This window comes from Podarcis erhardii, assembly GCF_964252035.2.
Source record: "Podarcis erhardii genome assembly, chromosome: 3".
Taxonomy (NCBI): domain Eukaryota; kingdom Metazoa; phylum Chordata; class Lepidosauria; order Squamata; family Lacertidae; genus Podarcis; species Podarcis erhardii.
The window spans coordinates 12,534,887-12,604,952 of record NC_138507.1 but is presented as its reverse complement, the minus strand read 5'-3'; positions in this window follow the sequence as shown (position 1 = coordinate 12,604,952).

Sequence of the window (70,066 nt, the reverse complement as noted above, 5' to 3'; positions counted from 1 at the left end):
TTGCCAAAAGTCAGATTTTTGCTGAAATTGTGACCCCGGGGCTTAGGGATTTTTTCAAAAAAAAAAATTTCTGCCGGTTAAGTTGTCGAGGGCTGATTTCTTGTTCTGTGATAAAAAGCCTTCTGTTTCGACCGCGAAACCTTTCAGGAGAGCATTTGCAACCGTTTAGCACCATTTTTGAGTGAATTGCCAAAACTCAGATTTTTGCTGAAATTGTGACCCCGGGGCTTAGGGATTTTTTCAAAAAATCTTTTTCTGCCGGTTAAGTTGTCGAGGGCTGATTTCTTGTCCTGTGATAAAAGCCTTCTGTTTTGACGGCCAAACCTTTCAGGGGTGCATTTGCAACAGCTAGGCATCATTTTTGAGTGAATTGCCAAAAGTCAGATTTTTGCTGAAATTGTGACCCCGGGGCTTAGGGATTTTTTCAAAAAAATCTTTTTCTGACGGTTAAGTTGTCGAGGGCTGATTTCTTGTTCTGTGATAAAAAGCCTTCTGTTTCGACCGCGAAACCTTTCAGGGGAGCATTTGCAACCGTTTGGCACCATTTTTGAGTGAATTGCCAAAAGTCAGATTTTTGCTGAAATTGTGACCCCGGGGCTTAGGGATTTTTTCAAAAAAATCTTTTTCTGCCGGTTATGTTGTCGAGGGCTGATTTCTTGTTTTGTGATAAAAAGCCTTCTGTTTCGACCGCCAAACCTTTCAGGGGAGCATTTGCAACCGTTTGGCACCATTTTTGAGTGAATTGCCAAAAGTCAGATTTTTGCTGAAATTGTGACCCCGGGGCTTAGGGATTTTTTCAAAAAAATCTTTTTCTGCCCGTTAAGTTGTCAAGGGCTGATTTCTTGTCCTGTGATAAAAGCCTTCTGTTTTGACGGCCAAACCTTTCAGGGGTGCATTTGCAACAGCTAGGCATCATTTTTGAGTGAATTGCCAAAAGTCAGATTTTTGCTGAAATTGTGACCCCGGGGCTTAGGGATTTTTTCAAAAAAATCTTTTTCTGCCGGTTAAGTTGTCGAGGGCTGATTTCTTGTTCTGTGATAAAAAGCCTTCTGTTTCGACCGCCAAACCTTTCAGGGGAGCATTTGCAACCGTTTGGCACCATTTTTGAGTGAATTGCCAAAAGTCAGATTATTGCTGAAATTGTGACCCCGGGGCTTAGGGATTTTTTCAAAAAATCTTTTTCTGCCGGTTAAGTTGTCGAGGGCTGATTTCTTGTCCTGTGATAAAAAGCCATCTGTTTTGACCGCCAAACCTTTCAGGGGAGCATTTGCAACCATTTGGCACCATTTTTGAGTGAATTGCCAAAAGTCAGATTTTTGCTGAAATTGTGACCCCAGGGCTTAGGGATTTTTTCAAAAAATCTTTTTCTGCCGCTTAAGTAGTCGAGGGCTGATTTCTTGTTCTGTGATAAAAAGCCTTCTGTTTCGACTGCCAAACCTTTCAGGGGTGCATTTGCAACAGCTAGGCATCATTTTTGAGTGAATTGCCAAAAGTCAGATTTTTGCTGAAATTGTGACCCCGGGGCTTAGGGATTTTTTCAAAAAAATATTTTTCTGCCGGTTAAGTTGTCGAGGGCTGATTTCTTGTTCTGTGATAAAAAGCCTTCTGTATCGACCGCGAAACCTTTCAGGAGAGCATTTGCAACCGTTTACCAACATTTTTGAGTGAATTGCCAAAAGTCAGATTTTTGCTGAAATTGTGACCCCGGGGCTTAGGGATTTTTTCAAAAAATCTTTTTCTGCTGGTTAAGTTGTCGAGGGCTGATTTCTTGTCCTGTGATTAATAGCCTTCTGTTTCCTTCTCCAAACCTTTCAGGGGAGCATTTGCAACCGTTTGGCACCATTTTTGAGTGAATTGCCAAAAGTCAGATTTTTGCTGAAATTGTGACCCCGGGGCTTAGGGATTTTTTCAAAAAAATCTTTTTCTGACGGTTAAGTTGTCGAGGGCTGATTTCTTGTTCTGTGATAAAAAGCCTTCTGTTTCGACCGCCAAACCTTTCAGGGGAGCATTTGAAACCGTTTGGCACCATTTTTGAGTGAATTGCCAAAAGTCAGATTTTTGCTGAAATTGTGACCCCGGGGCTTAGGGATTTTTTTTAAAAAATCTTTTTCTGCCGGTTAAGTTGTCGATGGCTGATTTCTTGTTCTGTGATAAAAAGCCTTCTGTTTCGACCGCCAAACCTTTCAGGGGAGCATTTGCAACAGCTAGGCATCATTTTTGAGTGAATTGCCAAAAGTCAGATTTTTGCTGAAATTGTGACCCCGGGGCTTAGGGATTTTTTCAAAAAATCTTTTTCTGCCGGTTAAGTTGTCGAGGGCTGATTTCTTGTTCTGTGATAAAAAGCCTTCTGTTTCGACCAAGAAACCTTTCAGGAGAGCATTTGCAACCGTTTGGCACCATTTTTGAGTGAATTGCCAAAAGTCAGATTTTTGCTGAAATTGTGACCCCGGGGCTTAGGGATTTTTTCAAAAAAATCTTTTTCTGCCGGTTAAGTTGTCGAGGGCTGATTTCTTGTTCTGTGATAAAAAGCCTTCTGTTTCGACCGCCAAACCTTTCAGGGGAGCATTTGCAACCGTTTGGCACCATTTTTGAGTGAATTGCCAAAAGTCAGATTTTTGCTGAAATTGTGACCCCGGGGCTTAGGGATTTTTTCAAAAAAATCTTTTTCTGCCCGTTAAGTTGTCAAGGGCTGTTTTCTTGTCCTGTGATAAAAGCCTTCTGTTTTGACGGCCAAACCTTTCAGGGGTGCATTTGCAACAGCTAGGCATCATTTTTGAGTGAATTGCCAAAAGTCAGATTTTTGCTGAAATTGTGACCCCGGGGCTTAGGGATTTTTTCAAAAAAAATTTTTCTGCCGGTTAAGTTGTCGAGGGCTGATTTCTTGTTCTGTGATAAAAAGCCTTCTGTTTCGACCGCCAAACCTTTCAGGGGTGCATTTGCAACAGCTAGGCATCATTTTTGAGTGAATTGCCAAAAGTCAGATTTTTGCTGAAATTGTGACCCCGGGGCTTAGGGATTTTTAAAAAAAAATATTTTTCTGCCGGTTAAGTTGTCGAGGGCTGATTTCTTGTTCTGTGATAAAAAGCCTTCTGTTTCGACCACGAAACCTTTCAGGAGAGCATTTGCAACCGTTTAGCACCATTTTTGAGTGAATTGCCAAAAGTCAGATTTTTGCTGAAATTGTGACCCCGGGGCTTAGGGATTTTTACAAAAAAATCTTTTTCTGCCGGTTAAGTTGTCGAGGGCTGATTTCTTGTTCTGTGATAAAAAGCCTTCTGTTTCGACCGCGAAACCTTTCAGGAGAGCATTTGCAACCGTTTAGCACCATTTTTGAGTGAATTGCCAAAAGTCAGATTATTGGGCTTAGGGATTTTTTCAAAAAATCTTTTTCTGCCGGTTAAGTTGTCGAGGGCTGATTTCTTGTCCTGTGATAAAAGCCTTCTGTTTTGACGGCCAAACCTTTCAGGGGTGCATTTGCAACAGCTAGGCATCATTTTTGAGTGAATTGCCAAAAGTCAGATTTTTGCTGAAATTGTGACCCCGGGGCTTAGGGATTTTTTCAAAAAATCTTTTTTCTGCCGGTTAAGTTGTCGAGGGCTGATTTCTTGTTCTGTGATAAAAAGCCTTCTGTTTCGACCGCCAAACCTTTCAGGGGAGCATTTGCAACAGCTAGGCATCATTTTTGAGTGAATTGCCAAAAGTCAGATTTTTGCTGAAATTGTGACCCCGGGGCTTAGGGATTTTTTCAAAAAAAAATTTTCTGCCGGTTAAGTTGTCGAGGGCTGATTTCTTGTTCTGTGATAAAAAGCCTTCTGTTTCGACCGCCAAACCTTTCAGGGGTGCATTTGCAACAGCTAGGCATCATTTTTGAGTGAATTGCCAAAAGTCAGATTTTTGCTGAAATTGTGACCCCGGGGCTTAGGGATTTTTTCAAAAAATCTTTTTCTGCCGGTTAAGTTGTCGAGGGCTGATTTCTTGTCCTGTGATAAAAGCCTTCTGTTTTGACGGCCAAACCTTTCAGGGGTGCATTTGCAACAGCTAGGCATCATTTTTGAGTGAATTGCCAAAAGTCAGATTTTTGCTGAAATTGTGACCCCGGGGCTTAGGGATTTTTTCAAAAAATCTTTTTCTGCCGGTTATGTTGTCGAGAGCTGATTTCTTGTCCTTTGATTAAAAGCCTTCTGTTTCGACCGCCAAACCTTTCAGGGGAGCATTTGCAACAGCTAGGCATCATTTTTGAGTGAATTGCCAAAAGTCAGATTTTTGCTGAAATTGTGACCCCGGGGCTTAGGGATTTTTTCAAAAAAAAAATTTTCTGCCGGTTAAGTTGTCGAGGGCTGATTTCTTGTTCTGTGATAAAAAGCCTTCTGTTTCGACCGCCAAACCTTTTAGGGGAGCATTTGCAACCGTTTGGCACCATTTTTGAGTGAATTGCCAAAAGTCAGATTATTGCTGAAATTGTGACCCCGGGGCTTAGGGATTTTTTCAAAAAATCTTTTTCTGCCGGTTAAGTTGTCGAGGGCTGATTTCTTGTCCTGTGATAAAAGCCTTCTGTTTTGACGGCCAAACCTTTCAGGGGTGCATTTGCAACAGCTAGGCATCATTTTTGAGTAAATTGCCAAAAGTCAGATTTTTGCTGAAATTGTGACCCCGGGGCTTAGGGATTTTTTCAAAAAAATCTTTTTCTGACGGTTAAGTTGTCGAGGGCTGATTTCTTGTTCTGTGATAAAAAGCCTTCTGTTTTGACGGCCAAACCTTTCAGGGGTGCATTTGCAACAGCTAGGCATCATTTTTGAGTGAATTGCCAAAAGTCAGATTTTTGCTGAAATTGTGACCCCGGGGCTTAGGGATTTTTTCAAAAAAAAAATTTTCTGCCGGTTAAGTTGTCGAGGGCTGATTTCTTGTTCTGTGATAAAAAGCCTTCTGTTTCGACCGCCAAACCTTTCAGGGGTGCATTTGCAACAGCTAGGCATCATTTTTGAGTAAATTGCCAAAAGTCAGATTTTTGCTGAAATTGTGACCCCGGGGCTTAGGGATTTTTTCAAAAAAATCTTTTTCTGACGGTTAAGTTGTCGAGGGCTGATTTCTTGTTCTGTGATAAAAAGCCTTCTGTTTTGACGGCCAAACCTTTCAGGGGTGCATTTGCAACAGCTAGGCATCATTTTTGAGTGAATTGCCAAAAGTCAGATTTTTGCTGAAATTGTGACCCCGGGGCTTAGGGATTTTTTCAAAAAAAAAATTTTCTGCCGGTTAAGTTGTCGAGGGCTGATTTCTTGTTCTGTGATAAAAAGCCTTCTGTTTCGACCGCCAAACCTTTCAGGGGTGCATTTGCAACAGCTAGGCATCATTTTTGAGTGAATTGCCAAAAGTCAGATTTTTGCTGAAATTGTGACCCCGGGGCTTAGGGATTTTTTTAAAAAAATATTTTTCTGCCGGTTAAGTTGTCGAGGGCTGATTTCTTGTTCTGTGATAAAAAGCCTTCTGTTTCGACCGCCAAACCTTTCAGGAGAGCATTTGCAACCGTTTAGCACCATTTTTGAGTGAATTCCCAAAAGTCAGATTTTTGCTGAAATTGTGACCCCGGGGCTTAGGGATTTTTACAAAAAAATCTTTTTCTGCCGGTTAAGTTGTCGAGGGCTGATTTCTTGTTCTGTGATAAAAAGCCTTCTGTTTCGACCGCGAAACCTTTCAGGAGAGCATTTGCAACCGTTTAGCACCATTTTTGAGTGAATTGCCAAAAGTCAGATTTTTGCTGAAATTGTGACCCTGGGGCTTAGGGATTTTTTCAAAAAATCTTTTTCTGCCGGTTAAGTTGTCGAGGGCTGATTTCTTGTCCTGTGATAAAAGCCTTCTGTTTTGACGGCCAAACCTTTCAGGGGTGCATTTGCAACAGCTAGGCATCATTTTTGAGTGAATTGCCAAAAGTCAGATTTTTGCTGAAATTGTGACCCCGGGGCTTAGGGATTTTTTCAAAAAAATCTTTTTCTGCCCGTTAAGTTGTCAAGGGCTGTTTTCTTGTCCTGTGATAAAAGCCTTCTGTTTTGACGGCCAAACCTTTCAGGGGTGCATTTGCAACAGCTAGGCATCATTTTTGAGTGAATTGCCAAAAGTCAGATTTTTGCTGAAATTGTGACCCCGGGGCTTAGGGATTTTTTCAAAAAAATCTTTTTCTGCCGGTTAAGTTGTCGAGGGCTGATTTCTTGTTCTGTGATAAAAAGCCTTCTGTTTCGACCGCCAAACCTTTCAGGGGAGCATTTGCAACCGTTTGGCACCATTTTTGAGTGAATTGCCAAAAGTCAGATTATTGCTGAAATTGTGACCCCGGGGCTTAGGGATTTTTTCAAAAAATCTTTTTCTGCCGGTTAAGTTGTCGAGGGCTGATTTCTTGTCCTGTGATAAAAAGCCATCTGTTTTGACCGCCAAACCTTTCAGGGGAGCATTTGCAACCATTTGGCACCATTTTTGAGTGAATTGCCAAAAGTCAGATTTTTGCTGAAATTGTGACCCCAGGGCTTAGGGATTTTTTCAAAAAATCTTTTTCTGCCGCTTAAGTAGTCGAGGGCTGATTTCTTGTTCTGTGATAAAAAGCCTTCTGTTTCGACTGCCAAACCTTTCAGGGGTGCATTTGCAACAGCTAGGCATCATTTTTGAGTGAATTGCCAAAAGTCAGATTTTTGCTGAAATTGTGACCCCGGGGCTTAGGGATTTTTTCAAAAAAATATTTTTCTGCCGGTTAAGTTGTCGAGGGCTGATTTCTTGTTCTGTGATAAAAAGCCTTCTGTTTCGACCGCGAAACCTTTCAGGAGAGCATTTGCAACCGTTTACCAACATTTTTGAGTGAATTGCCAAAAGTCAGATTTTTGCTGAAATTGTGACCCCGGGGCTTAGGGATTTTTTCAAAAAATCTTTTTCTGCTGGTTAAGTTGTCGAGGGCTGATTTCTTGTCCTGTGATTAATAGCCTTCTGTTTCCTTCTCCAAACCTTTCAGGGGAGCATTTGCAACCGTTTGGCACCATTTTTGAGTGAATTGCCAAAAGTCAGATTTTTGCTGAAATTGTGACCCCGGGGCTTAGGGATTTTTTCAAAAAAATCTTTTTCTGACGGTTAAGTTGTCGAGGGCTGATTTCTTGTTCTGTGATAAAAAGCCTTCTGTTTCGACCGCCAAACCTTTCAGGGGAGCATTTGAAACCGTTTGGCACCATTTTTGAGTGAATTGCCAAAAGTCAGATTTTTGCTGAAATTGTGACCCCGGGGCTTAGGGATTTTTTTTAAAAAATCTTTTTCTGCCGGTTAAGTTGTCGATGGCTGATTTCTTGTTCTGTGATAAAAAGCCTTCTGTTTCGACCGCCAAACCTTTCAGGGGAGCATTTGCAACAGCTAGGCATCATTTTTGAGTGAATTGCCAAAAGTCAGATTTTTGCTGAAATTGTGACCCCGGGGCTTAGGGATTTTTTCAAAAAATCTTTTTCTGCCGGTTAAGTTGTCGAGGGCTGATTTCTTGTTCTGTGATAAAAAGCCTTCTGTTTCGACCAAGAAACCTTTCAGGAGAGCATTTGCAACCGTTTGGCACCATTTTTGAGTGAATTGCCAAAAGTCAGATTTTTGCTGAAATTGTGACCCCGGGGCTTAGGGATTTTTTCAAAAAAATCTTTTTCTGCCGGTTAAGTTGTCGAGGGCTGATTTCTTGTTCTGTGATAAAAAGCCTTCTGTTTCGACCGCCAAACCTTTCAGGGGAGCATTTGCAACCGTTTGGCACCATTTTTGAGTGAATTGCCAAAAGTCAGATTTTTGCTGAAATTGTGACCCCGGGGCTTAGGGATTTTTTCAAAAAAATCTTTTTCTGCCCGTTAAGTTGTCAAGGGCTGTTTTCTTGTCCTGTGATAAAAGCCTTCTGTTTTGACGGCCAAACCTTTCAGGGGTGCATTTGCAACAGCTAGGCATCATTTTTGAGTGAATTGCCAAAAGTCAGATTTTTGCTGAAATTGTGACCCCGGGGCTTAGGGATTTTTTCAAAAAATCTTTTTTCTGCCGGTTAAGTTGTCGAGGGCTGATTTCTTGTTCTGTGATAAAAAGCCTTCTGTTTCGACCGCCAAACCTTTCAGGGGAGCATTTGCAACAGCTAGGCATCATTTTTGAGTGAATTGCCAAAAGTCAGATTTTTGCTGAAATTGTGACCCCGGGGCTTAGGGATTTTTTCAAAAAAAAATTTTTCTGCCGGTTAAGTTGTCGAGGGCTGATTTCTTGTTCTGTGATAAAAAGCCTTCTGTTTCGACCGCCAAACCTTTCAGGGGTGCATTTGCAACAGCTAGGCATCATTTTTGAGTGAATTGCCAAAAGTCAGATTTTTGCTGAAATTGTGACCCCGGGGCTTAGGGATTTTTTCAAAAAATCTTTTTCTGCCGGTTAAGTTGTCGAGGGCTGATTTCTTGTCCTGTGATAAAAGCCTTCTGTTTTGACGGCCAAACCTTTCAGGGGTGCATTTGCAACAGCTAGGCATCATTTTTGAGTGAATTGCCAAAAGTCAGATTTTTGCTGAAATTGTGACCCCGGGGCTTAGGGATTTTTTCAAAAAATCTTTTTCTGCCGGTTATGTTGTCGAGAGCTGATTTCTTGTCCTGTGATAAAAGCCTTCTGTTTCGACCGCCAAACCTTTCAGGGGAGCATTTGCAACAGCTAGGCATCATTTTTGAGTGAATTGCCAAAAGTCAGATTTTTGCTGAAATTGTGACCCCGGGGCTTAGGGATTTTTTCAAAAAAAAAATTTTCTGCCGGTTAAGTTGTCGAGGGCTGATTTCTTGTTCTGTGATAAAAAGCCTTCTGTTTCGACCGCCAAACCTTTTAGGGGAGCATTTGCAACCGTTTGGCACCATTTTTGAGTGAATTGCCAAAAGTCAGATTATTGCTGAAATTGTGACCCCGGGGCTTAGGGATTTTTTCAAAAAATCTTTTTCTGCCGGTTAAGTTGTCGAGGGCTGATTTCTTGTCCTGTGATAAAAGCCTTCTGTTTTGACGGCCAAACCTTTCAGGGGTGCATTTGCAACAGCTAGGCATCATTTTTGAGTAAATTGCCAAAAGTCAGATTTTTGCTGAAATTGTGACCCCGGGGCTTAGGGATTTTTTCAAAAAAATCTTTTTCTGACGGTTAAGTTGTCGAGGGCTGATTTCTTGTTCTGTGATAAAAAGCCTTCTGTTTTGACGGCCAAACCTTTCAGGGGTGCATTTGCAACAGCTAGGCATCATTTTTGAGTGAATTGCCAAAAGTCAGATTTTTGCTGAAATTGTGACCCCGGGGCTTAGGGATTTTTTCAAAAAAAAAATTTTCTGCCGGTTAAGTTGTCGAGGGCTGATTTCTTGTTCTGTGATAAAAAGCCTTCTGTTTCGACCGCCAAACCTTTCAGGGGTGCATTTGCAACAGCTAGGCATCATTTTTGAGTGAATTGCCAAAAGTCAGATTTTTGCTGAAATTGTGACCCCGGGGCTTAGGGATTTTTTTAAAAAAATATTTTTCTGCCGGTTAAGTTGTCGAGGGCTGATTTCTTGTTCTGTGATAAAAAGCCTTTTATTTCGACCCGAAACCTTTCAGGAGAGCATTTGCAACCGTTTAGCACCATTTTTGAGTGAATTGCCAAAAGTCAGATTTTTGCTGAAATTGTGACCCCGGGGCTTAGGGATTTTTTCAAAAAATCTTTTTCTGCCGGTTATGTTGTCGAGAGCTGATTTCTTGTCCTTTGATTAAAAGCCTTCTGTTTCGACCGCCAAACCTTTCAGGGGAGCATTTGCAACAGCTAGGCATCATTTTTGAGTAAATTGCCAAAAGTCAGATTTTTGCTGAAATTGTGACCCCGGGGCTTAGGGATTTTTTCAAAAAAATCTTTTTCTGACGGTTAAGTTGTCGAGGGCTGATTTCTTGTTCTGTGATAAAAAGCCTTCTGTTTTGACGGCCAAACCTTTCAGGGGTGCATTTGCAACAGCTAGGCATCATTTTTGAGTGAATTGCCAAAAGTCAGATTTTTGCTGAAATTGTGACCCCGGGGCTTAGGGATTTTTTTAAAAAAATATTTTTCTGCCGGTTAAGTTGTCGAGGGCTGATTTCTTGTTCTGTGATAAAAAGCCTTTTATTTCGACCCGAAACCTTTCAGGAGAGCATTTGCAACCGTTTAGCACCATTTTTGAGTGAATTGCCAAAAGTCAGATTTTTGCTGAAATTGTGACCCCGGGGCTTAGGGATTTTTTCAAAAAATCTTTTTCTGCCGGTTATGTTGTCGAGAGCTGATTTCTTGTCCTTTGATTAAAAGCCTTCTGTTTCGACCGCCAAACCTTTCAGGGGAGCATTTGCAACAGCTAGGCATCATTTTTGAGTAAATTGCCAAAAGTCAGATTTTTGCTGAAATTGTGACCCCGGGGCTTAGGGATTTTTTCAAAAAAATCTTTTTCTGACGGTTAAGTTGTCGAGGGCTGATTTCTTGTTCTGTGATAAAAAGCCTTCTGTTTTGACGGCCAAACCTTTCAGGGGTGCATTTGCAACAGCTAGGCATCATTTTTGAGTGAATTGCCAAAAGTCAGATTTTTGCTGAAATTGTGACCCCGGGGCTTAGGGATTTTTTCAAAAAAAAAATTTCTGCCGGTTAAGTTGTCGAGGGCTGATTTCTTGTTCTGTGATAAAAAGCCTTCTGTTTCGACCGCGAAACCTTTCAGGAGAGCATTTGCAACCGTTTAGCACCATTTTTGAGTGAATTGCCAAAACTCAGATTTTTGCTGAAATTGTGACCCCGGGGCTTAGGGATTTTTTCAAAAAATCTTTTTCTGCCGGTTAAGTTGTCGAGGGCTGATTTCTTGTCCTGTGATAAAAGCCTTCTGTTTTGACGGCCAAACCTTTCAGGGGTGCATTTGCAACAGCTAGGCATCATTTTTGAGTGAATTGCCAAAAGTCAGATTTTTGCTGAAATTGTGACCCCGGGGCTTAGGGATTTTTTCAAAAAAATCTTTTTCTGCCCGTTAAGTTGTCAAGGGCTGATTTCTTGTCCTGTGATAAAAGCCTTCTGTTTTGACGGCCAAACCTTTCAGGGGTGCATTTGCAACAGCTAGGCATCATTTTTGAGTGAATTGCCAAAAGTCAGATTTTTGCTGAAATTGTGACCCCGGGGCTTAGGGATTTTTTCAAAAAAATCTTTTTCTGCCGGTTAAGTTGTCGAGGGCTGATTTCTTGTTCTGTGATAAAAAGCCTTCTGTTTCGACCGCCAAACCTTTCAGGGGTGCATTTGCAACAGCTAGGCATCATTTTTGAGTGAATTGCCAAAAGTCAGATTTTTGCTGAAATTGTGACCCCGGGGCTTAGGGATTTTTTCAAAAAATCTTTATCTGCCGGTTATGTTGTCGAGAGCTGATTTCTTGTCCTGTGATTAAAAGCCTTCTGTTTCGACCGCCAAACCTTTCAGGGGAGCATTTGCAACAGCTAGGCATCATTTTTGAGTAAATTGCCAAAAGTCAGATTTTTGCTGAAATTGTGACCCCGGGGCTTAGGGATTTTTTCAAAAAAAAAATATTCTGCCGGTTAAGTTGTCGAGGGCTTATTTCTTGTTCTGTGATAAAAAGCCTTCTGTTTCGACCGCCAAACCTTTTAGGGGAGCATTTGCAACCGTTTGGCACCATTTTTGAGTGAATTGCCAAAAGTCAGATTATTGCTGAAATTGTGACCCCGGGGCTTAGGGATTTTTTCAAAAAATCTTTTTCTGCCGGTTAAGTTGTCGAGGGCTGATTTCTTGTCCTGTGATAAAAGCCTTCTGTTTTGACGGCCAAACCTTTCAGGGGTGCATTTGCAACAGCTAGGCATCATTTTTGAGTAAATTGCCAAAAGTCAGATTTTTGCTGAAATTGTGACCCCGGGGCTTAGGGATTTTTTCAAAAAAATCTTTTTCTGACGGTTAAGTTGTCGAGGGCTGATTTCTTGTTCTGTGATAAAAAGCCTTCTGTTTTGACGGCCAAACCTTTCAGGGGTGCATTTGCAACAGCTAGGCATCATTTTTGAGTGAATTGCCAAAAGTCAGATTTTTGCTGAAATTGTGACCCCGGGGCTTAGGGATTTTTTTAAAAAAATATTTTTCTGCCGGTTAAGTTGTCGAGGGCTGATTTCTTGTTCTGTGATAAAAAGCCTTCTGTTTCGACCGCCAAACCTTTCAGGAGAGCATTTGCAACCGTTTAGCACCATTTTTGAGTGAATTGCCAAAAGTCAGATTTTTGCTGAAATTGTGACCCCGGGGCTTAGGGATTTTTACAAAAAAATCTTTTTCTGCCGGTTAAGTTGTCGAGGGCTGATTTCTTGTTCTGTGATAAAAAGCCTTCTGTTTCGACCGCGAAACCTTTCAGAAGAGCATTTGCAACCGTTTAGCACCATTTTTGAGTGAATTGCCAAAAGTCAGATTTTTGCTGAAATTGTGACCCCGGGGCTTAGGGATTTTTTCAAAAAATCTTTTTCTGCCGGTTATGTTGTCGAGAGCTGATTTCTTGTCCTGTGATTAAAAGCCTTCTGTTTCGACCGCCAAACCTTTCAGGGGAGCATTTGCAACAGCTAGGCATCATTTTTGAGTAAATTGCCAAAAGTCAGATTTTTGCTGAAATTGTGACCCCGGGGCTTAGGGATTTTTTCAAAAAAAAAATATTCTGCCGGTTAAGTTGTCGAGGGCTTATTTCTTGTTCTGTGATAAAAAGCCTTCTGTTTCGACCGCCAAACCTTTTAGGGGAGCATTTGCAACCGTTTGGCACCATTTTTGAGTGAATTGCCAAAAGTCAGATTATTGCTGAAATTGTGACCCCGGGGCTTAGGGATTTTTTCAAAAAATCTTTTTCTGCCGGTTAAGTTGTCGAGGGCTGATTTCTTGTCCTGTGATAAAAGCCTTCTGTTTTGACGGCCAAACCTTTCAGGGGTGCATTTGCAACAGCTAGGCATCATTTTTGAGTAAATTGCCAAAAGTCAGATTTTTGCTGAAATTGTGACCCCGGGGCTTAGGGATTTTTTCAAAAAAATCTTTTTCTGACGGTTAAGTTGTCGAGGGCTGATTTCTTGTTCTGTGATAAAAAGCCTTCTGTTTTGACGGCCAAACCTTTCAGGGGTGCATTTGCAACAGCTAGGCATCATTTTTGAGTGAATTGCCAAAAGTCAGATTTTTGCTGAAATTGTGACCCCGGGTCTTAGGGATTTTTAAAAAAAAAAAATTTTCTGCCGGTTAAGTTGTCGAGGGCTGATTTCTTGTTCTGTGATAAAAAGCCTTCTGTTTCGACCGCCAAACCTTTCAGGGGTGCATTTGCAACAGCTAGGCATCATTTTTGAGTGAATTGCCAAAAGTCAGATTTTTGCTGAAATTGTGACCCCGGGGCTTAGGGATTTTTTAAAAAAAATATTTTTCTGCCGGTTAAGTTGTCGAGGGCTGATTTCTTGTTCTGTGATAAAAAGCCTTCTGTTTCGACCGCCAAACCTTTCAGGAGAGCATTTGCAACCGTTTAGAACCATTTTTGAGTGAATTCCCAAAAGTCAGATTTTTGCTGAAATTGTGACCCCGGGGCTTAGGGATTTTTACAAAAAAATCTTTTTCTGCCGGTTTAGTTGTCGAGGGCTGATTTCTTGTTCTGTGATAAAAAGCCTTCTGTTTCGACCGCGAAACCTTTCAGGAGAGCATTTGCAACCGTTTAGCACCATTTTTGAGTGAATTGCCAAAAGTCAGATTTTTGCTGAAATTGTGACCCCGGGGCTTAGGGATTTTTTCAAAAAATCTTTTTCTGCCGGTTAAGTTGTCGAGGGCTGATTTCTTGTCCTGTGATAAAAGCCTTCTGTTTTGACGGCCAAACCTTTCAGGGGTGCATTTGCAACAGCTAGGCATCATTTTTGAGTGAATTGCCAAAAGTCAGATTTTTGCTGAAATTGTGACCCCGGGGCTTAGGGATTTTTTCAAAAAAATCTTTTTCTGACGGTTAAGTTGTCGAGGGCTGATTTCTTGTTCTGTGATAAAAAGCCTTCTGTTTCGACCGTGAAACCTTTCAGGGGAGCATTTGCAACCGTTTGGCACCATTTTTGAGTGAATTGCCAAAAGTCAGATTTTTGCTGAAATTGTGACCCCGGGGCTTAGGGATTTTTTCAAAAAAATCTTTTTCTGCCGGTTATGTTGTCGAGGGCTGATTTCTTGTTTTGTGATAAAAAGCCTTCTGTTTCGACCGCCAAACCTTTCAGGGGTGCATTTGCAACAGCTAGGCATCATTTTTGAGTGAATTGCCAAAAGTCAGATTTTTGCTGAAATTGTGACCCCGGGGCTTAGGGATTTTTTAAAAAAAATTTTTTTCTGCCGGTTAAGTTGTCGAGGGCTGATTTCTTGTTCTGTGATAAAAAGCCTTCTGTTTCGACCGCGAAACCTTTCAGGAGAGCATTTGCAACCGTTTAGCACCATTTTTGAGTGAATTGCCAAAAGTCAGATTTTTGCTGAAATTGTGACCCCGGGGCTTAGGGATTTTTACAAAAAAATCTTTTTCTGCCGGTTAAGTTGTCGAGGGCTGATTTCTTGTTCTGTGATAAAAAGCCTTCTGTTTCGACCGCGAAACCTTTCAGGAGAGCATTTGCAACCGTTTGGCACCATTTTTGAGTGAATTGCCAAAAGTCAGATTTTTGCTGAAATTGTGACCCCGGGGCTTAGGGATTTTTTCAAAAAGTCTTTTTCTGCCGGTTATGTTGTCGAGAGCTGATTTCTTGTTCTGTGATAAAAAGCCTTCTGTTTCGACCGCGAAACCTTTCAGGAGAGCATTTGCAACCGTTTAGCACCATTTTTGAGTGAATTGCCAAAAGTCAGATTTTTGCTGAAATTGTGACCCCGGGGCTTAGGGATTTTTTCAAAAAATCTTTTTCTGCCGGTTATGTTGTCGAGAGCTGATTTCTTGTCCTGTGATTAAAAGCCTTCTGTTTCGACCGCCAAACCTTTCAGGGGAGCATTTGCAACAGCTAGGCATCATTTTTGAGTAAATTGCCAAAAGTCAGATTTTTGCTGAAATTGTGACCCCGGGGCTTAGGGATTTTTTCAAAAAAAAAATATTCTGCCGGTTAAGTTGTCGAGGGCTTATTTCTTGTTCTGTGATAAAAAGCCTTCTGTTTCGACCGCCAAACCTTTTAGGGGAGCATTTGCAACCGTTTGGCACCATTTTTGAGTGAATTGCCAAAAGTCAGATTATTGCTGAAATTGTGACCCCGGGGCTTAGGGATTTTTTCAAAAAATCTTTTTCTGCCGGTTAAGTTGTCGAGGGCTGATTTCTTGTCCTGTGATAAAAGCCTTCTGTTTTGACGGCCAAACCTTTCAGGGGTGCATTTGCAACAGCTAGGCATCATTTTTGAGTAAATTGCCAAAAGTCAGATTTTTGCTGAAATTGTGACCCCGGGGCTTAGGGATTTTTTCAAAAAAATCTTTTTCTGACGGTTAAGTTGTCGAGGGCTGATTTCTTGTTCTGTGATAAAAAGCCTTCTGTTTTGACGGCCAAACCTTTCAGGGGTGCATTTGCAACAGCTAGGCATCATTTTTGAGTGAATTGCCAAAAGTCAGATTTTTGCTGAAATTGTGACCCCGGGTCTTAGGGATTTTTAAAAAAAAAAAATTTTCTGCCGGTTAAGTTGTCGAGGGCTGATTTCTTGTTCTGTGATAAAAAGCCTTCTGTTTCGACCGCCAAACCTTTCAGGGGTGCATTTGCAACAGCTAGGCATCATTTTTGAGTGAATTGCCAAAAGTCAGATTTTTGCTGAAATTGTGACCCCGGGGCTTAGGGATTTTTTAAAAAAAATATTTTTCTGCCGGTTAAGTTGTCGAGGGCTGATTTCTTGTTCTGTGATAAAAAGCCTTCTGTTTCGACCGCCAAACCTTTCAGGAGAGCATTTGCAACCGTTTAGAACCATTTTTGAGTGAATTCCCAAAAGTCAGATTTTTGCTGAAATTGTGACCCCGGGGCTTAGGGATTTTTACAAAAAAATCTTTTTCTGCCGGTTTAGTTGTCGAGGGCTGATTTCTTGTTCTGTGATAAAAAGCCTTCTGTTTCGACCGCGAAACCTTTCAGGAGAGCATTTGCAACCGTTTAGCACCATTTTTGAGTGAATTGCCAAAAGTCAGATTTTTGCTGAAATTGTGACCCCGGGGCTTAGGGATTTTTTCAAAAAATCTTTTTCTGCCGGTTAAGTTGTCGAGGGCTGATTTCTTGTCCTGTGATAAAAGCCTTCTGTTTTGACGGCCAAACCTTTCAGGGGTGCATTTGCAACAGCTAGGCATCATTTTTGAGTGAATTGCCAAAAGTCAGATTTTTGCTGAAATTGTGACCCCGGGGCTTAGGGATTTTTTCAAAAAAATCTTTTTCTGACGGTTAAGTTGTCGAGGGCTGATTTCTTGTTCTGTGATAAAAAGCCTTCTGTTTCGACCGCCAAACCTTTTAGGGGAGCATTTGCAACCGTTTGGCACCATTTTTGAGTGAATTGCCAAAAGTCAGATTATTGCTGAAATTGTGACCCCGGGGCTTAGGGATTTTTTCAAAAAATCTTTTTCTGCCGGTTAAGTTGTCGAGGGCTGATTTCTTGTCCTGTGATAAAAAGCCATCTGTTTTGACCGCCAAACCTTTCAGGGGAGCATTTGCAACCATTTGGCACCATTTTTGAGTGAATTCCCAAAAGTCAGATTTTTGCTGAAATTGTGACCCCGGGGCTTAGGGATTTTTTCAAAAAATCTTTTTCTGCCGCTTAAGTTGTCGAGGGCTGATTTCTTGTTCTGTGATAAAAAGCCTTCTGTTTCGACTGCCAAACCTTTCAGGGGTGCATTTGCAACAGCTAGGCATCATTTTTGAGTGAATTGCCAAAAGTCAGATTTTTGCTGAAATTGTGACCCCGGGGCTTAGGGATTTTTTCAAAAAAATATTTTTCTGCCGGTTAAGTTGTCGAGGGCTGATTTCTTGTTCTGTGATAAAAAGCCTTCTGTTTCGACCGCGAAACCTTTCAGGAGAGCATTTGCAACCGTTTACCACCATTTTTGAGTGAATTGCCAAAAGTCAGATTTTTGCTGAAATTGTGACCCCTGGGCTTAGGGATTTTTTTGAAAAAATCTTTTTCTGCTGGTTAAGTTGTCGAGGGCTGATTTCTTGTCCTGTGATTAATAGCCTTCTGTTTGATTCTCCAAACCTTTCAGGGGAGCATTTGCAACCGTTTGGCACCATTTTTGAGTGAATTGCCAAAAGTCAGATTTTTGCTGAAATTGTGACCCCGGCGCTTAGGATTTTTTTAAAAAAATATTTTTCTGCCGGTTAAGTTGTCGAGGGCTGATTTCTTGTTCTGTGATAAAAAGCCTTCTGTTTCGACCGCGAAACCTTTCAGGGGAGCATTTGCAACCGTTTAGCACCATTTTTGAGTGAATTGCCAAAAGTCATATTTTTGCTGAAATTGTGACCCCGGGGCTTAGGGATTTTTTCAAAAAAATCTTTTTCTGCCCGTTAAGTTGTCAAGGGCTGATTTCTTGTCCTGTGATAAAAGCCTTCTGTTTTGACGGCCAAACCTTTCAGGGGTGCATTTGCAACAGCTAGGCATCATTTTTGAGTGAATTGCCAAAAGTCAGATTTTTGCTGAAATTGTGACCCCGGGGCTTAGGGATTTTTTCAAAAAAAAATTTTTCTGCCGGTTAAGTTGTCGAGGGCTGATTTCTTGTTCTGTGATAAAAAGCCTTCTGTTTCGACCGCCAAACCTTTCAGGGGAGCATTTGCAACCGTTTGGCACCATTTTTGAGTGAATTGCCAAAAGTCAGATTTTTGCTGAAATTGTGACCCCGGGGCTTAGGGATTTTTTCAAAAAAATCTTTTTCTGACGGTTAAGTTGTCGAGGGCTGATTTCTTGTTCTGTGATAAAAAGCCTTCTGTTTCGACCGCGAAACCTTTCAGGGGAGCATTTGCAACCGTTTGGCACCATTTTTGAGTGAATTGCCAAAAGTCAGATTTTTGCTGAAATTGTGACCCCGGGGCTTAGGGATTTTTTCAAAAAAATCTCTTTCTGCCGGTTATGTTGTCGAGGGCTGATTTCTTCTTCTGTGATAAAAAGCCTTCTGTTTCGACCGCCAAACCTTTCAGGGGAGCATTTGCAACCGTTTGGCACCATTTTTGAGTGAATTGCCAAAAGTCAGATTTTTGCTGAAATTGTGACCCCGGGGCTTAGGGATTTTTTCAAAAAAATCTTTTTCTGCCCGTCAAGTTGTCAAGGGCTGTTTTCTTGTCCTGTGATAAAAGCCTTCTGTTTTGACGGCCAAACCTTTCAGGGGTGCATTTGCAACAGCTAGGCATCATTTTTGAGTGAATTGCCAAAAGTCAGATTTTTGCTGAAATTGTGACCCCGGGGCTTAGGGATTTTTTCAAAAAAAAAATTTTCTGCCGGTTAAGTTGTCGAGGGCTGATTTCTTCTTCTGTGATAAAAAGCCTTCTGTTTCGACCGCCAAACCTTTCAGGGGTGCATTTGCAACAGCTAGGCATCATTTTTGAGTGAAATGCCAAAAGTCAGATTTTTGCTGAAATTGTGACCCCGGGGCTTAGGGATTTTTTTAAAAAAATATTTTTCTGCCGGTTAAGTTGTCGAGGGCTGATTTCTTGTTCTGTGATAAAAAGCCTTCTGTTTCGACCGCGAAACCTTTCAGGAGAGCATTTGCAACCGTTTAGCACCATTTTTGAGTGAATTGCCAAAAGTCAGATTTTTGCTGAAATTGTGACCCCGGGGCTTAGGGATTTTTACAAAAAAATCTTTTTCTGCCGGTTAAGTTGTCGAGGGCTGATTTCTTCTTCTGTGATAAAAAGCCTTCTGTTTCGACCGCGAAACCTTTCAGGAGAGCATTTGCAACCGTTTAGCACCATTTTTGAGTGAATTGCCAAAAGTCAGATTTTTGCTGAAATTGTGACCCCGGGGCTTAGGGATTTTTTCAAAAAATCTTTTTCTGCCGGTTATGTTGTCGAGAGCTGATTTCTTGTCCTGTGATTAAAAGCCTTCTGTTTCGACCGCCAAACCTTTCAGGGGAGCATTTGCAACAGCTAGGCATCATTTTTGAGTAAATTGCCAAAAGTCAGATTTTTGCTGAAATTGTTACCCCGGGGCTTAGGGATTTTTTCAAAAAAAAAATTTTCTGCCGGTTAAGTTGTCGAGGGCTTATTTCTTGTTCTGTGATAAAAAGCCTTCTGTTTCGACCGCCAAACCTTTTAGGGGAGCATTTGCAACCGTTTGGCACCATTTTTGAGTGAATTGCCAAAAGTCAGATTATTGCTGAAATTGTGACCCCGGGGCTTAGGGATTTTTTCAAAAAATCTTTTTCTGCCGGTTAAGTTGTCGAGGGCTGATTTCTTGTTCTGTGATAAAAAGCCTTTTATTTCAACCCGAAACCTTTCACGAGAGCATTTGCAACCGTTTAGCACCATTTTTGAGTGAATTGCCAAAAGTCAGATTTTTGCTGAAATTGTGACCCCGGGGCTTAGGGATTTTTTTGAAAAAATCTTTTTCTGCTGGTTAAGTTGTCGAGGGCTGATTTCTTGTCCTGTGATTAATAGCCTTCTGTTTCCTTCTCCAAACCTTTCAGGGGAGCATTTGCAACCGTTTGGCACCATTTTTGAGTGAATTGCCAAAAGTCAGATTTTTGCTGAAATTGTGACCCCGGGGCTTAGGGATTTTTTAAAAAAAATATTTTTCTGCCGGTTAAGTTGTCGAGGGCTGATTTCTTGTTCTGTGATAAAAAGCCTTCTGTTTCGACCGCGAAACCTTTCAGGGGAGCATTTGCAACCGTTTAGCACCATTTTTGAGTGAATTGCCAAAAGTCATATTTTTGCTGAAATTGTGACCCCGGGGCTTAGGGATTTTTTCAAAAAAATCTTTTTCTGCCCGTTAAGTTGTCAAGGGCTGATTTCTTTTCCTGTGATAAAAGCCTTCTGTTTCGACCGCCAAACCTTTCAGGGGAGCATTTGCAACCGTTTGGCACCATTTTTGAGTGAATTGCCAAAAGTCAGATTTTTGCTGAAATTGTGACCCCGGGGCTTAGGGATTTTTTCAAAAAAATCTTTTTCTGACGGTTAAGTTGTCGAGGGCTGATTTCTTGTTCTGTGATAAAAAGCCTTCTGTTTCGACCGCGAAACCTTTCAGGGGAGCATTTGCAACCGTTTGGCACCATTTTAGAGTGAATTGCCAAAAGTAAGATTTTTGCTGAAATTGTGACCCCGGGGCTTAGGGATTTTTTCAAAAAAATCTTTTTCTGTCCATTAAGTTGTCAAGGGCTGTTTTCTTGTCCTGTGATAAAAGCCTTCTGTTTTGACGGCCAAACCTTTCAGGGGTGCATTTGCAACAGCTAGGCATCATTTTTGAGTGAATTGCCAAAAGTCAGATTTTTGCTGAAATTGTGACCCCGGGGCTTAGGGATTTTTTCAAAAAAAAAATTTTCTGCCGGTTAAGTTGTCGAGGGCTGATTTCTTGTTCTGTGATAAAAAGCCTTCTGTTTCGACCGCCAAACCTTTCAGGGGTGCATTTGCAACAGCTAGGCATCATTTTTGAGTGAATTGCCAAAAGTCAGATTTTTGCTGAAATTGTGACCCCGGGGCTTAGGGATTTTTTCAAAAAAATCTTTTTCTGACGGTTAAGTTGTCGAGGGCTGATTTCTTGTTCTGTGATAAAAAGCCTTCTGTTTCGACCGCGAAACCTTTCAGGGGAGCATTTGCAACCGTTTGGCACCATTTTTGAGTGAATTGCCAAAAGTCAGATTTTTGCTGAAATTGTGACCCCGGGGCTTAGGGATTTTTTCAAAAAAATCTCTTTCTGCCGGTTATGTTGTCGAGGGCTGATTTCTTCTTCTGTGATAAAAAGCCTTCTGTTTCGACCGCCAAACCTTTCAGGGGAGCATTTGCAACCGTTTGGCACCATTTTTGAGTGAATTGCCAAAAGTCAGATTTTTGCTGAAATTGTGACCCCGGGGCTTAGGGATTTTTTCAAAAAAATCTTTTTCTGCCCATTAAGTTGTCAAGGGCTGTTTTCTTGTCCTGTGATAAAAGCCTTCTGTTTTGACGGCCAAACCTTTCAGGGGTGCATTTGCAACAGCTAGGCATCATTTTTGAGTGAATTGCCAAAAGTCAGATTTTTGCTGAAATTGTGACCCCGGGGCTTAGGGATTTTTTCAAAAAAAAAATTTTCTGCCGGTTAAGTTGTCGAGGGCTGATTTCTTGTTCTGTGATAAAAAGCCTTCTGTTTCGACCGCCAAACCTTTCAGGGGTGCATTTGCAACAGCTAGGCATCATTTTTGAGTGAATTGCCAAAAGTCAGATTTTTGCTGAAATTGTGACCCCGGGGCTTAGGGATTTTTTCAAAAAAATATTTTTCTGCCGGTTAAGTTGTCGAGGGCTGATTTCTTGTTCTGTGATAAAAAGCCTTCTGTTTCGACCGCGAAACCTTTCAGGAGAGCATTTGCAACCGTTTAGCACCATTTTTGAGTGAATTGCCAAAAGTCAGATTTTTGCTGAAATTGTGACCCCGGGGCTTAGGGATTTTTACAAAAAAATCTTTTTCTGCCGGTTAAGTTGTCGAGGGCTGATTTCTTCTTCTGTGATAAAAAGCCTTCTGTTTCGACCGCGAAACCTTTCAGGAGAGCATTTGCAACCGTTTAGCACCATTTTTGAGTGAATTGCCAAAAGTCAGATTTTTGCTGAAATTGTGACCCCGGGGCTTAGGGATTTTTTCAAAAAATCTTTTTCTGCCGGTTATGTTGTCGAGAGCTGATTTCTTGTCCTGTGATTAAAAGCCTTCTGTTTCGACCGCCAAACCTTTCAGGGGAGCATTTGCAACAGCTAGGCATCATTTTTGAGTAAATTGCCAAAAGTCAGATTTTTGCTGAAATTGTGACCCCGGGGCTTAGGGATTTTTTCAAAAAAAATTTTTTCTGCCGGTTAAGTTGTCGAGGGCTTATTTCTTGTTCTGTGATAAAAAGCCTTCTGTTTTGACCGCCAAACCTTTTAGGGGAGCATTTGCAACCGTTTGGCACCATTTTTGAGTGAATTGCCAAAAGTCAGATTATTGCTGAAATTGTGACCCCGGGGCTTAGGGATTTTTTCAAAAAATCTTTTTCTGCCGGTTAAGTTGTCGAGGGCTGATTTCTTGTCCTGTGATAAAAAGCCATCTGTTTTGACCGCCAAACCTTTCAGGGGAGCATTTGCAACCGTTTGGCACCATTTTTGAGTGAATTGCCAAAAGTCAGATTTTTGCTGAAATTGTGACCCCAGGGCTTAGGGATTTTTTCAAAAAATCTTTTTCTGCCGGTTAAGTTGTCGAGGGCTGATTTCTTGTTCTGTGATAAAAAGCCTTCTGTTTCGACCGCCAAACCTTTTAGGGGAGCATTTGCAACCGTTTGGCACCATTTTTGAGTGAATTGCCAAAAGTCAGATTATTGCTGAAATTGTGACCCCGGGGCTTAGGGATTTTTTCAAAAAATCTTTTTCTGCCGGTTAAGTTGTCGAGGGCTGATTTCTTGTCCTGTGATAAAAAGCCATCTGTTTTGACCGCCAAACCTTTCAGGGGAGCATTTGCAACCATTTGGCACCATTTTTGAGTGAATTGCCAAAAGTCAGATTTTTGCTGAAATTGTGACCCCAGGGCTTAGGGATTTTTTCAAAAAATCTTTTTCTGCCGCTTAAGTTGTCGAGGGCTGATTTCTTGTTCTGTGATAAAAAGCCTTCTGTTTCGACTGCCAAACCTTTCAGGGGTGCATTTGCAACAGCTAGGCATCATTTTTGAGTGAATTGCCAAAAGTCAGATTTTTGCTGAAATTGTGACCCCGGGGCTTAGGGATTTTTTCAAAAAAATATTTTTCTGCCGGTTAAGTTGTCGAGGGCTGATTTCTTGTTCTGTGATAAAAAGCCTTCTGTTTCGACCGCGAAACCTTTCAGGAGAGCATTTGCAACCGTTTACCACCATTTTTGAGTGAATTGCCAAAAGTCAGATTTTTGCTGAAATTGTGACCCCGGGGCTTAGGGATTTTTTTGAAAAAATCTTTTTCTGCTGGTTAAGTTGTCGAGGGCTGATTTCTTGTCCTGTGATTAATAGCCTTCTGTTTCCTTCTCCAAACCTTTCAGGGGAGCATTTGCAACCGTTTGGCACCATTTTTGAGTGAATTGCCAAAAGTCAGATTTTTGCTGAAATTGTGACCCCGGGGCTTAGGGATTTTTTTAAAAAAATATTTTTCTGCCGGTTAAGTTGTCGAGGGCTGATTTCTTGTTCTGTGATAAAAAGCCTTCTGTTTCGACCGCGAAACCTTTCAGGGGAGCATTTGCAACCGTTTAGCACCATTTTTGAGTGAATTGCCAAAAGTCATATTTTTGCTGAAATTGTGACCCCGGGGCTTAGGGATTTTTTCAAAAAAATCTTTTTCTGCCCGTTAAGTTGTCAAGGGCTGATTTCTTGTCCTGTGATAAAAGCCTTCTGTTTTGACGGCCAAACCTTTCAGGGGTGCATTTGCAACAGCTAGGCATCATTTTTGAGTGAATTGCCAAAAGTCAGATTTTTGCTGAAATTGTGACCCCGGGGCTTAGGGATTTTTTCAAAAAAAATTTTTTCTGCCGGTTAAGTTGTCGAGGGCTGATTTCTTGTTCTGTGATAAAAAGCCATCTGTTTCGACCGCCAAACCTTTCAGGGGAGCATTTGCAACCGTTTGGCACCATTTTTGAGTGAATTGCCAAAAGTCAGATTTTTGCTGAAATTGTGACCCCGGGGCTTAGGGATTTTTTCAAAAAAATCTTTTTCTGACGGTTAAGTTGTCGAGGGCTGATTTCTTGTTCTGTGATAAAAAGCCTTCTGTTTCGACCGCGAAACCTTTCAGGGGAGCATTTGCAACCGTTTGGCACCATTTTTGAGTGAATTGCCAAAAGTCAGATTTTTGCTGAAATTGTGACCCCGGGGCTTAGGGATTTTTTCAAAAAAATCTTTTTCTGCCGGTTATGTTGTCGAGGGCTGATTTCTTGTTTTGTGATAAAAAGCCTTCTGTTTCGACCGCCAAACCTTTCAGGGGAGCATTTGCAACCGTTTGGCACCATTTTTGAGTGAATTGCCAAAAGTCAGATTTTTGCTGAAATTGTGACCCCGGGGCTTAGGGATTTTTTCAAAAAAATCTTTTTCTGTCCATTAAGTTGTCAAGGGCTGTTTTCTTGTCCTGTGATAAAAGCCTTCTGTTTTGACGGCCAAACCTTTCAGGGGTGCATTTGCAACAGCTAGGCATCATTTTTGAGTGAATTGCCAAAAGTCAGATTTTTGCTGAAATTGTGACCCCGGGGCTTAGGGATTTTTTCAAAAAAATATTTTTCTGCCGGTTAAGTTGTCGAGGGCTGATTTCTTGTTCTGTGATAAAAAGCCTTCTGTTTCGACCGCGAAACCTTTCAGGAGAGCATTTGCAACCGTTTAGCACCATTTTTGAGTGAATTGCCAAAAGTCAGATTTTTGCTGAAATTGTGACCCCGGGGCTTAGGGATTTTTTAAAAAAAATATTTTTCTGCCGGTTAAGTTGTCGAGGGCTGATTTCTTGTTCTGTGATAAAAAGCCTTCTGTTTCGACCGCGAAACCTTTCAGGGGAGCATTTGCAACCGTTTAGCACCATTTTTGAGTGAATTGCCAAAAGTCATATTTTTGCTGAAATTGTGACCCCGGGGCTTAGGGATTTTTTCAAAAAAAATCTTTTTCTGCCCGTTAAGTTGTCAAGGGCTGATTTCTTGTCCTGTGATAAAAGCCTTCTGTTTTGACGGCCAAACCTTTCAGGGGTGCATTTGCAACAGCTAGGCATCATTTTTGAGTGAATTGCCAAAAGTCAGATTTTTGCTGAAATTGTGACCCCGGGGCTTAGGGATTTTTTCAAAAAAAAATTTTTCTGCCGGTTAAGTTGTCGAGGGCTGATTTCTTGTTCTGTGATAAAAAGCCTTCTGTTTCGACCGCCAAACCTTTCAGGGGAGCATTTGCAACCGTTTGGCACCATTTTTGAGTGAATTGCCAAAAGTCAGATTTTTGCTGAAATTGTGACCCCGGGGCTTAGGGATTTTTTCAAAAAAATCTTTTTCTGACGGTTAAGTTGTCGAGGGCTGATTTCTTGTTCTGTGATAAAAAGCCTTCTGTTTCGACCGCGAAACCTTTCAGGGGAGCATTTGCAACCGTTTGGCACCATTTTTGAGTGAATTGCCAAAAGTCAGATTTTTGCTGAAATTGTGACCCCGGGGCTTAGGGATTTTTTCAAAAAAATCTCTTTCTGCCGGTTATGTTGTCGAGGGCTGATTTCTTGTCCTGTGATAAAAGCCTTCTGTTTTGACGGCCAAACCTTTCAGGGGTGCATTTGCAACAGCTAGGCATCATTTTTGAGTGAATTGCCAAAAGTCAGATTTTTGCTGAAATTGTGACCCCGGGGCTTAGGGATTTTTTCAAAAAAAAAATTTTCTGCCGGTTAAGTTGTCGAGGGCTGATTTCTTGTTCTGTGATAAAAAGCCTTCTGTTTCGACGGCCAAACCTTTCAGGGGTGCATTTGCAACAGCTAGGCATCATTTTTGAGTGAATTGCCAAAAGTCAGATTTTTGCTGAAATTGTGACCCCGGGGCTTAGGGATTTTTTCAAAAAAATATTTTTCTGCCGGTTAAGTTGTCGAGGGCTGATTTCTTGTTCTGTGATAAAAAGCCTTCTGTTTCGACCGCGAAACCTTTCAGGAGAGCATTTGCAACCGTTTAGCACCATTTTTGAGTGAATTGCCAAAAGTCAGATTTTTGCTGAAATTGTGACCCCGGGGCTTAGGGATTTTTACAAAAAAATCTTTTTCTGCCGGTTAAGTTGTCGAGGGCTGATTTCTTCTTCTGTGATAAAAAGCCTTCTGTTTCGACCGCGAAACCTTTCAGGAGAGCATTTGCAACCGTTTAGCACCATTTTTGAGTGAATTGCCAAAAGTCAGATTTTTGCTGAAATTGTGACCCCGGGGCTTAGGGATTTTTTCAAAAAATCTTTTTCTGCCGGTTATGTTGTCGAGAGCTGATTTCTTGTCCTGTGATTAAAAGCCTTCTGTTTCGACCGCCAAACCTTTCAGGGGAGCATTTGCAACAGCTAGGCATCATTTTTGAGTAAATTGCCAAAAGTCAGATTTTTGCTGAAATTGTGACCCCGGGGCTTAGGGATTTTTTCAAAAAAAATTTTTTCTGCCGGTTAAGTTGTCGAGGGCTTATTTCTTGTTCTGTGATAAAAAGCCTTCTGTTTTGACCGCCAAACCTTTTAGGGGAGCATTTGCAACCGTTTGGCACCATTTTTGAGTGAATTGCCAAAAGTCAGATTATTGCTGAAATTGTGACCCCGGGGCTTAGGGATTTTTTCAAAAAATCTTTTTCTGCCGGTTAAGTTGTCGAGGGCTGATTTCTTGTCCTGTGATAAAAAGCCATCTGTTTTGACCGCCAAACCTTTCAGGGGAGCATTTGCAACCGTTTGGCACCATTTTTGAGTGAATTGCCAAAAGTCAGATTTTTGCTGAAATTGTGACCCCAGGGCTTAGGGATTTTTTCAAAAAATCTTTTTCTGCCGCTTAAGTTGTCGAGGGCTGATTTCTTGTTCTGTGATAAAAAGCCTTCTGTTTCGACTGCCAAACCTTTCAGGGGTGCATTTGCAACAGCTAGGCATCATTTTTGAGTGAATTGCCAAAAGTCAGATTTTTGCTGAAATTGTGACCCCGGGGCTTAGGGATTTTTTCAAAAAAATATTTTTCTGCCGGTTAAGTTGTCGAGGGCTGATTTCTTGTTCTGTGATAAAAAGCCTTCTGTTTCGACCGCGAAACCTTTCAGGAGAGCATTTGCAACCGTTTACCACCATTTTTGAGTGAATTGCCAAAAGTCAGATTTTTGCTGAAATTGTGACCCCGGGGCTTAGGGATTTTTTCAAAAAATCTTTTTCTGCTGGTTAAGTTGTCGAGGGCTGATTTCTTGTCCTGTGATTAATAGCCTTCTGTTTCCTTCTCCAAACCTTTCAGGGGAGCATTTGCAACCGTTTGGCACCATTTTTGAGTGAATTGCCAAAAGTCAGATTTTTGCTGAAATTGTGACCCCGGGGCTTAGGGATTTTTTCAAAAAAATCTTTTTCTGACGGTTAAGTTGTCGAGGGCTGATTTCTTGTTCTGTGATAAAAAGCCTTCTGTTTTTTTGGCCAAACCTCTCAGGGGAGCATTTGCAACCGTTTGGCACCATTTTTGAGTGAATTGCCAAAAGTCAGATTTTTGCTGAAATTGTGACCCCGGGGCTTAGGGATTTTTTTAAAAAAATATTTTTCTGCCGGTTAAGTTGTCGAGGGCTGATTTCTTGTTCTGTGATAAAAAGCCTTCTGTTTCGACCGCGAAACCTTTCAGGAGAGCATTTGCAACCGTTTAGCACCATTTTTGAGTGAATTGCCAAAAGTCAGATTTTTGCTGAAATTGTGACCCCGGGGCTTAGGGATTTTTTCAAAAAATCTTTTTCTGCCGGTTATGTTGTCGAGAGCTGATTTCTTGTCCTGTGATTAAAAGCCTTCTGTTTCGACCGCCAAACCTTTCAGGGGAGCATTTGCAACAGCTAGGCATCATTTTTGAGTAAACTGCCAAAAGTCAGATTTTTGCTGAAATTGTGACCCCGGGGCTTAGGGATTTTTTCAAAAAAAAAATTTTCTGCCGGTTATGTTGTCGAGGGCTGATTTCTTGTTTTGTGATAAAAAGCCTTCTGTTTCAACCGCCAAACCTTTCAGGGGAGCATTTGCAACCGTTTGGCACCATTTTTGAGTGAATTGCCAAAAGTCAGATTTTTGCTGAAATTGTGACCCCGGGGCTTAGGGATTTTTTCAAAAAAATCTTTTTCTGCCCGTTAAGTTGTCAAGGGCTGTTTTCTTGTCCTGTGATAAAAGCCTTCTGTTTCGACCGCCAAACCTTTCAGGGGAGCATTTGCAACAGCTAGGCATCATTTTTGAGTGAATTGCCAAAAGTCAGATTTTTGCTGAAATTGTGACCCCGGGGCTTAGGGATTTTTTCAAAAAAAAAAATTTCTGCCGGTTAAGTTTTCGAGGGCTGTTTTCTTGTTCTGTGATAAAAAGCCTTCTGTTTCGACCGCCAAACCTTTCAGGGGTGCATTTGCAACCGTTTGGCACCATTTTTGAGTGAATTGCCAAAAGTCAGATTTTTGCTGAAATTGTGACCCCGGGGCTTAGGGATTTTTTCAAAAAATCTTTTTCTGCTGGTTAAGTTGTCGAGGGCTGATTTCTTGTCCTGTGATTAATAGCCTTCTGTTTCCTTCTCCAAACCTTTCAGGGGAGCATTTGCAACCGTTTGGCACCATTTTTGAGTGAATTGCCAAAAGTCAGATTTTTGCTGAAATTGTGACCCCGGGGCTTAGGGATTTTTTCAAAAAAATCTTTTTCTGACGGTTAAGTTGTCGAGGGCTGATTTCTTGTTCTGTGATAAAAAGCCTTCTGTTTTGACCGCCAAACCTTTCAGGGGTGCATTTGCAACAGCTAGGCATCATTTTTGAGTGAATTGCCAAAAGTCAGATTTTTGCTGAAATTGTGACCCCGGGGCTTAGGGATTTTTTCAAAAAAAAAATTTTCTGCCGGTTAAGTTGTCGAGGGCTGATTTCTTGTTCTGTGATAAAAAGCCTTCTGTTTCGACCGCGAAACCTTTCAGGAGAGCATTTGCAACCGTTTAGCACCATTTTTGAGTGAATTGCCAAAAGTCAGATTTTTGCTGAAATTGTGACCCCGGGGCTTAGGGATTTTTTCAAAAAATCTTTTTCTGCCGGTTATGTTGTCGAGAGCTGATTTCTTGTCCTGTGATTAAAAGCCTTCTGTTTCGACCGCCAAACCTTTCAGGGGAGCATTTGCAACAGCTAGGCATCATTTTTGAGTAAACTGCCAAAAGTCAGATTTTTGCTGAAATTGTGACCCCGGGGCTTAGGGATTTTTTCAAAAAAAAAATTTTCTGCCGGTTATGTTGTCGAGGGCTGATTTCTTGTTTTGTGATAAAAAGCCTTCTGTTTCAACCGCCAAACCTTTCAGGGGAGCATTTGCAACCGTTTGGCACCATTTTTGAGTGAATTGCCAAAAGTCAGATTTTTGCTGAAATTGTGACCCCGGGGCTTAGGGATTTTTTCAAAAAAATCTTTTTCTGCCCGTTAAGTTGTCAAGGGCTGTTTTCTTGTCCTGTGATAAAAGCCTTCTGTTTTGACGGCCAAACCTTTCAGGGGTGCATTTGCAACAGCTAGGCATCATTTTTGAGTGAATTGCCAAAAGTCAGATTTTTGCTGAAATTGTGACCCCGGGGCTTAGGGATTTTTTCAAAAAAAAAAATTTCTGCCGGTTAAGTTTTCGAGGGCTGTTTTCTTGTTCTGTGATAAAAAGCCTTCTGTTTCGACCGCCAAACCTTTCAGGGGTGCATTTGCAACCGTTTGGCACCATTTTTGAGTGAATTGCCAAAAGTCAGATTTTTGCTGAAATTGTGACCCCGGGGCTTAGGGATTTTTTCAAAAAATCTTTTTCTGCTGGTTAAGTTGTCGAGGGCTGATTTCTTGTCCTGTGATAAAAGCCTTCTGTTTTGACGGCCAAACCTTTCAGGGGTGCATTTGCAACAGCTAGGCATCATTTTTGAGTAAATTGCCAAAAGTCAGATTTTTGCTGAAATTGTGACCCCGGGGCTTAGGGATTTTTTCAAAAAAATCTTTTTCTGACGGTTAAGTTGTCGAGGGCTGATTTCTTGTTCTGTGATAAAAAGCCTTCTGTTTTGACCGCCAAACCTTTCAGGGGTGCATTTGCAACAGCTAGGCATCATTTTTGAGTGAATTGCCAAAAGTCAGATTTTTGCTGAAATTGTGACCCCGGGGCTTAGGGATTTTTTCAAAAAAAAAATTTTCTGCCGGTTAAGTTGTCGAGGGCTGATTTCTTGTTCTGTGATAAAAAGCCTTCTGTTTCGACCGCCAAACCTTTCAGGGGTGCATTTGCAACAGCTAGGCATCATTTTTGAGTGAATTGCCAAAAGTCAGATTTTTGCTGAAATTGTGACCCCGGGGCTTAGGGATTTTTTAAAAAAAATATTTTTCTGCCGGTTAAGTTGTCGAGGGCTGATTTCTTGTTCTGTGATAAAAAGCCTTCTGTTTCGACCGCCAAACCTTTCAGGAGAGCATTTGCAACCGTTTAGCACCATTTTTGAGTGAATTGCCAAAAGTCAGATTTTTGCTGAAATTGTGACCCCGGGGCTTAGGGATTTTTTCAAAAAATCTTTTTCTGCCGGTTAAGTTGTCGAGGGCTGATTTCTTGTCCTGTGATAAAAGCCTTCTGTTTTGACGGCCAAACCTTTCAGGGGTGCATTTGCAACAGCTAGGCATCATTTTTGAGTGAATTGCCAAAAGTCAGATTTTTGCTGAAATTGTGACCCCGGGGCTTAGGGATTTTTTCAAAAAAATCTTTTTCTGACGGTTAAGTTGTCGAGGGCTGATTTCTTGTTCTGTGATAAAAAGCCTTCTGTTTCGACCGCGAAACCTTTCAGGGGAGCATTTGCAACCGTTTGGCACCATTTTTGAGTGAATTGCCAAAAGTCAGATTTTTGCTGAAATTGTGACCCCGGGGCTTAGGGATTTTTTCAAAAAAATCTTTTTCTGCCGGTTATGTTGTCGAGGGCTGATTTCTTGTTTTGTGATAAAAAGCCTTCTGTTTCGACCGCCAAACCTTTCAGGGGAGCATTTGCAACCGTTTGGCACCATTTTTGAGTGAATTGCCAAAAGTCAGATTTTTGCTGAAATTGTGACCCCGGGGCTTAGGGATTTTTTCAAAAAAATCTTTTTCTGCCCGTTAAGTTGTCAAGGGCTGTTTTCTTGTCCTGTGATAAAAGCCTTCTGTTTTGACGGCCACACCTTTCAGGGGTGCATTTGCAACAGCTAGGCATCATTTTTGAGTGAATTGCCAAAAGTCAGATTTTTGCTGAAATTGTGACCCCGGGGCTTAGGGATTTTTTCAAAAAAAAAATTTTCTGCCGGTTAAGTTGTCGAGGGCTGATTTCTTGTTCTGTGATAAAAAGCCTTCTGTTTCGACCGCCAAACCTTTCAGGGGTGCATTTGCAACAGCTAGGCATCATTTTTGAGTGAATTGCCAAAAGTCAGATTTTTGCTGAAATTGTGACCCCGGGGCTTAGGGATTTTTTTAAAAAAATATTTTTCTGCCGGTTAAGTTGTCGAGGGCTGATTTCTTGTTCTGTGATAAAAAGCCTTCTGTTTCGACCGCGAAACCTTTCAGGAGAGCATTTGCAACCGTTTAGCACCATTTTTGAGTGAATTGCCAAAAGTCAGATTTTTGCTGAAATTGTGACCCCGGGGCTTAGGGATTTTTACAAAAAAATCTTTTTCTGCCAGTTAAGTTGTCGAGGGCTTATTTCTTGTTCTGTGATAAAAAGCCTTCTGTTTCGACCGCCAAACCTTTTAGGGGAGCATTTGCAACCGTTTGGCACCATTTTTGAGTGAATTGCCAAAAGTCAGATTATTGCTGAAATTGTGACCCCGGGGCTTAGGGATTTTTTCAAAAAATCTTTTTCTGCCGGTTAAGTTGTCGAGGGCTGATTTCTTGTTCTGTAATAAAAAGCCTTCTGTTTCGACCGCGAAACCTTTCAGGGGAGCATTTGCAACCGTTTGGCACCATTTTTGAGTGAATTGCCAAAAGTCAGATTTTTGCTGAAATTGTGACCCCGGGGCTTAGGGATTTTTTCAAAAAAATCTTTTTCTGCCGGTTATGTTGTCGAGGGCTGATTTCTTGTTTTGTGATAAAAAGCCTTCTGTTTCGACCGCCAAACCTTTCAGGGGAGCATTTGCAACCGTTTGGCACCATTTTTGAGTGAATTGCCAAAAGTCAGATTTTTGCTGAAATTGTGACCCCGGGGCTTAGGGATTTTTTCAAAAAAATCTTTTTCTGCCCGTTAAGTTGTCAAGGGCTGTTTTCTTGTCCTGTGATAAAAGCCTTCTGTTTTGACGGCCACACCTTTCAGGGGTGCATTTGCAACAGCTAGGCATCATTTTTGAGTGAATTGCCAAAAGTCAGATTTTTGCTGAAATTGTGACCCCGGGGCTTAGGCATTTTTTCAAAAAAAAAATTTTCTGCCGGTTAAGTTGTCGAGGGCTGATTTCTTGTTCTGTGATAAAAAGCCTTCTGTTTCGACCGCCAAACCTTTCAGGGGTGCATTTGCAACAGCTAGGCATCATTTTTGAGTGAATTGCCAAAAGTCAGATTTTTGCTGAAATTGTGACCCCGGGGCTTAGGGATTTTTTAAAAAAAATATTTTTCTGCCGGTTAAGTTGTCGAGGGCTGATTTCTTGTTCTGTGATAAAAAGCCTTCTGTTTCGACCGCGAAACCTTTCAGGAGAGCATTTGCAACCGTTTAGCACCATTTTTGAGTGAATTGCCAAAAGTCAGATTTTTGCTGAAATTGTGACCCCGGGGCTTAGGGATTTTTACAAAAAAATCTTTTTCTGCCGGTTAAGTTGTCGAGGGCTTATTTCTTGTTCTGTGATAAAAAGCCTTCTGTTTCGACCGCCAAACCTTTTAGGGGAGCATTTGCAACCGTTTGGCACCATTTTTGAGTGAATTGCCAAAAGTCAGATTATTGCTGAAATTGTGACCCCGGGGCTTAGGGATTTTTTCAAAAAATCTTTTTCTGCCGGTTAAGTTGTCGAGGGCTGATTTCTTGTCCTGTAATAAAAAGCCATCTGTTTTGACCGCCAAACCTTTCAGGGGAGCATTTGCAACCGTTTGGCACCATTTTTGAGTGAATTGCCAAAAGTCAGATTTTTGCTGAAATTGTGACCCCAGGGCTTAGGGATTTTTTCAAAAAATCTTTTTCTGCCGCTTAAGTTGTCGAGGGCTGATTTCTTGTTCTGTGATAAAAAGCCTTCTGTTTCGACTGCCAAACCTTTCAGGGGTGCATTTGCAACAGCTAGGCATCATTTTTGAGTGAATTGCCAAAAGTCAGATTTTTGCTGAAATTGTGACCCCGGGGCTTAGGGATTTTTTCAAAAAAATATTTTTCTGCCGGTTAAGTTGTCGAGGGCTGATTTCTTGTTCTGTGATAAAAAGCCTTCTGTTTCGACCGCGAAACCTTTCAGGAGAGCATTTGCAACTGTTTACCACCATTTTTGAGTGAATTGCCAAAAGTCAGATTTTTGCTGAAATTGTGACCCCGGGGCTTAGGGATTTTTTCAAAAAATCTTTTTCTGCTGGTTAAGTTGTCGAGGGCTGATTTCTTGTCCTGTGATTAATAGCCTTCTGTTTCCTTCTCCAAACCTTTCAGGGGAGCATTTGCAACCGTTTGGCACCATTTTTGAGTGAATTGCCAAAAGTCAGATTTTTGCTGAAATTGTGACCCCGGGGCTTAGGGATTTTTTCAAAAAAATCTTTTTCTGACGGTTAAGTTGTCGAGGGCTGATTTCTTGTTCTGTGATAAAAAGCCTTCTGTTTTTTTGGCCAAACCTCTCAGGGGAGCATTTGCAACCGTTTGGCACCATTTTTGAGTGAATTGCCAAAAGTCAGATTTTTGCTGAAATTGTGACCCCGGGGCTTAGGGATTTTTTTAAAAAAATATTTTTCTGCCGGTTAAGTTGTCGAGGGCTGATTTCTTGTTCTGTGATAAAAAGCCTTCTGTTTCGACCGCGAAACCTTTCAGGAGAGCATTTGCAACCGTTTAGCACCATTTTTGAGTGAATTGCCAAAAGTCAGATTTTTGCTGAAATTGTGACCCCGGGGCTTAGGGATTTTTTCAAAAAATCTTTTTCTGCCGGTTATGTTGTCGAGAGCTGATTTCTTGTCCTGTGATTAAAAGCCTTCTGTTTCGACCGCCAAACCTTTCAGGGGAGCATTTGCAACAGCTAGGCATCATTTTTGAGTAAACTGCCAAAAGTCAGATTTTTGCTGAAATTGTGACCCCGGGGCTTAGGGATTTTTTCAAAAAAAAAATTTTCTGCCGGTTATGTTGTCGAGGGCTGATTTCTTGTTTTGTGATAAAAAGCCTTCTGTTTCAACCGCCAAACCTTTCAGGGGAGCATTTGCAACCGTTTGGCACCATTTTTGAGTGAATTGCCAAAAGTCAGATTTTTGCTGAAATTGTGACCCCGGGGCTTAGGGATTTTTTCAAAAAAATTTTTTCTGCCCGTTAAGTTGTCAAGGGCTGTTTTCTTGTCCTGTGATAAAAGCCTTCTGTTTTGACGGCCAAACCTTTCAGGGGTGCATTTGCAACAGCTAGGCATCATTTTTGAGTGAATTGCCAAAAGTCAGATTTTTGCTGAAATTGTGACCCCGGGGCTTAGGGATTTTTTCAAAAAAAAAATTTTCTGCCGGTTAAGTTTTCGAGGGCTGTTTTCTTGTTCTGTGATAAAAAGCCTTCTGTTTCGACCGCCAAACCTTTCAGGGGTGCATTTGCAACCGTTTGGCACCATTTTTGAGTGAATTGCCAAAAGTCAGATTTTTGCTGAAATTGTGACCCCGGGGCTTAGGGATTTTTTCAAAAAATCTTTTTCTGCCGGTTAAGTTGTCGAGGGCTGATTTCTTGTCCTGTGATAAAAGCCTTCTGTTTTGACGGCCAAACCTTTCAGGGGTGCATTTGCAACAGCTAGGCATCATTTTTGAGTAAATTGCCAAAAGTCAGATTTTTGCTGAAATTGTGACCCCGTGGCTTAGGGATTTTTTCAAAAAAATTTTTTCTGCCGGTTAAGTTGTCGAGGGCTGATTTCTTGTTCTGTGATAAAAAGCCTTCTGTTTTGACGGCCAAACCTTTCAGGGGTGCATTTGCAACAGCTAGGCATCATTTTTGAGTGAATTGCCAAAAGTCAGATTTTTGCTGAAATTGTGACCCCGGGGCTTAGGGATTTTTTCAAAAAAAAAATTTTCTGCCGGTTAAGTTGTCGAGGGCTGATTTCTTGTTCTGTGATAAAAAGCCTTCTGTTTCGACCGCCAAACCTTTCAGGGGTGCATTTGCAACAGCTAGGCATCATTTTTGAGTGAATTGCCAAAAGTCAGATTTTTGCTGAAATTGTGACCCCGGGGCTTAGGGATTTTTTTAAAAAAATATTTTTCTGCCGGTTAAGTTGTCGAGGGCTGATTTCTTGTTCTGTGATAAAAAGCCTTCTGTTTGGACCGCCAAACCTTTCAGGAGAGCATTTGCAACCGTTTAGCACCATTTTTGAGTGAATTGCCAAAAGTCAGATTTTTGCTGAAATTGTGACCCCGGGGCTTAGGGATTTTTTCAAAAAATCTTTTTCTGCCGGTTAAGTTGTCGAGGGCTGATTTCTTGTCCTGTGATAAAAGCCTTCTGTTTTGACGGCCAAACCTTTCAGGGGTGCATTTGCAACAGCTAGGCATCATTTTTGAGTGAATTGCCAAAAGTCAGATTTTTGCTGAAATTGTGACCCCGGGGCTTAGGGATTTTTTCAAAAAAATCTTTTTCTGACGGTTAAGTTGTCGAGGGCTGATTTCTTGTTCTGTGATAAAAAGCCTTCTGTTTCGACCGTGAAACCTTTCAGGGGAGCATTTGCAACCGTTTGGCACCATTTTTGAGTGAATTGCCAAAAGTCAGATTTTTGCTGAAATTGTGACCCCGGGGCTTAGGGATTTTTTCAAAAAAATCTTTTTCTGCCGGTTATGTTGTCGAGGGCTGATTTCTTGTTTTGTGATAAAAAGCCTTCTGTTTCGACCGCCAAACCTTTCAGGGGAGCATTTGCAACCGTTTGGCACCATTTTTGAGTGAATTGCCAAAAGTCAGATTTTTGCTGAAATTGTGACCCCGGGGCTTAGGGATTTTTTCAAAAAAATCTTTTTCTGCCCGTTAAGTTGTCAAGGGCTGTTTTCTTGTCCTGTGATAAAAGCCTTCTGTTTTGACGGCCACACCTTTCAGGGGTGCATTTGCAACAGCTAGGCATCATTTTTGAGTGAATTGCCAAAAGTCAGATTTTTGCTGAAATTGTGACCCCGGGGCTTAGGCATTTTTTCAAAAAAAAAATTTTCTGCCGGTTAAGTTGTCTAGGGCTGATTTCTTGTTCTGTGATAAAAAGCCTTCTGTTTCGACCGCCAAACCTTTCAGGGGTTCATTTGCAACAGCTAGGCATCATTTTTGAGTGAATTGCCAAAAGTCAGATTTTTGCTGAAATTGTGACCCCGGGGCTTAGGGATTTTTTAAAAAAAATATTTTTCTGCCGGTTAAGTTGTCGAGGGCTGATTTCTTGTTCTGTGATAAAAAGCCTTCTGTTTCGACCGCGAAACCTTTCAGGAGAGCATTTGCAACCGTTTAGCACCATTTTTGAGTGAATTGCCAAAAGTCAGATTTTTGCTGAAATTGTGACCCCGGTGCTTAGGGATTTTTACAAAAAAATCTTTTTCTGCCGGTTAAGTTGTCGAGGGCTGATTTCTTCTTCTGTGATAAAAAGCCTTCTGTTTCGACCGCGAAACCTTTCAGGAGAGCATTTGCAACCGTTTGGCACCATTTTTGAGTGAATTGCCAAAAGTCAGATTTTTGCTGAAATTGTGACCCCGGGGCTTAGGGATTTTTTCAAAAAATCTTTTTCTGCCGGTTATGTTGTCGAGAGCTGATTTCTTGTCCTGTGATTAAAAGCCTTCTGTTTCGACCGCCAAACCTTTCAGGGGAGCATTTGCAACAGCTAGGCATCATTTTTGAGTAAATTGCCAAAAGTCAGATTTTTGCTGAAATTGTGACCCCGGGGCTTAGGGATTTTTTCAAAAAAAAAATTTTCTGCCGGTTAAGTTGTCGAGGGCTGATTTCTTGTTCTGTGATAAAAAGCCTTCTGTTTCGACCGCCAAACCTTTTAGGGGAGCATTTGCAACCGTTTGGCACCATTTTTGAGTGAATTGCCAAAAGTCAGATTATTGCTGAAATTGTGACCCCGGGGCTTAGGGATTTTTTCAAAAAATCTTTTTCTGCCGGTTAAGTTGTCGAGGGCTGATTTCTTGTCCTGTGATAAAAAGCCATCTGTTTTGACCGCCAAACCTTTCAGGGGAGCATTTGCAACCATTTGGCACCATTTTTGAGTGAATTGCCAAAAGTCAGATTTTTGCTGAAATTGTGACCCCAGGGCTTAGGGATTTTTTCAAAAAAATTTTTTCTGCCCGTTAAGTTGTCAAGGGCTGTTTTCTTGTCCTGTGATAAAAGCCTTCTGTTTTGACGGCCAAACCTTTCAGGGGTGCATTTGCAACAGCTAGGCATCATTTTTGAGTGAATTGCCAAAAGTCAGATTTTTGCTGAAATTGTGACCCCGGGGCTTAGGGATTTTTTCAAAAAAAAAATTTTCTGCCGGTTAAGTTTTCGAGGGCTGTTTTCTTGTTCTGTGATAAAAAGCCTTCTGTTTCGACCGCCAAACCTTTCAGGGGTGCATTTGCAACCGTTTGGCACCATTTTTGAGTGAATTGCCAAAAGTCAGATTTTTGCTGAAATTGTGACCCCGGGGCTTAGGGATTTTTTCAAAAAATCTTTTTCTGCCGGTTAAGTTGTCGAGGGCTGATTTCTTGTCCTGTGATAAAAGCCTTCTGTTTTGACGGCCAAACCTTTCAGGGGTGCATTTGCAACAGCTAGGCATCATTTTTGAGTAAATTGCCAAAAGTCAGATTTTTGCTGAAATTGTGACCCCGTGGCTTAGGGATTTTTTCAAAAAAATTTTTTCTGCCGGTTAAGTTGTCGAGGGCTGATTTCTTGTTCTGTGATAAAAAGCCTTCTGTTTTGACGGCCAAACCTTTCAGGGGTGCATTTGCAACAGCTAGGCATCATTTTTGAGTGAATTGCCAAAAGTCAGATTTTTGCTGAAATTGTGACCCCGGGGCTTAGGGATTTTTTCAAAAAAAAAATTTTCTGCCGGTTAAGTTGTCGAGGGCTGATTTCTTGTTCTGTGATAAAAAGCCTTCTGTTTCGACCGCCAAACCTTTCAGGGGTGCATTTGCAACAGCTAGGCATCATTTTTGAGTGAATTGCCAAAAGTCAGATTTTTGCTGAAATTGTGACCCCGGGGCTTAGGGATTTTTTTAAAAAAATATTTTTCTGCCGGTTAAGTTGTCGAGGGCTGATTTCTTGTTCTGTGATAAAAAGCCTTCTGTTTGGACCGCCAAACCTTTCAGGAGAGCATTTGCAACCGTTTAGCACCATTTTTGAGTGAATTGCCAAAAGTCAGATTTTTGCTGAAATTGTGACCCCGGGGCTTAGGGATTTTTTCAAAAAATCTTTTTCTGCCGGTTAAGTTGTCGAGGGCTGATTTCTTGTCCTGTGATAAAAGCCTTCTGTTTTGACGGCCAAACCTTTCAGGGGTGCATTTGCAACAGCTAGGCATCATTTTTGAGTGAATTGCCAAAAGTCAGATTTTTGCTGAAATTGTGACCCCGGGGCTTAGGGATTTTTTCAAAAAAATCTTTTTCTGACGGTTAAGTTGTCGAGGGCTGATTTCTTGTTCTGTGATAAAAAGCCTTCTGTTTCGACCGCGAAACCTTTCAGGGGAGCATTTGCAACCGTTTGGCACCATTTTTGAGTGAATTGCCAAAAGTCAGATTTTTGCTGAAATTGTGACCCCGGGGCTTAGGGATTTTTTCAAAAAAATCTTTTTCTGCCGGTTATGTTGTCGAGGGCTGATTTCTTGTTTTGTGATAAAAAGCCTTCTGTTTCGACCGCCAAACCTTTCAGGGGAGCATTTGCAACCGTTTGGCACCATTTTTGAGTGAATTGCCAAAAGTCAGATTTTTGCTGAAATTGTGACCCCGGGGCTTAGGGATTTTTTCAAAAAAATCTTTTTCTGCCCGTTAAGTTGTCAAGGGCTGTTTTCTTGTCCTGTGATAAAAGCCTTCTGTTTTGACGGCCACACCTTTCAGGGGTGCATTTGCAACAGCTAGGCATCATTTTTGAGTGAATTGCCAAAAGTCAGATTTTTGCTGAAATTGTGACCCCGGGGCTTAGGCATTTTTTCAAAAAAAAAATTTTCTGCCGGTTAAGTTGTCTAGGGCTGATTTCTTGTTCTGTGATAAAAAGCCTTCTGTTTCGACCGCCAAACCTTTCAGGGGTTCATTTGCAACAGCTAGGCATCATTTTTGAGTGAATTGCCAAAAGTCAGATTTTTGCTGAAATTGTGACCCCGGGGCTTAGGGATTTTTTAAAAAAAATATTTTTCTGCCGGTTAAGTTGTCGAGGGCTGATTTCTTGTTCTGTGATAAAAAGCCTTCTGTTTCGACCGCGAAACCTTTCAGGAGAGCATTTGCAACCGTTTAGCACCATTTTTGAGTGAATTGCCAAAAGTCAGATTTTTGCTGAAATTGTGACCCCGGTGCTTAGGGATTTTTACAAAAAAATCTTTTTCTGCCGGTTAAGTTGTCGAGGGCTGATTTCTTCTTCTGTGATAAAAAGCCTTCTGTTTCGACCGCGAAACCTTTCAGGAGAGCATTTGCAACCGTTTGGCACCATTTTTGAGTGAATTGCCAAAAGTCAGATTTTTGCTGAAATTGTGACCCCGGGGCTTAGGGATTTTTTCAAAAAATCTTTTTCTGCCGGTTATGTTGTCGAGAGCTGATTTCTTGTCCTGTGATTAAAAGCCTTCTGTTTCGACCGCCAAACCTTTCAGGGGAGCATTTGCAACAGCTAGGCATCATTTTTGAGTAAATTGCCAAAAGTCAGATTTTTGCTGAAATTGTGACCCCGGGGCTTAGGGATTTTTTCAAAAAAAAAATTTTCTGCCGGTTAAGTTGTCGAGGGCTGATTTCTTGTTCTGTGATAAAAAGCCTTCTGTTTCGACCGCCAAACCTTTTAGGGGAGCATTTGCAACCGTTTGGCACCATTTTTGAGTGAATTGCCAAAAGTCAGATTATTGCTGAAATTGTGACCCCGGGGCTTAGGGATTTTTTCAAAAAATCTTTTTCTGCCGGTTAAGTTGTCGAGGGCTGATTTCTTGTCCTGTGATAAAAAGCCATCTGTTTTGACCGCCAAACCTTTCAGGGGAGCATTTGCAACCATTTGGCACCATTTTTGAGTGAATTGCCAAAAGTCAGATTTTTGCTGAAATTGTGACCCCAGGGCTTAGGGATTTTTTCAAAAAATCTTTTTCTGCCGCTTAAGTTGTCGAGGGCTGATTTCTTGTTCTGTGATAAAAAGCCTTCTGTTTCGACTGCCAAACCTTTCAGGGGTGCATTTGCAACAGCTAGGCATCATTTTTGAGTGAATTGCCAAAAGTCAGATTTTTGCTGAAATTGTGACCCCGGGGCTTAGGGATTTTTTCAAAAAAATATTTTTCTGCCGGTTAAGTTGTCGAGGGCTGATTTCTTGTTCTGTGATAAAAAGCCTTCTGTTTCGACCGCGAAACCTTTCAGGAGAGCATTTGCAACCGTTTACCACCATTTTTGAGTGAATTGCCAAAAGTCAGATTTTTGCTGAAATTGTGACCCCGGGGCTTAGGGATTTTTTTGAAAAAATCTTTTTCTGCTGGTTAAGTTGTCGAGGGCTGATTTCTTGTCCTGTGATTAATAGCCTTCTGTTTCCTTCTCCAAACCTTTCAGGGGAGCATTTGCAACCGTTTGGCACCATTTTTGAGTGAATTGCCAAAAGTCAGATTTTTGCTGAAATTGTGACCCCGGGGCTTAGGGATTTTTTAAAAAAAATATTTTTCTGCCGGTTAAGTTGTTGAGGGCTGATTTCTTGTTCTGTGATAAAAAGCCTTCTGTTTCGACCGCGAAACCTTTCAGGGGAGCATTTGCAACCGTTTAGCACCATTTTTGAGTGAATTGCCAAAAGTCATATTTTTGCTGAAATTGTGACCCCGGGGCTTAGGGATTTTTTCAAAAAAATCTTTTTCTGCCCGTTAAGTTGTCAAGGGCTGATTTCTTGTCCTGTGATAAAAGCCTTCTGTTTTGACGGCCAAACCTTTCAGGGGTGCATTTGCAACAGCTAGGCATCATTTTTGAGTGAATTGCCAAAAGTCAGATTTTTGCTGAAATTGTGACCCCGGGGCTTAGGGATTTTTTCAAAAAAAAAATTTTCTGCCGGTTAAGTTGTCGAGGGCTGATTTCTTGTTCTGTGATAAAAAGCCTTCTGTTTCGACCGCCAAACCATTCAGGGGAGCATTTGCAACCGTTTGGCACCATTTTTGAGTGAATTGCCAAAAGTCAGATTTTTGCTGAAATTGTGACCCCGGGGCTTAGGGATTTTTTTAAAAAAATATTTTTCTGCCGGTTAAGTTGTCGAGGGCTGATTTCTTGTTCTGTGATAAAAAGCCTTCTGTTTCGACCGCGAAACCTTTCAGGAGAGCATTTGCAACCGTTTAGCACCATTTTTTAAGTGAATTGCCAAAAGTCAGATTTTTGCTGAAATTGTGACCCCGGGGCTTAGGGATTTTTACAAAAAAATCTTTTTCTGCCGGTTAAGTTGTCGAGGGCTGATTTCTTGTTCTGTGATAAAAAGCCTTCTGTTTCGACCGCGAAACCTTTCAGGAGAGCATTTGCAACCGTTTGGCACCATTTTTGAGTGAATTGCCAAAAGTCAGATTTTTGCTGAAATTGTGACCCCGGGGCTTAGGGATTTTTTCAAAAAATCTTTTTCTGCCGGTTATGTTGTCGAGAGCTGATTTCTTGTCCTGTGATTAAAAGCCTTCTGTTTCGACCGCCAAACCTTTCAGGGGAGCATTTGCAACAGCTAGGCATCATTTTTGAGTAAATTGCCAAAAGTCAGATTTTTGCTGAAATTGTGACCCCGGGGCTTAGGGATTTTTTCAAAAAAAAAATTTTCTGCCGGTTAAGTTGTCGAGGGCTGATTTCTTGTTCTGTGATAAAAAGCCTTCTGTTTCGACCGCCAAACCTTTTAGGGGAGCATTTGCAACCGTTTGGCACCATTTTTGAGTGAATTGCCAAAAGTCAGATTATTGCTGAAATTGTGACCCCGGGGCTTAGGGATTTTTTCAAAAAATCTTTTTCTGCCGGTTAAGTTGTCGAGGGCTGATTTCTTGTCCTGTGATAAAAAGCCATCTGTTTTGACCGCCAAACCTTTCAGGGGAGCATTTGCAACCATTTGGCACCATTTTTGAGTGAATTGCCAAAAGTCAGATTTTTGCTGAAATTGTGACCCCAGGGCTTAGGGATTTTTTCAAAAAATCTTTTTCTGCCGCTTAAGTTGTCGAGGGCTGATTTCTTGTTCTGTGATAAAAAGCCTTCTGTTTCGACTGCCAAACCTTTCAGGGGTGCATTTGCAACAGCTAGGCATCATTTTTGAGTGAATTGCCAAAAGTCAGATTTTTGCTGAAATTGTGACCCCGGGGCTTAGGGATTTTTTCAAAAAAATATTTTTCTGCCGGTTAAGTTGTCGAGGGCTGATTTCTTGTTCTGTGATAAAAAGCCTTCTGTTTCGACCGCGAAACCTTTCAGGAGAGCATTTGCAACCGTTTACCACCATTTTTGAGTGAATTGCCAAAAGTCAGATTTTTGCTGAAATTGTGACCCCGGGGCTTAGGGATTTTTTTGAAAAAATCTTTTTCTGCTGGTTAAGTTGTCGAGGGCTGATTTCTTGTCCTGTGATTAATAGCCTTCTGTTTCCTTCTCCAAACCTTTCAGGGGAGCATTTGCAACCGTTTGGCACCATTTTTGAGTGAATTGCCAAAAGTCAGATTTTTGCTGAAATTGTGACCCCGGGGCTTAGGGATTTTTTAAAAAAAATATTTTTCTGCCGGTTAAGTTGTCGAGGGCTGATTTCTTGTTCTGTGATAAAAAGCCTTCTGTTTCGACCGCGAAACCTTTCAGGGGAGCATTTGCAACCGTTTAGCACCATTTTTGAGTGAATTGCCAAAAGTCATATTTTTGCTGAAATTGTGACCCCGGGGCTTAGGGATTTTTTCAAAAAAATCTTTTTCTGCCCGTTAAGTTGTCAAGGGCTGATTTCTTGTCCTGTGATAAAAGCCTTCTGTTTTGATGGCCAAACCTTTCAGGGGTGCATTTGCAACAGCTAGGCATCATTTTTGAGTGAATTGCCAAAAGTCAGATTTTTGCTGAAATTGTGACCCCGGGGCTTAGGGATTTTTTCAAAAAAAAATTTTTCTGCCGGTTAAGTTGTCGAGGGCTGATTTCTTGTTCTGTGATAAAAAGCCTTCTGTTTCGACCGCCAAACCTTTCAGGGGAGCATTTGCAACCGTTTGGCACCATTTTTGAGTGAATTGCCAAAAGTCAGATTTTTGCTGAAATTGTGACCCCGGGGCTTAGGGATTTTTTCAAAAAAATCTCTTTCTGCCGGTTATGTTGTCGAGGGCTGATTTCTTCTTCTGTGATAAAAAGCCTTCTGTTTCGACCGCCAAACCTTTCAGGGGAGCATTTGCAACCGTTTGGCACCATTTTTGAGTGAATTGCCAAAAGTCAGATTTTTGCTGAAATTGTGACCCCGGGGCTTAGGGATTTTTTCAAAAAAATCTTTTTCTGCCCGTTAAGTTGACAAGGGCTGTTTTCTTGTCCTGTGATAAAAGCCTTCTGTTTTGACGGCCAAACCTTTCAGGGGTGCATTTGCAACAGCTAGGCATCATTTTTGAGTGAATTGCCAAAAGTCAGATTTTTGCTGAAATTGTGACCCCGGGGTTTAGGGATTTTTTCAAAAAAAAAATTTTCTGCCGGTTAAGTTGTCGAGGGCTGATTTCTTGTTCTGTGATAAAAAGCCTTCTGTTTCGACCGCCAAACCTTTCAGGGGTGCATTTGCAACAGCTAGGCATCATTTTTGAGTGAATTGCCAAAAGTCAGATTTTTGCTGAAATTGTGACCCCGGGGCTTAGGGATTTTTTTAAAAAAATATTTTTCTGCCGGTTAAGTTGTCGAGGGCTGATTTCTTGTTCTGTGATAAAAAGCCTTCTGTTTCGACCGCGAAACCTTTCAGGAGAGCATTTGCAACCGTTTAGCACCATTTTTGAGTGAATTGCCAAAAGTCAGATTTTTGCTGAAATTGTGACCCCGGGGCTTAGGGATTTTTACAAAAAAATCTTTTTCTGCCGGTTAAGTTGTCGAGGGCTGATTTCTTCTTCTGTGATAAAAAGCCTTCTGTTTCGACCGCGAAACCTTTCAGGAGAGCATTTGCAACCGTTTAGCACCATTTTTGAGTGAATTGCCAAAAGTCAGATTTTTGCTGAAATTGTGACCCCGGGGCTTAGGGATTTTTTCAAAAAAAAATTTTTCTGCCGGTTAAGTTGTCGAGGGCTTATTTCTTGTTCTGTGATAAAAAGCCTTCTGTTTCGACCGCCAAACCTTTTAGGGGAGCATTTGCAACCGTTTGGCACCATTTTTGAGTGAATTGCCAAAAGTCAGATTATTGCTGAAATTGTGACCCCGGGGCTTAGGGATTTTTTCAAAAAATCTTTTTCTGCCGGTTAAGTTGTCGAGGGCTGATTTCTTGTCCTGTGATAAAAAGCCATCTGTTTTGACCGCCAAACCTTTCAGGGGAGCATTTGCAACCGTTTGGCACCATTTTTGAGTGAATTGCCAAAAGTCAGATTTTTGCTGAAATTGTGACCCCAGGGCTTAGGGATTTTTTCAAAAAATCTTTTTCTGTCGCTTAAGTTGTCGAGGGCTGATTTCTTGTTCTGTGATAAAAAGCCTTCTGTTTCGACTGCCAAACCTTTCAGGGGTGCATTTGCAACAGCTAGGCATCATTTTTGAGTGAATTGCCAAAAGTCAGATTTTTGCTGAAATTGTGACCCCGGGGCTTAGGGATTTTTTCAAAAAAATATTTTTCTGCCGGTTAAGTTGTCGAGGGCTGATTTCTTGTTCTGTGATAAAAAGCCTTCTGTTTCGACCGCGAAACCTTTCAGGAGAGCATTTGCAACCGTTTACCACCATTTTTGAGTGAATTGCCAAAAGTCAGATTTTTGCTGAAATTGTGACCCCGGGGCTTAGGGATTTTTTCAAAAAATCTTTTTCTGCTGGTTAAGTTGTCGAGGGCTGATTTCTTGTCCTGTGATTAATAGCCTTCTGTTTCCTTCTCCAACCCTTTCAGGGGAGCATTTGCAACCGTTTGGCACCATTTTTGAGTGAATTGCCAAAAGTCAGATTTTTGCTGAAATTGTGACCCCGGGGCTTAGGGATTTTTTCAAAAAAATCTTTTTCTGACTTTTAAGTTGTCGAGGGCTGATTTCTTGTTCTGTGATAAAAAGCCTTCTGTTTTTTTGGCCAAACCTCTCAGGGGAGCATTTGCAACCGTTTGGCACCATTTTTGAGTGAATTGCCAAAAGTCAGATTTTTGCTGAAATTGTGACCCCGGGGCTTAGGGATTTTTTCAAAAAAAAAATTTTCTGCCGGTTAAGTTTTCGAGGGCTGATTTCTTGTTCTGTGATAAAAAGCCTTCTGTTTCGACCGCCAAACCTTTCAGGGGTGCATTTGCAACAGCTAGGCATCATTTTTGAGTGAATTGCCAAAAGTCAGATTTTTGCTGAAATTGTGACCCCGGGGCTTAGGGATTTTTTAAAAAAAATATTTTTCTGCCGGTTAAGTTGTCGAGGGCTGATTTCTTGTTCTGTGATAAAAAGCCTTCTGTTTCGACCGCGAAACCTTTCAGGAGAGCATTTGCAACCGTTTACCACCATTTTTGAGTGAATTGCCAAAAGTCAGATTTTTGCTGAAATTGTGACCCCGGGGCTTAGGGATTTTTTCAAAAAATCTTTTTCTGCTGGTTAAGTTGTCGAGGGCTGATTTCTTGTCCTGTGATTAATAGCCTTCTGTTTCCTTCTCCAACCCTTTCAGGGGAGCATTTGCAACCGTTTGGCACCATTTTTGAGTGAATTGCCAAAAGTCAGATTTTTGCTGAAATTGTGACCCCGGGGCTTAGGGATTTTTTCAAAAAAATCTTTTTCTGACGGTTAAGTTGTCGAGGGCTGATTTCTTGTTCTGTGATAAAAAGCCTTCTGTTTTTTTGGCCAAACCTCTCAGGGGAGCATTTGCAACCGTTTGGCACCATTTTTGAGTGAATTGCCAAAAGTCAGATTTTTGCTGAAATTGTGACCCCGGGGCTTAGGGATTTTTTAAAAAAAATATTTTTCTGCCGGTTAAGTTGTCGAGGGCTGATTTCTTGTTCTGTGATAAAAAGCCTTCTGTTTCGACCGCGAAACCTTTCAGGAGAGCATTTGCAACCGTTTAGCACCATTTTTGAGTGAATTGCCAAAAGTCAGGTTTTGCTGAAATTGTGACCCCGGGGCTTAGGGATTTTTTCAAAAAATCTTTTTCTGCCGGTTATGTTGTCGAGAGCTGATTTCTTGTCCTGTGATAAAAGCCTTCTGTTTTGACGGCCAAACCTTTCAGGGGTGCATTTGCAACAGCTAGGCATCATTTTTGAGTGAATTGCCAAAAGTCAGATTTTTGCTGAAATTGTGACCCCGGGGCTTAGGGATTTTTTCAAAAAAAAAATTTTCTGCCGGTTAAGTTTTCGAGGGCTGATTTCTTGTTCTGTGATAAAAAGCCTTCTGTTTCGACCGCCAAACCTTTTAGGGGAGCATTTGCAACCGTTTGGCACCATTTTTGAGTGAATTGCCAAAAGTCAGATTATTGCTGAAATTGTGACCCCGGGCCTTAGGGATTTTTTCAAAAAATCTTTTTCTGCCGGTTAAGTTGTCGAGGGCTGATTTCTTGTCCTGTGATAAAAGCCTTCTGTTTTGACGGCCAAACCTTTCAGGGGTGCATTTGCAACAGCTAGGCATCATTTTTGAGTGAATTGCCAAAAGTCAGATTTTTGCTGAAATTGTGACCCCGGGGCTTAGGGATTTTTTCAAAAAAATCTTTTTCTGACGGTTAAGTTGTCGAGGGCTGATTTCTTGTTCTGTGATAAAAAGCCTTCTGTTTCGACCGCGAAACCTTTCAGGGGAGCATTTGCAACCGTTTGGCACCATTTTTGAGTGAATTGCCAAAAGTCAGATTTTTGCTGAAATTGTGACCCCGGGGCTTAGGGATTTTTTCAAAAAAATCTTTTTCTGCCGGTTATGTTGTCGAGGGCTGATTTCTTGTTTTGTGATAAAAAGCCTTCTGTTTCGACCGCCAAACCTTTCAGGGGAGCATTTGCAACCGTTTGGCACCATTTTTGAGTGAATTGCCAAAAGTCAGATTTTTGCTGAAATTGTGACCCCGGGGCTTAGGGATTTTTTCAAAAAAATCTTTTTCTGCCCGTTAAGTTGTCAAGGGCTGTTTTCTTGTCCTGTGATAAAAGCCTTCTGTTTTGACGGCCACAACTTTCAGGGGTGCATTTGCAACAGCTAGGCATCATTTTTGAGTGAATTGCCAAAAGTCAGATTTTTGCTGAAATTGTGACCCCGGGGCTTAGGGATTTTTTCAAAAAAAAAATTTTCTGCCGGTTAAGTTGTCGAGGGCTGATTTCTTGTTCTGTGATAAAAAGCCTTCTGTTTCGACCGCCAAACCTTTCAGGGGTGCATTTGCAACAGCTAGGCATCATTTTTGAGTGAATTGCCAAAAGTCAGATTTTTGCTGAAATTGTGACCCCGGGGCTTAGGGATTTTTTTTAAAAAATATTTTTCTGCCGGTTAAGTTGTCGAGGGCTGATTTCTTGTTCTGTGATAAAAAGCCTTCTGTTTCGACCGCGAAACCTTTCAGGAGAGCATTTGCAACCGTTTAGCACCATTTTTGAGTGAATTGCCAAAAGTCAGATTTTTGCTGAAATTGTGACCCCGGGGCTTAGGGATTTTTACAAAAAAATATTTTTCTGCCGGTTAAGTTGTCGAGGGCTGATTTCTTGTTCTGTGATAAAAAGCCTTCTGTTTCGTCCGCGAAACCTTTCAGGAGAGCATTTGCAACCGTTTAGCACCATTTTTGAGTGAATTGCCAAAAGTCAGATTTTTGCTGAAATTGTGACCCCGGGGCTTAGGGATTTTTTCAAAAAATCTTTTTCTGCCGGTTATGTTGTCGAGAGCTGATTTCTTGTCCTGTGATTAAAAGCCTTCTGTTTCGACCGCCAAACCTTTCAGGGGAGCATTTGCAACAGCTAGGCATCATTTTTGAGTAAATTGCCAAAAGTCAGATTTTTGCTGAAATTGTGACCCCGGGGCTTAGGGATTTTTTTTTAAAAAAAAAATTCTGCCGGTTAAGTTGTCGAGGGCTGATTTCTTGTTCTGTGATAAAAAGCCTTCTGTTTCGACCGCCAAACCTTTTAGGGGAGCATTTGCAACCGTTTGGCACCATTTTTGAGTGAATTGCCAAAAGTCAGATTATTGCTGAAATTGTGACCCCGGGGCTTAGGGATTTTTTCAAAAAATCTTTTTCTGCCGGTTAAGTTGTCGAGGGCTGATTTCTTGTCCTGTGATAAAAAGCCATCTGTTTTGACCGCCAAACCTTTCAGGGGAGCATTTGCAACCATTTGGCACCATTTTTGAGTGAATTGCCAAAAGTCAGATTTTTGCTGAAATTGTGACCCCAGGGCTTAGGGATTTTTTCAAAAAATCTTTTTCTGCCGCTTAAGTTGTCGAGGGCTGATTTCTTGTTCTGTGATAAAAAGCCTTCTGTTTCGACTGCCAAACCTTTCAGGGGTGCATTTGCAACAGCTAGGCATCATTTTTGAGTGAATTGCCAAAAGTCAGATTTTTGCTGAAATTGTGACCCCGGGGCTTAGGGATTTTTTCAAAAAAATATTTTTCTGCCGGTTAAGTTGTCGAGGGCTGATTTCTTGTTCTGTGATAAAAAGCCTTCTGTTTCGACCGCGAAACCTTTCAGGAGAGCATTTGCAACCGTTTACCACCATTTTTGAGTGAATTGCCAAAAGTCAGATTTTTGCTGAAATTGTGACCCCGGGGCTTAGGGATTTTTTCAAAAAAATATTTTTCTGCCGGTTAAGTTGTCAAGGGCTGATTTCTTGTTCTGTGATAAAAAGCCTTCTGTTTCGTCCGCGAAACCTTTCAGGAGAGCATTTGCAACCGTTTAGCTCCATTTTTGAGTGAATTGCCAAAAGTCAGATTTTTGCTGAAATTGTGACCCCGGGGCTTAGGGATTTTTTCAAAAAATCTTTTTCTGCCGGTTATGTTGTCGAGAGCTGATTTCTTGTCCTGTGATTAAAAGCCTTCTGTTTCGACCGCCAAACCTTTCAGGGGAGCATTTGCAACAGCTAGGCATCATTTTTGAGTAAATTGCCAAAAGCCAGATTTTTGCTGAAATTGTGACCCCGGGGCTTAGGGATTTTTTCAAAAAAAAATTTTTCTGCCGGTTAAGTTGTCGAGGGCTGATTTCTTGTTCTGTAATAAAAAGCCTTCTGTTTCGACCGCCAAACCTTTTAGGGGAGCATTTGCAACCGTTTGGCACCATTTTTGAGTGAATTGCCAAAAGTCAGATTATTGCTGAAATTGTGACCCCGGGGCTTAGGGATTTTTTCAAAAAATCTTTTTCTGCCGGTTAAGTTGTCGAGGGCTGATTTCTTGTCCTGTGATAAAAAGCCATCTGTTTTGACCGCCAAACCTTTCAGGGGAGCATTTGCAACCATTTGGCACCATTTTTGAGTGAATTGCCAAAAGTCAGATTTTTGCTGAAATTGTGACCCCAGGGCTTAGGGATTTTTTCAAAAAATCTTTTTCTGCCGCTTAAGTTGTCGAGGGCTGATTTCTTGTTCTGTGATAAAAAGCCTTCTGTTTCGACTGCCAAACCTTTCAGGGGTGCATTTGCAACAGCTAGGCATCATTTTTGAGTGAATTGCCAAAAGTCAGATTTTTGCTGAAATTGTGACCCCGGGGCTTAGGGATTTTTTCAAAAAAATCTTTTTCTGCCGGTTAAGTTGTCGAGGGCTGATTTCTTGTTCTGTGATAAAAAGCCTTCTGTTTCGACCGCGAAACCTTTCAGGAGAGCATTTGCAACCGTTTACCACCATTTTTGAGTGAATTGCCAAAAGTCAGATTTTTGCTGAAATTGTGACCCCGGGGCTTAGGGATTTTTTCAAAAAAATATTTTTCTGCCGGTTAAGTTGTCGAGGGCTGATTTCTTGTTCTGTGATAAAAAGCCTTCTGTTTCGACCGCCAAACCTTTCAGGAGAGCATTTGCAACCGTTTAGCACCATTTTTGAGTGAATTGCCAAAAGTCAGATTTTTGCTGAAATTGTGACCCCGGGGCTTAGGGATTTTTTCAAAAAATCTTTTTCTGCCGGTTATGTTGTCGAGAGCTGATTTCTTGTCCTGTGATTAAAAGCCTTCTGTTTCGACCGCCAAACCTTTCAGGGGAGCATTTGCAACAGCTAGGCATCATTTTTGAGTAAATTGCCAAAAGTCAGATTTTTGCTGAAATTGTGACCCCGGGGCTTAGGGATTTTTTCAAAAAAAAAATTTTCTGCCGGTTAAGTTGTCGAGGGCTGATTTCTTGTTCTGTAATAAAAAGCCTTCTGTTTCGACCGCCAAACCTTTTAGGGGAGCATTTGCAACCGTTTGGCACCATTTTTGAGTGAATTGCCAAAAATCAGATTATTGCTGAAATTGTGACCCCGGGGCTTATGGATTTTTTCAAAAAATCTTTTTCTGCCGGTTAAGTTGTTGAGGGCTGATTTCTTGTCCTGTGATAAAAGCCTTCTGTTTTGACGGCCAAACCTTTCAGGGGTGCATTTGCAGCAGCTAGGCATCATTTTTGAGTGAATTGCCAAAAGTCAGATTTTTGCTGAAATTGTGACCCCGGGGCTTAGGGATTTTTTCAAAAAAATCTTTTTCTGACGGTTGAGTTGTCGAGGGCTGATTTCTTGTTCTGTGATAAAAAGCCTTCTGTTTCGACCGCGAAACCTTTCAGGGGAGCATTTGCAACCGTTTGGCACCATTTTTGAGTGAATTGCCAAAAGTCAGATTTTTGCTGAAATTGTGACCCCGGGGCTTAGGGATTTTTTCAAAAAAATCTTTTTCTGCCGCTTAAGTTGTCGAGGGCTGATTTCTTGTTCTGTGATAAAAAGCCTTCTGTTTCGACTGCCAAACCTTTCAGGGGTGCATTTGCAACAGCTAGGCATCATTTTTGAGTGAATTGCCAAAAGTCAGATTTTTGCTGAAATTGTGACCCCGGGGCTTAGGGATTTTTTCAAAAAAATATTTTTCTGCCGGTTAAGTTGTCGAGGGCTGATTTCTTGTTCTGTGATAAAAAGCCTTCTGTTTCGACCGCGAAACCTTTCAGGAGAGCATTTGCAACCGTTTACCACCATTTTTGAGTGAATTGCCAAAAGTCAGATTTTTGCTGAAATTGTGACCCCGGGGCTTAGGGATTTTTTCAAAAAAATATTTTTCTGCCGGTTAAGTTGTCGAGGGCTGATTTCTTGTTCTGTGATAAAAAGCCTTCTGTTTCGTCCGCGAAACCTTTCAGGAGAGCATTTGCAACCGTTTAGCTCCATTTTTGAGTGAATTGCCAAAAGTCAGATTTTTGCTGAAATTGTGACCCCGGGGCTTAGGGATTTTTTCAAAAAATCTTTTTCTGCCGGTTATGTTGTCGAGAGCTGATTTCTTGTCCTGTGATTAAAAGCCTTCTGTTTCGACCGCCAAACCTTTCAGGGGAGCATTTGCAACAGCTAGGCATCATTTTTGAGTAAATTGCCAAAAGCCAGATTTTTGCTGAAATTGTGACCCCGGGGCTTAGGGATTTTTTCAAAAAAAAATTTTTCTGCCGGTTAAGTTGTCGAGGGCTGATTTCTTGTTCTGTAATAAAAAGCCTTCTGTTTCGACCGCCAAACCTTTTAGGGGAGCATTTGCAACCGTTTGGCACCATTTTTGAGTGAATTGCCAAAAGTCAGATTATTGCTGAAATTGTGACCCCGGGGCTTAGGGATTTTTTCAAAAAATCTTTTTCTGCCGGTTAAGTTGTCGAGGGCTGATTTCTTGTCCTGTGATAAAAAGCCATCTGTTTTGACCGCCAAACCTTTCAGGGGAGCATTTGCAACCATTTGGCACCATTTTTGAGTGAATTGCCAAAAGTCAGATTTTTGCTGAAATTGTGACCCCAGGGCTTAGGGATTTTTTCAAAAAATCTTTTTCTGCCGCTTAAGTTGTCGAGGGCTGATTTCTTGTTCTGTGATAAAAAGCCTTCTGTTTCGACTGCCAAACCTTTCAGGGGTGCATTTGCAACAGCTAGGCATCATTTTTGAGTGAATTGCCAAAAGTCAGATTTTTGCTGAAATTGTGACCCCGGGGCTTAGGGATTTTTTCAAAAAAATCTTTTTCTGCCGGTTAAGTTGTCGAGGGCTGATTTCTTGTTCTGTGATAAAAAGCCTTCTGTTTCGACCGCGAAACCTTTCAGGAGAGCATTTGCAACCGTTTACCACCATTTTTGAGTGAATTGCCAAAAGTCAGATTTTTGCTGAAATTGTGACCCCGGGGCTTAGGGATTTTTTCAAAAAAATATTTTTCTGCCGGTTAAGTTGTCGAGGGCTGATTTCTTGTTCTGTGATAAAAAGCCTTCTGTTTCGACCGCCAAACCTTTCAGGAGAGCATTTGCAACCGTTTAGCACCATTTTTGAGTGAATTGCCAAAAGTCAGATTTTTGCTGAAATTGTGACCCCGGGGCTTAGGGATTTTTACAAAAAAATCTTTTTCTGCCGGTTAAGTTGTCGAGGGCTGATTTCTTGTTCTGTGATAAAAAGCCTTCTGTTTCGTCCGCGAAACCTTTCAGGAGAGCATTTGCAACCGTTTAGCACCATTTTTGAGTGAATTGCCAAAAGTCAGATTTTTGCTGAAATTGTGACCCCGGGGCTTAGGGATTTTTTCAAAAAATCTTTTTCTGCCGGTTATGTTGTCGAGAGCTGATTTCTTGTCCTGTGATTAAAAGCCTTCTGTTTCGACCGCCAAACCTTTCAGGGGAGCATTTGCAACAGCTAGGCATCATTTTTGAGTAAATTGCCAAAAGTCAGATTTTTGCTGAAATTGTGACCCCGGGGCTTAGGGATTTTTTCAAAAAAAAATTTTTCTGCCGGTTAAGTTGTCGAGGGCTGATTTCTTGTTCTGTAATAAAAAGCCTTCTGTTTCGACCGCCAAACCTTTTAGGGGAGCATTTGCAACCGTTTGGCACCATTTTTGAGTGAATTGCCAAAAATCAGATTATTGCTGAAATTGTGACCCCGGGGCTTAGGGATTTTTTCAAAAAATCTTTTTCTGCCGGTTAAGTTGTTGAGGGCTGATTTCTTGTCCTGTGATAAAAGCCTTCTGTTTTGACGGCCAAACCTTTCAGGGGTGCATTTGCAGCAGCTAGGCATCATTTTTGAGTGAATTGCCAAAAGTCAGATTTTTGCTGAAATTGTGACCCCGGGGCTTAGGGATTTTTTCAAAAAAATCTTTTTCTGACGGTTGAGTTGTCGAGGGCTGATTTCTTGTTCTGTGATAAAAAGCCTTCTGTTTCGACCGCGAAACCTTTCAGGGGAGCATTTGCAACCGTTTGGCACCATTTTTGAGTGAATTGCCAAAAGTCAGATTTTTGCTGAAATTGTGACCCCGGGGCTTAGGGATTTTTTCAAAAAAATCTTTTTCTGACGGTTATGTTGTCGAGGGCTGATTTCTTGTTTTGTGATAAAAAGCCTTCTGTTTCGACCGCCAAACCTTTCAGGGGAGCATTTGCAACCGTTTGGCACCATTTTTGAGTGAATTGCCAAAAGTCAGATTTTTGCTGAAATTGTGACCCCGGGGCTTAGGGATTTTTTCAAAAAAATCTTTTTCTGCCCGTTAAGTTGTCAAGGGCTGTTTTCTTGTCCTGTGATAAAAGCCTTCTGTTTTGACGGCCACACCTTTCAGGGGTGCATTTGCAACAGCTAGGCATCATTTTTGAGTGAATTGCCAAAAGTCAGATTTTTGCTGAAATTGTGACCCCGGGGCTTAGGGATTTTTTCAAAAAAAAAATTTTCTGCCGGTTAAGTTGTCGAGGGCTGATTTCTTGTTCTGTGATAAAAAGCCTTCTGTTTCGACCGCCAAACCTTTCAGGGGTGCATTTGCAACAGCTAGGCATCATTTTTGAGTGAATTGCCAAAAGTCAGATTTTTGCTGAAATTGTGACCCCGGGGCTTAGGGATTTTTTTAAAAAAATATTTTTCTGCTGGTTAAGTTGTCGAGGGCTGATTTCTTGTTCTGTGATAAAAAGCCTTCTGTTTCGACCGCGAAACCTTTCAGGAGAGCATTTGCAACCGTTTAGCACCATTTTTGAGTGAATTGCCAAAAGTCAGATTTTTGCTGAAATTGTGACCCCGGGGCTTAGGGATTTTTACAAAAAAATCTTTTTCTGCCGGTTAAGTTGTCGAGGGCTGATTTCTTGTTCTGTGATAAAAAGCCTTCTGTTTCGACCGCCAAACCTTTCAGGGGAGCATTTGCAACCGTTTGGCACCATTTTTGAGTGAATTGCCAAAAGTCAGATTTTTGCTGAAATTGTGACCCCGGGGCTTAGGGATTTTTTCAAAAAAATCTTTTTCTGCCCGTTAAGTTGTCAAGGGCTGTTTTCTTGTCCTGTGATAAAAGCCTTCTGTTTTGACGGCCACACCTTTCAGGGGTGCATTTGCAACAGCTAGGCATCATTTTTGAGTGAATTGCCAAAAGTCAGATTTTTGCTGAAATTGTGACCCCGGGGCTTAGGGATTTTTTCAAAAAAAAAATTTTCTGCCGGTTAAGTTGTCGAGGGCTGATTTCTTGTTCTGTGATAAAAAGCCTTCTGTTTCGACCGCCAAACCTTTCAGGGGTGCATTTGCAACAGCTAGGCATCATTTTTGAGTGAATTGCCAAAAGTCAGATTTTTGCTGAAATTGTGACCCCGGGGCTTAGGGATTTTTTTAAAAAAATATTTTTCTGCCGGTTAAGTTGTCGAGGGCTGATTTCTTGTTCTGTGATAAAAAGCCTTCTGTTTCGACCGCGAAACCTTTCAGGAGAGCATTTGCAACCGTTTAGCACCATTTTTGAGTGAATTGCCAAAAGTCAGATTTTTGCTGAAATTGTGACCCCGGGGCTTAGGGATTTTTACAAAAAAATCTTTTTCTGCCGGTTAAGTTGTCGAGGGCTGATTTCTTGTTCTGTGATAAAAAGCCTTCTGTTTCGACCGCGAAACCTTTCAGGAGAGCATTTGCAACCGTTTAGCACCATTTTTGAGTGAATTGCCAAAAGTCAGATTTTTGCTGAAATTGTGACCCCGGGGCTTAGGGATTTTTTCAAAAAATCTTTTTCTGCCGGTTATGTTGTCGAGAGCTGATTTCTTGTCCTGTGATTAAAAGTCTTCTGTTTCGACCGCCAAACCTTTCAGGGGAGCATTTGCAACAGCTAGGCATCATTTTTGAGTAAATTGCCAAAAGTCAGATTTTTGCTGAAATTGTGACCCCGGGGCTTAGGGATTTTTTCAAAAAAAAAAATTTTCTGCCGGTTAAGTTGTCGAGGGCTGATTTCTTGTTCTGTGATAAAAAGCCTTCTGTTTCGACCGCCAAACCTTTTAGGGGAGCATTTGCAACCGTTTGGCACCATTTTTGAGTGAATTGCCAAAAGTCAGATTATTGCTGAAATTGTGACCCCGGGGCTTAGGGATTTTTTCAAAAAAATCTTTTTCTGCCCGTTAAGTTGTCAAGGGCTGTTGTCTTGTCCTGTGATAAAAGCCTTCTGTTTTGACGGCCACACCTTTCAGGGGTGCATTTGCAACAGCTAGGCATCATTTTTGAGTGAATTGCCAAAAGTCAGATTTTTGCTGAAATTGTGACCCCGGGGCTTAGGGATTTTTTCAAAAAAAAAATCTTTTTCTGCCGGTTAAGTTGTCGAGGGCTGATTTCTTGTTCTGTGATAAAAAGCCTTCTGTTTCGACCGCCAAACCTTTCAGGGGTGCATTTGCAACAGCTAGGCATCATTTTTGAGTGAATTGCCAAAAGTCAGATTTTTGCTGAAATTGTGACCCCGGGGCTTAGGGATTTTTTAAAAAAAAATATTTTTCTGCCCGTTAAGTTGTCAAGGGCTGATTTCTTGTTCTGTGATAAAAAGCCTTCTGTTTCGACCGCCAAACCTTTCAGGGGTGCATTTGCAACAGCTAGGCATCATTTTTGAGTGAATTGCCAAAAGTCAGATTTTTGCTGAAATTGTGACCCCGGGGCTTAGGGATTTTTTTAAAAAAATATTTTTCTGCCGGTTAAGTTGTCGAGGGCTGATTTCTTGTTCTGTGATAAAAAGCCTTCTGTTTCGACCGCGAAACCTTTCAGGAGAGCATTTGCAACCGTTTAGCACCATTTTTGAGTGAATTGCCAAAAGTCAGATTTTTGCTGAAATTGTGACCCCGGGGCTTAGGGATTTTTACAAAAAAATCTTTTTCTGCCGGTTAAGTTGTCGAGGGCTGATTTCTTGTTCTGTGATAAAAAGCCTTCTGTTTCGACCGCGAAACCTTTCAGGAGAGCATTTGCAACCGTTTAGCACCATTTTTGAGTAAATTGCCAAAAGTCAGATTTTTGCTGAAATTGTGACCCCGGGGCTTAGGGATTTTTTCAAAAAAAAAATTTTCTGCCGGTTAAGTTGTCGAGGGCTGATTTCTTGTTCTGTGATAAAAAGCCTTCTGTTTCGACCGCCAAACCTTTTAGGGGAGCATTTGCAACCGTTTGGCACCATTTTTGAGTGAATTGCCAAAAGTCAGATTATTGCTGAAATTGTGACCCCGGGGCTTAGGGATTTTTTCAAAAAAATCTTTTTCTGCCCGTTAAGTTGTCAAGGGCTGTTGTCTTGTCCTGTGATAAAAGCCTTCTGTTTTGACGGCCACACCTTTCAGGGGTGCATTTGCAACAGCTAGGCATCATTTTTGAGTGAATTGCCAAAAGTCAGATTTTTGCTGAAATTGTGACCCCGGGGCTTAGGGATTTTTTCAAAAAAAAAATCTTTTTCTGCCGGTTAAGTTGTCGAGGGCTGATTTCTTGTTCTGTGATAAAAAGCCTTCTGTTTCGACCGCCAAACCTTTCAGGGGTGCATTTGCAACAGCTAGGCATCATTTTTGAGTGAATTGCCAAAAGTCAGATTTTTGCTGAAATTGTGACCCCGGGGCTTAGGGATTTTTTAAAAAAAATATTTTTCTGCCCGTTAAGTTGTCAAGGGCTGATTTCTTGTTCTGTGATAAAAAGCCTTCTGTTTCGACCGCCAAACCTTTCAGGGGTGCATTTGCAACAGCTAGGCATCATTTTTGAGTGAATTGCCAAAAGTCAGATTTTTGCTGAAATTGTGACCCCGGGGCTTAGGGATTTTTTTAAAAAAATATTTTTCTGCCGGTTAAGTTGTCGAGGGCTGATTTCTTGTTCTGTGATAAAAAGCCTTCTGTTTCGACCGCGAAACCTTTCAGGAGAGCATTTGCAACCGTTTAGCACCATTTTTGAGTGAATTGCCAAAAGTCAGATTTTTGCTGAAATTGTGACCCCGGGGCTTAGGGATTTTTACAAAAAAATCTTTTTCTGCCGGTTAAGTTGTCGAGGGCTGATTTCTTGTTCTGTGATAAAAAGCCTTCTGTTTCGACCGCGAAACCTTTCAGGAGAGCATTTGCAACCGTTTAGCACCATTTTTGAGTGAATTGCCAAAAGTCAGATTTTTGCTGAAATTGTGACCCCGGGGCTTAGGGATTTTTTCAAAAAATCTTTTTCTGCCGGTTATGTTGTCGAGAGCTGATTTCTTGTCCTGTGATTAAAAGTCTTCTGTTTCGACCGCCAAACCTTTCAGGGGAGCATTTGCAACAGCTAGGCATCATTTTTGAGTAAATTGCCAAAAGTCAGATTTTTGCTGAAATTGTGACCCCGGGGCTTAGGGATTTTTTCAAAAAAAAAATTTTCTGCCGGTTAAGTTGTCGAGGGCTGATTTCTTGTTCTGTGATAAAAAGCCTTCTGTTTCGACCGCCAAACCTTTTAGGGGAGCATTTGCAACCGTTTGGCACCATTTTTGAGTGAATTGCCAAAAGTCAGATTATTGCTGAAATTGTGACCCCGGGGCTTAGGGATTTTTTCAAAAAAATCTTTTTCTGCCCGTTAAGTTGTCAAGGGCTGTTGTCTTGTCCTGTGATAAAAGCCTTCTGTTTTGACGGCCACACCTTTCAGGGGTGCATTTGCAACAGCTAGGCATCATTTTTGAGTGAATTGCCAAAAGTCAGATTTTTGCTGAAATTGTGACCCCGGGGCTTAGGGATTTTTTCAAAAAAAAAATCTTTTTCTGCCGGTTAAGTTGTCGAGGGCTGATTTCTTGTTCTGTGATAAAAAGCCTTCTGTTTCGACCGCCAAACCTTTCAGGGGTGCATTTGCAACAGCTAGGCATCATTTTTGAGTGAATTGCCAAAAGTCAGATTTTTGCTGAAATTGTGACCCCGGGGCTTAGGGATTTTTTAAAAAAAATATTTTTCTGCCGGTTAAGTTGTCGAGGGCTGATTTCTTGTTCTGTGATAAAAAGCCTTCTGTTTCGACCGCGAAACCTTTCAGGAGAGCATTTGCAACCGTTTACCACCATTTTTGAGTGAATTGCCAAAAGTCAGATTTTTGCTGAAATTGTGACCCCGGGGCTTAGGGATTTTTACAAAAAAATCTTTTTCTGACGGTTAAGTTGTCGAGGGCTGATTTCTTGTTCTGTGATAAAAAGCCTTCTGTTTCGACCGCGAAACCTTTCAGGAGAGCATTTGCAACCGTTTAGCACCATTTTTGAGTGAATTGCCAAAAGTCAGATTTTTGCTGAAATTGTGACCCCGGGGCTTAGGGATTTTTTCAAAAAATCTTTTTCTGCCGGTTATGTTGTCGAGAGCTGATTTCTTGTCCTGTGATTAAAAGCCTTCTGTTTCGACCGCCAAACCTTTCAGGGGAGCATTTGCAACAGCTAGGCATCATTTTTGAGTAAATTGCCAAAAGTCAGATTTTTGCAGAAATTGTGACCCCGGGGCTTAGGGATTTTTTCAAAAAAAAAATTTTCTGCCGGTTAAGTTGTCGAGGGCTGATTTCTTGTTCTGTGATAAAAAACCTTCTGTTTCGACCGCCAAACCTTTTAGGGGAGCATTTGCAACCGTTTGGCACCATTTTTGAGTGAATTGCCAAAAGTCAGATTATTGCTGAAATTGTGACCCCGGGGCTTAGGGATTTTTTCAAAAAATCTTTTTCTGCCGGTTAAGTTGTCGAGGGCTGATTTCTTGTCCTGTGATAAAAAGCCATCTGTTTTGACCGCCAAACCTTTCAGGGGAGCATTTGCAACCATTTGGCACCATTTTTGAGTGAATTGCCAAAAGTCAGATTTTTGCTGAAATTGTGACCCCAGGGCTTAGGGATTTTTTCAAAAAATCTTTTTCTGCCGCTTAAGTTGTCGAGGGCTGATTTCTTGTTCTGTGATAAAAAGCCTTCTGTTTCGACTGCCAAACCTTTCAGGGGTGCATTTGCAACAGCTAGGCATCATTTTTGAGTGAATTGCCAAAAGTCAGATTTTTGCTGAAATTGTGACCCCGGGGCTTAGGGATTTTTTCAAAAAAATATTTTTCTGCCGGTTAAGTTGTCGAGGGCTGATTTCTTGTTCTGTGATAAAAAGCCTTCTGTTTCGACCGCGAAACCTTTCAGGAGAGCATTTGCAACCGTTTACCACCATTTTTGAGTGAATTGCCAAAAGTCAGATTTTTGCTGAAATTGTGACCCCGGGGCTTAGGGATTTTTTCAAAAAATCTTTTTCTGACGGTTAAGTTGTCGAGGGCTGATTTCTTGTTCTGTGATAAAAAGCCTTCTTTTTTTTGGGCCAAACCTCTCAGGGGAGCATTTGCAACCGTTTGGCACCATTTTTGAGTGAATTGCCAAAAGTCAGATTTTTGCTGAAATTGTGACCCCGGGGCTTAGGGATTTTTTTAAAAAAATATTTTTCTGCCGGTTAAGTTGTCGAGGGCTGATTTCTTGTTCTGTGATAAAAAGCCTTCTGTTTCGACCGCCAAACCTTTCAGGGGAGCATTTGCAACCGTTTGGCACCATTTTTGAGTGAATTGCCAAAAGTCAGATTCTTGCTGAAATTGTGACGCCGGGGTTTAGGGATTTTTTCAAAAAATCTTTTTCTGCCGGTTAAGTTGTCGAGGGCTGATTTCTTCTCCTGTGATAAAAAGCCATCTGTTTCGACCGCCAAACCTTTCAGGGGAGCATTTGAAACCGTTTGGCACCATTTTTGAGTAAATTGCCAAAAGTCAGATTTTTGCTGAAATTGTGACCCCGGGGCTTAGGGATTTTTTCAAAAAAATCTTTTTCTGACGGTTAAGTTGTCGAGGGCTGATTTCTTGTTCTGTGATAAAAAGCCTTCTGTTTCGACCGCGAAACCTTTCAGGGGAGCATTTGCAACCGTTTGGCACCATTTTTGAGTGAATTGCCAAAAGTCAGATTTTTGCTGAAATTGTGACCCCCGGGCTTAGGGATTTTTTCAAAAAAATCTTTTTCTGCCGGTTATGTTGTCGAGGGCTGATTTCTTCTTCTGTGATAAAAAGCCTTCTGTTTCGACCGCCAAAACTTTCAGGGGAGCATTTGCAACCGTTTGGCACCATTTTTGAGTGAATTGCCAAAAGTCAGATTTTTGCTGAAATTGTGACCCCGGGGCTTAGGGATTTTTTCAAAAAAATCTTTTTCTGCCCGTTAAGTTGTCAAGGGCTGTTTTCTTGTCCTGTGATAAAAGCCTTCTGTTTTGACGGCCAAACCTTTCAGGGGTGCATTTGCAACAGCTAGGCATCATTTTTGAGTGAATTGCCAAAAGTCAGATTTTTGCTGAAATTGTGACCCCGGGGCTTAGGGATTTTTTCAAAAAAAAAATTTTCTGCCGGTTAAATTGTCGAGGGCTGATTTCTTGTTCTGTGATAAAAAGCCTTCTGTTTCGACCGCCAAACCTTTCAGGGGAGCATTTGCAACCGTTTGGCACCATTTTTGAGTGAATTGCCAAAAGTCAGATTCTTGCTGAAATTGTGACGCCGGGGTTTAGGGATTTTTTCAAAAAATCTTTTTCTGCCGGTTAAGTTGTCGAGGGCTGATTTCTTCTCCTGTGATTAATAGCCTTCTGTTTCCTTCTCCAAACCTTTCAGGGGAGCATTTGCAACCGTTTGGCACCATTTTTGAGTGAATTGCCAAAAGTCAGATTTTTGCTGAAATTGTGACCCCGGGGCTTAGGGATTTTTTCAAAAAAATATTTTTCTGCCGGTTAAGTTGTCGAGGGCTGATTTCTTGTTCTGTGATAAAAAGCCTTCTGTTTCGACCGCGAAACCTTTCAGGAGAGCATTTGCAACCGTTTACCACCATTTTTGAGTGAATTGCCAAAAGTCAGATTTTTGCTGAAATTGTGACCCCGGGGCTTAGGGATTTTTTCAAAAAATCTTTTTCTGACGGTTAAGTTGTCGAGGGCTGATTTCTTGTTCTGTGATAAAAAGCCTTCTTTTTTTTGGGCCAAACCTCTCAGGGGAGCATTTGCAACCGTTTGGCACCATTTTTGAGTGAATTGCCAAAAGTCAGATTTTTGCTGAAATTGTGACCCCGGGGCTTAGGGATTTTTTTAAAAAAATATTTTTCTGCCGGTTAAGTTGTCGAAGGCTGATTTCTTGTTCTGTGATAAAAAGCCTTCTGTTTCGACCGCGAAACCTTTCAGGAGAGCATTTGCAACCGTTTACCACCATTTTTGACTGAATTGCCAAAAGTCAGATTTTTGCTGAAATTGTGACCCCGGGGCTTAGGGATTTTTTCAAAAAATCTTTTTCTGCTGGTTAAGTTGTCGAGGGCTGATTTCTTGTCCTGTGATTAATAGCCTTCTGTTTCCTTCTCCAAACCTTTCAGGGGAGCATTTGCAACCGTTTGGCACCATTTTTGAGTGAATTGCCAAAAGTCAGATTTTTGCTGAAATTGTGACCCCGGGGCTTAGGGATTTTTTAAAAAAAATATTTTTCTGCCGGTTAAGTTGTCGAGGGCTGATTTCTTGTTCTGTGATAAAAAGCCTTCTGTTTCGACCGCCAAACCTTTCAGGGGAGCATTTGCAACCGTTTGGCACCATTTTTGAGTGAATTGCCAAAAGTCAGATTCTTGCTGAAATTGTGACGCCGGGGTTTAGGGATTTTTTCAAAAAATCTTTTTCTGCCGGTTAAGTTGTCGAGGGCTGATTTCTTCTCCTGTGATAAAAAGCCATCTGTTTCGACCGCCAAACCTTTCAGGGGAGCATTTGAAACCGTTTGGCACCATTTTTGAGTAAATTGCCAAAAGTCAGATTTTTGCTGAAATTGTGACCCCGGGGCTTAGGGATTTTTTCAAAAAAATATTTTTCTGACGGTTAAGTTGTCGAGGGCTGATTTCTTGTTCTGTGATAAAAAGCCTTCTGTTTCGACCGCGAAACCTTTCAGGGGAGCATTTGCAACCGTTTGGCACCATTTTTGAGTGAATTGCCAAAAGTCAGATTTTTGCTGAAATTGTGACCCCCGGGCTTAGGGATTTTTTCAAAAAAATCTTTTTCTGCCGGTTATGTTGTCGAGGGCTGATTTCTTCTTCTGTGATAAAAAGCCTTCTGTTTCGACCGCCAAAACTTTCAGGGGAGCATTTGCAACCGTTTGGCACCATTTTTGAGTGAATTGCCAAAAGTCAGATTTTTGCTGAAATTGTGACCCCGGGGCTTAGGGATTTTTTCAAAAAAATCTTTTTCTGCCCGTTAAGTTGTCAAGGGCTGTTTTCTTGTCCTGTGATAAAAGCCTTCTGTTTTGACGGCCAAACCTTTCAGGGGTGCATTTGCAACAGCTAGGCATCATTTTTGAGTGAATTGCCAAAAGTCAGATTTTTGCTGAAATTGTGACCCCGGGGCTTAGGGATTTTTTCAAAAAAAAAATTTTCTGCCGGTTAAATTGTCGAGGGCTGATTTCTTGTTCTGTGATAAAAAGCCTTCTGTTTCGACCGCCAAACCTTTCAGGGGAGCATTTGCAACCGTTTGGCACCATTTTTGAGTGAATTGCCAAAAGTCAGATTCTTGCTGAAATTGTGACGCCGGGGTTTAGGGATTTTTTCAAAAAATCTTTTTCTGCCGGTTAAGTTGTCGAGGGCTGATTTCTTCTCCTGTGATAAAAAGCCATCTGTTTCGACCGCCAAACCTTTCAGGGGAGCATTTGAAACCGTTTGGCACCATTTTTGAGTGAATTGCCAAAAGTCAGATTTTTGCTGAAATTGTGACCCCGGGGCTTAGGGATTTTTTCAAAAAAATCTTTTTCTGCCGGTTATGTTGTCGAGGGCTGATTTCTTCTTCTGTGATAAAAAGCCATCTGTTTCGACCGCCAAACCTTTCAGGGGAGCATTTGCAACCGTTTGGCACCATTTTTGAGTGAATTGCCAAAAGTCAGATTTTTGCTGAAATTGTGACCCCGGGGCTTAGGGATTTTTTCAAAAAAATCTTTTTCTGCCCGTTAAGTTGTCAAGGGCTGTTTTCTTGTCCTGTGATAAAAGCCTTCTGTTTTGACGGCCAAACCTTTCAGGGGTGCATTTGCAACAGCTAGGCATCATTTTTGAGTGAATTGCCAAAAGTCAGATTTTTGCTGAAATTGTGACCCCGGGGCTTAGGGATTTCTTAAAAAAAATATTTTTCTGCCGGTTAAGTTGTCGAGGGCTGATTTCTTGTTCTGTGATAAAAAGCCTTCTGTTTCGACCCCGAAACCTTTCAGGGGAGCATTTGCAACCGTTTAGCACCATTTTTGAGTGAATTGCCAAAAGTCAGATTTTTGATGAAATTGTGACCCCGGGGCTTAGGGATTTTTTCAAAAAAATCTTTTTCTGCCCGTTAAGTTGTCAAGGGCTGATTTCTTGTCCTGTGATAAAAGCCTTCTGTTTTGTCGCCCAAACCTTTCAGGGGTGCATTTGCAACAGCTAGGCATCATTTTTGAGTGAATTGCCAAAAGTCAGATTTTTGCTGAAATTGTGACCCCGGGGCTTAGGGATTTTTTCAAAAAAAAAATTTTCTGCCGGTGAAGTTGTCGAGGGCTGATTTCTTGTTCTGTGATAAAAAGCCTTCTGTTTCGACCGCCAAACCTTTCAGGGGAGCATTTGCAACCGTTTGGCACCATTTTTGAGTGAATTGCCAAAAGTCAGATTCTTGCTGAAATTGTGACGCCGGGGTTTAGGGATTTTTTCAAAAAATCTTTTTCTGCCGGTTAAGTTGTCGAGGGCTGATTTCTTCTCCTGTGATAAAAAGCCATCTGTTTCGACCGCCAAACCTTTCAGGGGAGCATTTGAAACCGTTTGGCACCATTTTTGAGTGAATTGCCAAAAGTCAGATTTTTGCTGAAATTGTGACCCCGGGGCTTAGGGATTTTTTCAAAAAAATCTTTTTCTGACGGTTAAGTTGTCGAGGGCTGATTTCTTGTTCTGTGATAAAAAGCCTTCTGTTTCGACCGCGAAACCTTTCAGGGGAGCATTTGCAACCGTTTGGCACCATTTTTGAGTGAATTGCCAAAAGTCAGATTTTTGCTGAAATTGTGACCCCGGGGCTTAGGGATTTTTTCAAAAAAATCTTTTTCTGCCGGTTATGTTGTCGAGGGCTGATTTCTTCTTCTGTGATAAAAAGCCTTCTGTTTCGACCGCCAAACCTTTCAGGGGAGCATTTGCAACCGTTTGGCACCATTTTTGAGTGAATTGCCAAAAGTCAGATTTTTCCTGAAATTGTGACCCCGGGGCTTAGGGATTTTTTCAAAAAAATCTTTTTCTGCCCGTTAAGTTGTCAAGGGCTGTTTTCTTGTCCTGTGATAAAAGCCTTCTGTTTTGACGGCCAAACCTTTCAGGGGTGCATTTGCAACAGCTAGGCATCATTTTTGAGTGAATTGCCAAAAGTCAGATTTTTGCTGAAATTGTGACCCCGGGGCTTAGGGATTTTTTTTAAAAAATATTTTTCTGCCGGTTAAGTTGTCGAGGGCTGATTTCTTGTTCTGTGATAAAAAGCCTTCTGTTTCGACCGCGAAACCTTTCAGGAGAGCATTTGCAACCGTTTAGCACCATTTTTGAGTGAATTGCCAAAAGTCAGATTTTTGCTGAAATTGTGACCCCGGGGCTTAGGGATTTTTACAAAAAATCTTTTTCTGCCGGTTAAGTTGTCGAGGGCTGATTTCTTGTTCTGTGATAAAAAGCCTTCTGTTTCGACCGCGAAACCTTTCAGGAGAGCATTTGCAACCGTTTAGCACCATTTTTGAGAGAATTGCCAAAAGTCAGATTTTTGCTGAAATTGTGACCCCGGGGCTTAGGGATTTTTTCAAAAAATCTTTTTCTGCCGGTTATGTTGTCGAGAGCTGATTTCTTGTCCTGTGATTAAAAGCCTTCTGTTTCGACCACCAAACCTTTCAGGGGAGCATTTGCAACAGCTAGGCATCATTTTTGAGTAAATTGCCAAAAGTCAGATTTTTGCTGAAATTGTGACCCCGGGGCTTAGGGATTTTTTCAAAAAAAAATTTTTCTGCCGGTTAAGTTGTCGAGGGCTTATTTCTTGTTCTGTGATAAAAAGCCTTCTGTTTCGACCGCCAAACCTTTTAGGGGAGCATTTGCAACCGTTTGGCACCATTTTTGAGTGAATTGCCAAAAGTCAGATTATTGCTGAAATTGTGACCCCGGGGTTTAGGGATTTTTTCAAAAAATCTTTTTCTGCCGGTTATGTTGTCGAGAGCTGATTTCTTGTCCTGTGATTAAAAGCCTTCTGTCTCGACCGCCAAACCTTTCAGGGGAGCATTTGCAACAGCTAGGCATCATTTTTGAGTAAATTGCCAAAAGTCAGATTTTTGCTGAAATTGTGACCCCGGGGCTTAGGGATTTTTTCAAAAAAAAAATTTTCTGCCGGTTAAGTTGTCGAGGGCTGATTTCTTGTTCTGTGATAAAAAGCCTTCTGTTTCGACCGCCAAACCTTTTAGGGGAGCATTTGCAACCGTTTGGCACCATTTTTGAGTGAATTGCCAAAAGTCAGATTATTGCTGAAATTGTGACCCCGGGGCTTAGGGATTTTTTCAAAAAATCTTTTTCTGCCGGTTAAGTTGTCGAGGGCTGATTTCTTGTCCTGTGATAAAAAGCCATCTGTTTTGACCGCCAAACCTTTCAGGGGAGCATTTGCAACCATTTGGCACCATTTTTGAGTGAATTGCCAAAAGTCAGATTTTTGCTGAAATTGTGACCCCAGGGCTTAGGGATTTTTTCAAAAAATCTTTTTCTGCCGCTTAAGTTGTCGAGGGCTGATTTCTTGTTCTGTGATAAAAAGCCTTCTGTTTCGACTGCCAAACCTTTCAGGGGTGCATTTGCAACAGCTAGGCATCATTTTTGAGTGAATTGCCAAAAGTCAGATTTTTGCTGAAATTGTGACCCCGGGGCTTAGGGATTTTTTCAAAAAAATATTTTTCTGCCGGTTAAGTTGTCGAGGGCTGATTTCTTGTTCTGTGATAAAAAGCCTTCTGTTTTTTTGGCCAAACCTCTCAGGGGAGCATTTGCAACCGTTTACCACCATTTTTGAGTGAATTGCCAAAAGTCAGATTTTTGCTGAAATTGTGACCCCGGGGCTTAGGGATTTTTTTAAAAAAATATTTTTCTGCCGGTTAAGTTGTCGAGGGCTGATTTCTTGTTCTGTGATAAAAAGCCTTCTGTTTCGACCGCGAAACCTTTCAGGAGAGCATTTGCAACCGTTTACCACCATTTTTGACTGAATTGCCAAAAGTCAGATTTTTGCTGAAATTGTGACCCCGGGGCTTAGGGATTTTTTCAAAAAATCTTTTTCTGCTGGTTAAGTTGTCGAGGGCTGATTTCTTGTCCTGTGATTAATAGCCTTCTGTTTCCTTCTCCAAACCTTTCAGGGGAGCATTTGCAACCGTTTGGCACCATTTTTGAGTGAATTGCCAAAAGTCAGATTTTTGCTGAAATTGTGACCCCGGGGCTTAGGGATTTTTTAAAAAAAATATTTTTCTGCCCGTTAAGTTGTCAAGGGCTGATTTCTTGTCCTGTGATAAAAGCCTTCTGTTATGACGGCCAAACCTTTCAGGGGTGCATTTGCAACAGCTAGGCATCATTTTTGAGTGAATTGCCAAAAGTCAGATTTTTGCTGAAATTGTGACCCCGGGGCTTAGGGATTTTTTCAAAAAAAATTTTTTCTGCCGGTTAAGTTGTCGAGGGCTGATTTCTTGTTCTGTGATAAAAAGCCTTCTGTTTCGACCGCCAAACCTTTCAGGGGAGCATTTGCAACCGTTTGGCACCATTTTTGAGTGAATTGCCAAAAGTCAGATTCTTGCTGAAATTGTGACGCCGGGGCTTAGGGATTTTTTCAAAAAATCTTTTTCTGCCGGTTAAGTTGTCGAGGGCTGATTTCTTCTCCTGTGATAAAAAGCCATCTGTTTCGACCGCCAAACCTTTCAGGGGAGCATTTGAAACCGTTTGGCACCATTTTTGAGTGAATTGCCAAAAGTCAGATTTTTGCTGAAATTGTGACCCCGGGGCTTAGGGATTTTTTCAAAAAAATCTTTTTCTGCCGGTTAAGTTGTCGAGGGCTGATTTCTTGTTCTGTGATACAAAGCCTTCTGTTTCGACCGCAAAACCTTTCAGGGGAGCATTTGCAACCGTTTGGCACCATTTTTGAGTGAATTGCCAAAAGTCAGATTTTTGCTGAAATTGTGACCCCGGGGCTTAGGGATTTTTTCAAAAAAAATCTTTTTCTGCCGGTTATGTTGTCGAGGGCTGATTTCTTCTTCTGTGATAAAAAGCCTTCTGTTTCGACCGCCAAACCTTTCAGGGGAGCATTTGCAACCGTTTGGCACCATTTTTGAGTGAATTGCCAAAAGTCAGATTTTTGCTGAAATTGTGACCCCGGGGCTTAGGGATTTTTTCAAAAAAATCTTTTTCTGCCCGTTAAGTTGTCAAGGGCTGTTTTCTTGTCCTGTGATAAAAGCCTTCTGTTTTGACGGCCAAACCTTTCAGGGGTGCATTTGCAACAGCTAGGCATCATTTTTGAGTGAATTGCCAAAAGTCAGATTTTTGCTGAAATTGTGACCCCGGGGCTTAGGGATTTTTTCAAAAAAAAAATTTTCTGCCGGTTAAGTTGTCGAGGGCTGATTTCTTGTTCTGTGATAAAAAGCCTTCTGTTTCGACCGCCAAACCTTTCAGGGGTGCATTTGCAACAGCTAGGCATCATTTTTGAGTGAATTGCCAAAAGTCAGATTTTTGCTGAAATTGTGACCCCGGGGCTTAGGGATTTTTTTAAAAAAATATTTTTCTGCCGGTTAAGTTGTCGAGGGCTGATTTCTTGTTCTGTGATAAAAAGCCTTCTGTTTCGACCACGAAACCTTTCAGGAGAGCATTTGCAACCGTTTAGCACCATTTTTGAGTGAATTGCCAAAAGTCAGATTTTTGCTGAAATTGTGACCCCGGGGCTTAGAGATTTTTTTCAAAAAATCTTTTTCTGCCGGTTAAGTTGTCGAGGGCTGATTTCTTGTCCTGTGATAAAAAGCCATCTGTTTTGACCGCCAAACCTTTCAGGGGAGCATTTGCAAACATTTGGCACCATTTTTGAGTGAATTGCCAAAAGTCAGATTTTTGCTGAAATTGTGACCCCAGGGCTTAGGGATTTTTTCAAAAAATCTTTTTCTGCCGCTTAAGTTGTCGAGGGCTGATTTCTTGTTCTGTGATAAAAAGCCTTCTGTTTCGACTGCCAAACCTCTCAGGGGAGCATTTGCAACCGTTTGGCACAATTTTTGAGTGAATTGCCAAAAGTCAGATTTTTGCTGAAATTGTGACCCCGGGGCTTAGGGATTTTTTCAAAAAAATCTTTTTCTGCCGGTTAAGTTGTCGAGGGCTGATTTCTTGTTCTGTGATAAAAAGCCTTCTGTTTTTTTGGCCAAACCTCTCAGGGGAGCATTTGCAACCGTTTGGCACCATTTTTGAGTGAATTGCCAAAAGTCAGATTTTTGCTGAAATTGTGACCCCGGGGCTTAGGGATTTTTTTAAAAAAATATTTTTCTGCCGGTTAAGTTGTCGAGGGCTGATTTCTTGTTCTGTGATAAAAAGCCTTCTGTTTCGACCGCGAAACCTTTCAGGAGAGCATTTGCAACCGTTTAGCACCATTTTTGAGTGAATTGCCAAAAGTCAGATTTTTGCTGAAATTGTGACCCCGGGGCTTAGGGATTTTTTCAAAAAATCTTTTTCTGCCGGTTATGTTGTCGAGGGCTGATTTCTTGTCCTGTGATAAAAAGCCATCTGTTTCGACCGCCAAACCTTTCAGGGGAGCATTTGCAACCGTTTGGCACCATTTTTGAGTGAATTGCCAAAAGTCAGATTTTTGCTGAAATTGTGACCCCGGAGCTTAGGGATTTTTTCAAAAAAATCTTTTTCTGCCGGTTAAGTTGTCGAGGGCTGATTTCTTGTTCTGTGATAAAAAGCCTTCTGTTTCGACCGCCAAACCTTTTAGGGGAGCATTTGCAACCGTTTGGCACCATTTTTGAGTGAATTGCCAAAAGTCAGATTATTGCTGAAATTGTGACCCCGGGGCTTAGGGATTTTTTCAAAAAATCTTTTTCTGCCGGTTAAGTTGTCGAGGGCTGATTTCTTGTCCTGTGATAAAAAGCCATCTGTTTTGACCGCCAAACCTTTCAGGGGAGCATTTGCAACCATTTGGCACCATTTTTGAGTGAATTGCCAAAAGTCAGATTTTTGCTGAAATTGTGACCCCAGGGCTTAGGGATTTTTTCAAAAAATCTTTTTCTGCCGCTTAAGTTGTCGAGGGCTGATTTCTTGTTCTGTGATAAAAAGCCTTCTGTTTCGACTGCCAAACCTTTCAGGGGTGCATTTGCAACAGCTAGGCATCATTTTTGAGTGAATTGCCAAAAGTCAGATTTTTGCTGAAATTGTGACCCCGGGGCTTAGGGATTTTTTCAAAAAAATATTTTTCTGCCGGTTAAGTTGTCGAGGGCTGATTTCTTGTTCTGTGATAAAAAGCCTTCTGTTTTTTTGGCCAAACCTCTCAGGGGAGCATTTGCAACCGTTTACCACCATTTTTGAGTGAATTGCCAAAAGTCAGATTTTTGCTGAAATTGTGACCCCGGGGCTTAGGGATTTTTTTAAAAAAATATTTTTCTGACGGTTAAGTTGTCGAGGGCTGATTTCTTGTTCTGTGATAAAAAGCCTTCTGTTTC